General features: G+C 45.6%; 1 protein-coding gene and 1 long non-coding RNA gene across 3 annotated transcripts; one reads left to right on the forward strand and one right to left on the reverse strand.

Annotated features, from left to right (window-relative positions):
* Positions 1-20,906: 20,906 nt before the first annotated feature.
* LOC111925234 (uncharacterized) lies at positions 20,907-26,598 on the reverse strand. Its single transcript, XR_002862133.2, has 2 exons — positions 26,278-26,598; positions 20,907-22,260 (listed from the first exon to the last, which is right to left on the reverse strand). It is a non-coding gene; the product is annotated as an uncharacterized LOC111925234 (long non-coding RNA).
* Positions 26,599-34,268: 7,670 nt separating this feature from the next.
* Positions 34,269-57,738, forward strand: GPR20 (G protein-coupled receptor 20). Of its 2 annotated transcripts, XM_023921597.2 has the most exons (3): positions 34,269-34,428; positions 46,976-47,072; positions 56,392-57,738. In XM_023921597.2, the coding sequence occupies exon 3, from the start codon at positions 56,412-56,414 to the stop codon at positions 57,471-57,473; it is 1,062 nt and encodes a 353-aa protein (XP_023777365.1). In that variant the 5' UTR covers positions 34,269-34,428; positions 46,976-47,072; positions 56,392-56,411; the 3' UTR covers positions 57,474-57,738. The 2 variants fall into 2 exon arrangements, with proteins under 2 accessions (XP_023777365.1, XP_023777366.1); XM_023921598.2 differs by lacking the exon at positions 46,976-47,072 and having other exon boundaries at positions 34,285-34,428.
* The last annotated feature ends 8,274 nt before the right edge of the window (positions 57,739-66,012 follow it).

Raw genomic sequence — 66,012 nt, forward strand, 5'->3', positions numbered from 1 at the left:
CAGAACCCTGATAAATGCACATCTCTGATCACTGATCCCCCACATGCTGCAGCACTGACTTTGCAGCAGATCTGATGTTAAGCAGATTTTGTAGTTCCTGAGTTTTTTGGGGCTCCTCTCCAGCAGCTCCCAGGGGCCCACTCTCAGAGGCAGATTGCATCCATCCTATCATTTTCACCACCCTGATGTATGTACCCAGCACTCCCAGAATCTGTCAGGGAGCTGCTCAGTAAAGAGCAATTGGATTGACAAAGCTCATTCTCAGATGGGAGGTGCGGGCAGGGTGACAGGACAGATCCTGCACTTGCCATCTTATCTCCGTCCGGGTGGGAACACAGCCCTGCAACCCAAAGTTCGTGTCACAACTCTGTAACTCATCTCCTGCCAGTACTTTGGCTTGTTTTGGGATGCAGCATGAACTGTGGGCTGCACACAGAAACACCTGCATGGACACAAAACAGCGTGATGAGCAGAGCTGGACACAAACCACACCTGTCAAGACATCCTCTGGGAAAACTGAGCTGTTTCTGCACAGACCTCTGAGATGCTCTTCTGAAAAGAGGGGACTGGCTCCATTATCACACTGGGATGCACAGGCTGAAAGCTGGCTGAAAGATGCAACTTCCCAGTCTGGCCCATCTCTGTCCAGCATTTTTTATGAATTATTTCTACCTGAACAAGACTGTGAATGTGATTTACCTGTTCAGATGGGAGCCTGGTCTCCCTCCTGTGCAGAGGTGAAGGAAGGCTGTGGGGGGAAGCAGGGAGAAGATGGCAGGGTTGAGGAAACCAGTCTGGCCTCACTGGGACATGACATTTGCCATTGCTACTGCAATAATAATTACCTGCTCTATACTACCATGCTTTAAAAGCCTGGATCACAGCCAGTAAAAATTTCCATCCCCCAATTGCCCCTGCAAGCACAGCCTGATCCTAGGGGAATTCTGCATCACAACTAAAATATGTCCTAACATTAACATTTGCAAAGGTTTAGACCACAGCTGTCAAACAAACCCTGATCAGTCATTGTTTAGCAGCTATGGATCCAAGCTACATAAATTGGTGACAGAGCTCACTGGGAATTCATCCACCTTTCTCTTCTGGAAGTTCTCAAGGAATTCAGCCATGACCCAGCTGATCTCTTTAGTCAGGGAGATGTGTTTGCAGGTGGTGTCAATCCCCTGTGTGACAGAATAAGCAAAATCTGAACACGGGAAGAGCTCGGGGAAGAGAGATGAAGGCAGCTGGGAGACAGATACTGCACAGAGTTCTCTCTTCCCCTCTATTCTATGGAGTGGTTAATACCATGATCTCCTTATTCTCAGAAATTCTGACTGAGGAAAAAAGCTAAATCATCATTTGTATCCCCAGAAAATCAGAGGGAATGGGACAGATGTGGTTACTTTGGCTCACCCAGGTCACAGCCAGGTCTCTTACCAGAGTTCACATCTCTGTTTCACCCTCATCCAACCCAGCTACCAACCACTGCCACCAGTGAAACTGTATCTCTGTTACTCCAGAATCCCATGGTCTGGAAGGCTACCAGCCTTTCCCAAAGCTGGACTCAGAGCCTTGCCCAGTCAAGGTAACAGAGCCCAGTATATGGTTAATCATCACTGCAAAGAATCTCTACTGTCAGGTCTGTATTGCTCCACTTTCTAAAAGCTGATATTCACAGCAGCAGGAATTTCAACCACTGTGATCCCTGTGGGATTTCCACATCCTCCAGGCTCAGATAAAATGGCACACAAACTCCCTGCCTCTCTGGTTTTGGCCCCAAATTCAGAGTAGGACTTGAGAAATTTGTCTCAACTGAGGTTTCATTGAAATGGGTATGTTCCCATGGAACATTTCAGTTTCAATTATATTAGCACTTTTTATGGGGAAAAAAAGTTAATCAGAAAACATTCTAGTCAGATTTAGACAAATTTGCTAATATTTACCCCCAAAAGACACTCATAGCAGACTTGTGTCTCATTATCAAGATGTTTGGGCTTTCAGGTTATACCCAGAAATCTTTCTGATGTAGAAACAAGGCATGAAAGGCTTTGGATTGATGTCTTTAATATGTCTGTCTTTCCTTGATTAGGAGTGTTAGTGTTGGCCTGCCTTTGTTCTGCTGAAAAGCCTTTTCTGGATTCAAAGGCATATTTAGAGCAATCACTAAATTCTTCAACTGAACAGGGAAAGGAGGCTGAATCCTTAATAAAGACTTCCTTCCTCCTAGTGTTATTTATTCATTGGATAAAGATAGCCTAAAATAAACACAAATTGCTCGTAGACTTAAAACTTCAGTGATTAAAACATCGTTCTCCTGTGAACACTCCACATAAATTTCTCGATTTCTAGGACACTGTTTCTCAGTTTCTTCCATTCAGCCTAAATTATCTCAGATGGCAGACAAAGTCAGTCTTTATCATGAATGAAGGTTACAGATTTCTGGAAATAAAGCCCTGTGTTTTTTTGTGCTTTCTGAGGTGGAATTCCTTAAACTGGGAACTCTTAGGGCAAAATATGGCCAAAAAGAACGTTTTCTGACTGCTGATCATGCTAGAACCCAACCAGTATCCAGAGTCAGGCAGGCAAAGGGTTTGATAGCAGCAAATGGAAAGGGCTTTCCTGCTACACAATGCATGTAATTAATTTGTGGGACTCATTTCCAAAGGAGGTTGAGAAGGTCAATATTATGCTTGAGATGACAAAGGATTTATTAAAATTCTGGAGGGTTTTGTTGAGATAACTTAGCATAATGATCTGGCTGTGACTTCTACATCAAGAAATCCCTAAAATACTGAAAAACAAAGGCAGGGTCTGCCTTGGTCTGGGCATCTGTGTTTCAGATCCACTGAAGGGGTAGCAGACTGAGGTGCACTGGCAGAGTTTAGCAGTTATTTATTGACCAGGGTGACAAGGAAAGACTGGGGATTAAGGACATAATTCTATATTTAATAGAATGTGGAAAACAGGTTTTCAATTGCTGTAAATCAGTTTGTGTTCCTGGTTTTCCATGAGGCTCTGGAGATTTTCCTTTCCCAGGGATCTGGTTCTTTTTGTCTTTTCCTGACTGTGAGGACATCGATTTCCATCATGCCCAGAGCATTGCAAAGGGTCCTGTCAAAGCTCTTGAGACTTGCTGGAGTTTTCCTCATGTCCCTTCAATCTCTGGATGTTCACAGGACCCTGACTGAAGTGTTGTGCCCACACAGCCCATGCAGGTGTCTGATGGAGTTCAGGCACTTCAGCACCATCCAAATGCAGGGGAGCAAGCCAAGGAGCCTTTCTCCAGTGCCAAGCCATGCATCTTCCTCTCTTCTCACTTGATCTTAAGCCCTTTTCTCTCCCTTCAGAACTGCCTTCAGCAGGGAGGGAGGATTTCTTAGGAGAAGTGCCCCAAGAGCAGCTAAGAGCTGGTTTGGGAGGGTTTTAATACAGTGTGGACTTCACTTAGCAATGAGCAATATGCACCTCTTGGGATCCACCAGCCATTTGGACTTTGAGAGGCTAGAGAAAGGTATAAATCAAGTCCTCTAAACTAACCATGATAAGAAAAGCCAGTCCTCACATATAAAGGCAGAAACCCTCTCTTGACAGCAGGAAGATACTGTGCATACTAAGCACAGAGTGGGCACCTGCTTGGCAGCCCCAACCCTTCCCACAGGACAGCTTTATCTCTTCTTACAGGATTTACCACCAGCTCAAAACATCTTGAGGTTTCTTTCCCTGTCATTCCCTAAATAAACTTTTCTAATATCCATAATATGAACTGATCCCAGGTTCTCCAAAGACAGATGGCTCTATCACAGATCAGTATCAGATACTGACGTAACACTCCAGAACTTTGCCTTCTTCACTTCCCACCCCCTGTGATACCCTATTTCACCACAGGAATTCCCAGCCAGCAGCCCAGCAGCTGTAAATTATACACAGAGAGGAGATCTGCTCCAGCTCTGAAGGATTTATGCCAGCTGACTCAGTTTCTGGAGGCAACTAGGGAGAAAGGTTGCCTCCAAACAAGAACAATTTGTCTGGCAAGTTTTGTGGTTCCTGCTGGTTGACACAGACAGCCTGGGATGGTGGCAGCCCATGGAAAACAGGAGATTTCAGACCTTTCTCTGCTGGTTTAGTTAGCATAGATCCCCCACAGAACTGACATCATATGCCAAGCTATTTGGGATGAGAGGTAACATCCACTTCTGAGCCAGTGGCTTTCCCTGTGTGAGTCAGTGGGGTTCAGGGCATGGACCAGCCCCACACAGAGAGCAGAAATGTGGCCACGGGGCAAGCTCAGAGGTGCACCAAGGCCTGGTGAATGCCCAGAACTCATCACACTTCTTTTTGCCAGGAGTCTGATGTCTAGGAGGTCTTCTGATTGTCTTGCCTGCCTGGAGGTGATGCTGGGCATCCCTCTGGGTGCATGGGGAAGGCTCAGCCTGAGCCAGCCCATCCACACCATGCTGTAATGGCTGCAGGAGGGTGCCCTAAAGCACCACAGCTACATGAGTCAAAGTGGGAAACATCAGCCTCAGAGCCTTGATCCTTACTGTGCTGCATTTCAGCTTTCCTTTTGCCTTCAGCCTAGTGAATCCCACCCCCATGGCCACAGCCTGCAGAGCCCAAATGATGACAGAGATGCCACAGACAGCTCCTGTCCCACATATGCTCCCATCACCCAGCCAAAGCTACTCCATGTGAGTGTAACAAAGACATATTTCAGAGTTAAACATCCTGCAGTTCAGAAGGGGCTGCCAAAGGAAAAACTTAGTTTCCTTCCTTTCTTTACATTTTTCTGGCTGGATACACCTCAGGGTCTTCTCTGTGTTCATTAGTTTTCTCTCCCCTGTCCCCACTGGATGGATGCATTTCCAATCCAGCACAGGCCAGGAGCACAAGTCAAAACACTGCAAATCCCATGCTTGATACCAGGAATCACTATCATTTTCCCCAGTGCCACCTCTAATGTGTTTGATAATGGAAGCTCTCACTCCTATTCTGACATCTCAAGACAGCACCACTGTGCTCTCTGAGAGCACTTCCCCCCTAGGCATGCTTTGGAGCCCTCTCCCATCTCAGAAATAAAAGAGTAGGGCACTGGGTCAAGCCTAGGGAGAGATCTCAGGTGTCCTCACACTCAGTTTTGTTTTCAGCATCAATTTCCAAAGAACTGCACCAAAGAAACCTCACCAGGAGGTTGTTGTCTAATGCCACCCAGCTTGATCTTTGATGTATGTGAAAAAGCACTTCACCTCCCTTTTGGCTGGCATCTCTTCTGCTCCTTCTCTTCATCCCAGCTCTTCATCCCTTCCTTGTCCCCAAACAGAACTGGACAAAATAACACCTTCTCCCAAGACTTACACCCTGAAAAGGGCTCAGAGTAACCCCAAAAACCTGGGCCACTTCAAAAATACACTTGTTTTACCCATTTAACCAACTCAGTTTTTCTTGCTGATTTGCTTTTGCTGACCCTGCAGCGCAATTTGCTGCCCTTCTCTGCAGCACAGACCATCTTCCCAATCCCAAATCCCTGCAGCAATCCTGCTCATCATCAGAGGAAAGACCCTTTGTAGCAGGTAGTTTGCTGGTTCTGCCCATGACCCTGGGAGGCTCCAAGCCCATTCTTTCACCACATGGCATCCTATCATCCCTGTGGGGTCCCATGGTAGACACTGGCATGGACATGAGGTCCCTTGAGGAAAAGGAGACCAAGGTGCCACTGAATATTATAGCCCCGACAGCTGCATTTGCACTTTGTTCCTCTGTCTTCACAACTTGTTGCTCTGCTTTCTGTCCAGCCCTGTTTCTAATCCCCCCCTCCCTCCTCTCCCTTTATGTATGGATATTTTATTGCAAACACTCTGGCTTTTACGACCGGATTTTTCATGCTCTGGACCACTTCCCCCATCAATTCTTTCGTCGCTTTTACTGTCAGCTGCTCCTGGATAAAAATAACAAGAGCCAGGTTTTGTGAGCTGGCCTGTTCTCTGTGGGGAACCTACTAGAATAACCTGCCAGGAAAAGCAGTTGCTAATAATAATATGCAGAGTGAAGAGCCCAGTGTATTGTAACTCACTATTTAATTGACATTATGACCTCCTTTGGGATCTTCACCTGACCAAAGTGTTCATAAGTCAGTCTCTCACAGTCTACCCCAGCCTGAGCTGGAAGCACAGAGATGCTGCTGTAACTCCCCAGTGAGACCCTGTTGCTGTCAGAGCTGAGCTTTGTCCTGCTCCCACCCAACCATGGGACCCACCAGCCCCTCTCCCAGGCCATTCTTAGTCACTGATTTAAAAGGCATCATGCATTAAGTTAATTCCAGAGGAAAACCCATCCATTTCCACACCCCTGCACCTTGCCTCACAGTCCCAAACCAGCAGTGTCTCACTAGAAATGGGAAAAGCTCCAGAGACAGGGAAGGCTGCTGGCTCTCCTTGCTTGCACCTTTGCAGCTAAGAAAGCAGAATAATCCCTAACTGCACACTGATGTAACTAATGCTGGTTTTCTACCACCTTTGAGTATCTAGAAAGGGACTCTGTTAGAGAGAAATCTTCATAAAACCCACAGGAGCTCAGCCAAGCAGAGTTGATCCTGCTTCTGTTCTTAACCCAACAGTCCCTATTTCTGTGTCAGCAGGGAAACACTCCTGGGACCACACTGGAATGTCATTTTTTATAGTGTCAAACCACTGGCACAGCCAGTACTCTCCTACATGATTCCCTAACACAAAAATCAGGAGTTAAAGCCAGGCTTTCCCACCAGACAACTTGCACACAGCCACCTTGTCCTGGATGTAAGGAGTGTTCAGCTGTGCCCTGGTCATTCCCACAGAGCTCAGGACAGTAGGAAATTCCCTGACTCAGGAGAATTTCCTGTTGCAGGCATCAGTGGCCTGTGCAGATGAGTTGGCATTGGATCTTCTGTCCTTCTTGCCCAAGCATGGCTCAAACTGCAGAGCTCTGTAGGACTATTCCTAAAGGGACCAGGAGTCAGTGTGGCAGCCAGGGACTTTGCTCCATGTTTGCCTACAAACCCAGCATCTGGAACTCACCCTTCACAGCAGCTGCCAGCTGCTGTGACCAGCAGACTTGTTCTCTGCTGGCCTCTGTGATCAGAGAAGTTCCATCTCTCTGCTTCTTCTCCTCCAAAGTTGTTCTCCTGGCTTCCCACCCACCAATACTCAGCCCTGTTTTTAGAAACTCGGAGACACCTCTCAGCCTGCGCCTTTCTGTTCCTCCACCTTCTGTTCCTTGTGCTGTTTGTATTCCCCAAATTATCTTTCTTTTAATATTTCCAAAAAAGACCTTCCTTGGCTGGTTCTCAGACAGGAGAGAGAGGGCACCAGGCATTTTTCTTCTCCGCAGCACAAATCTGTGGGCTGCAATTTTAGCTCTTTCCCTTTCATTCCCAAGGCAGTGTTGACTACACTCCTCATGGCAGATCACAAGAGCTTCCCAAAGTTTTGTAGAATCCTTAATGGTTTAAGTTGGATAGGACCTTAAAAATCAGCCAGTTTTGAACCCTCTGCAATGGACAAGGACATCTTCCACTACCCCAGGTTGCTCCAAGCCCCATCCAACTTGGCCTTGGATACTTCCAGGGATGGGGAAGCCACAGCTTCTCTGGGCAACCTGTGCCAGGGCCTCACCACCCTCACAGTAAAGAATGTTTTGCTAATATCTAATTTAAACCTGCCCTCCTTCAGTTTACCCCTTGTTCTATCACTCCATGCCCTTCTCTTTCAGCAGATTGCCATTTTCTGCTGGAATAAAAGCCAACTCTGAAAAACAAACCAGGCACTGCTGCACTAAGAAAAGACAGCAAAATTCATTTCACTTTACATCAGGCCTCCAACAGTTAAGCACTGAAGATGAATCCATCATTTAAATTTTTCTTTTATTACTATCTGAACAGACCATCCCATGTGTATTATAGCCAAATTTCAGATGTTAATTATTTCTGATAAAAACACCTTCCTATAAAGATGGAAGTTTCTCCTTTAAGTGTTTGCATATCTGCCATATAACAAGGGTTACAGTAAATGAGGGGTGGCTTTAGCATAGGGCTCAATTCCTCTATTTAGAGTCTAATAATTTTCTTCTGAAAATGATGCTGAAAAAATAATTTCTCTGGGTTTTTTTTCACAAGCATGGAAGGGAATGTGGTGCAGGAGCTCATAAACACCTGAAAAATTAAGCAGCTCATACCCAGAGGTATGAATTTCATTTGTATTACAAACTAAACAAAGATAATAAAGTTGCACAGTTTTTTTCATTTGCATTCGTGAGACTGAGTTCCACAGACAAAATGACACAATTGTGACTGTAATTGGCAGGAGAGTGCAGTTCCCAAGTTGACAGGAAAAAAATTTCCTGTCCAAATTGGATTCATATCAGTAAATGCCTCGTTTTCAGTTTCCTACGAACTGGAAAGTTTCCAACCATGGAGCACACCCACCAGAGTTGGCATTTTATCAGTTCCACATCAGAAATTGATACCAACTGTGCCGCAGTGCCACGGGCAGTGCCTACGTTCCCCTGCTCCTGAGTTTAATCCCTCTGTGAACTCACCCAGGGCTCCAAAACTGGCAAGTTCCAGCGTTCCTGGCCCATAATCCTGGCCAGCTTCCACGGAAGCCTAACCTTGGACTCAGTGGTAAAATCACTTTTAACCCAGGTTTTTTTATGAAATAAAGAATTTTGTGTTTGCTGAATTGGTATTTTCCCATGACTCTTTAGCACAAGAGAAAAAAAAAAAGTATTTCCAGTTGCTAAAGTAGGTCTTTTATGTGCCTGTCCTTGATTTTGCACGGACATCTGTGCAACCTCTCCTACCCAACCAAGGGCCAGGCATGCATAATATAACCACATAGCTAATAAAAGTGGTTATTTCAGACAGCCTGGAAACAGGAGATAAAACCACAGATTAAAAATAAGTTAAACCCAGATGAAGTCAAGGTTGAAAATTTATCAACAACTTTCAGGTAAGCAAGTTACAGAGTGCAGGTGCCAAAAAGAAAAAAAAAACAAACAACCATGCAAACACTGGAAAATTAAGTTTAAAGAAATCCAACCACTTTAATGTAAAGAAACACAGAGGTAGTATAGTCAAAAAATATTAACTCCAACTGTAGCAAGTCCACATTTCACTGTGATGTCTGCTCTAATTCCATTTTAAGTCATCATATCGATTGAGCTGCCCAAGGTCATGTTCAATACTCTCACTTTTCTCTTTTGTGATGCAATTCAGACAAAATTAACAAAACGGACGTCAAGAGCCTTAAAAAAGTGATTTTGCAGAAGGACATGTAGGCAGTGGGATTTTCTGGCAATAACAGTCTTCTTGCTGGAGTAGTTTAAATCTGGATGAGGCACTTGAGAAGGAAGCAAAGAGACAATCTCGTCCCACTCCTGCCGGGGCATGTGGACAGGATGACCTAACAAGTCTTTCCCATCTGCCATCCCTGTGGTTCTCTGAGAAACGAAATCCCACGAGACCCAGGGCCTGATCCTGAGAGGTGAACCCAGAGGACCAGACTTCACTCTGCTTAAGCTTTGCTATAAATAAATTTGTGTCGGGGCCAATTACTGGCATTTGCCTCTTTCTCAATCCTTTCAGTCAGAACCTCTTGGCATTTAACGATGTGATTTTCCAGCAATATGTGAATTGCTTTCACTTCTATGTTTTTCCCAGCTGTCTGACTCAGAAATGTGGGCTGACTTGGTTAAATCAAGGGTGCCACTGCTAGAGAGATGGGCAAAGATATAAAAAACCCCACCAAAAAAAACCCAAAAATAAAAAATCAAACAAACAAAAAACCAAAACAAAACAAAATAACCCAAATGAACCAAAAAAAATCCTGACACCCTTATTTTGCAAATATTTTTGCAAAGGAAGAAGTGAATCTGCCTCTTGTGTGTCTCTCCTTTGCTGAGTTCATAGTGAGAATGCCAGTGGATGGCTTTTCTGGCATGAAAACTGGTGTATAAAGCACACATTAAGTGAAAATATAAAAATAATTCAAGTGGCTTAGTTTTCACAGTGCACCCTCATCCTAAATGTTATTAATCTCAACAAAGATCAAAAATTTTGCTGTTTAATCTATGTACTCTGCAAAAAGTTAATCAGACATGAAATTGTCACTAACTGAGAAATGTTTACTATCACAAGATGAAAAATAATATCCTATAACATGACAATCCTATTATATCCTACAATCAAGAAAGCCTTGGTCCCCTAGAGGACAAATTAAAAACAGAAAAAGAGGCTAAATTTTTGACATGTGTTATTTAACTGAATTGTATTCTCAGCCTTCATTTCATGTGTTTCATATGTGCCTTCCAGTCTGGGGAAAGCATTTGACAACATTTTAGGACTATTCAAATTTTTTTTTTTTTTGTGAGAAACTACTTATTTGCATGAAATCCACCATTTTCTGGCCAAGTGGTAATTTACACAAGAAGTTTCCAATTTTCCTGCAATAATTTTGGCCTTCAAAAATGCCCTGAGACAGACATCTCCGTCCATCTAGTGGATGTTATCAATTTAGTCACAGAATCACAGAACGGCTGAGTTTGGAAGGAACCACTGGTGGGATTATGTGGTTCAACCTCCACTCTCTAAAGTAAGTTGCCAAGAACCTGAAAATTATTTTCACTCAGCTTTCAAACATGGAAAAACTGGAACTTTAAATATGCTAAAAATCATACGAAGTTACAGAAAATTGTCCTTTTTTCACATGTCCTTTTTTCACATGCCCATCTGGCCTTCTAGCACATCCAAAGTTCTTCCCCACATGCTGGCCCCACTAACAAGATCAGCAGCAGTTTTGATGCCAACCTGCTGTGTCCTGTGCCTGGCAGCTCCAAGAATTTGCTATCTCCAGGGTTGCCCCTCAGTTCTTGACAGAGGACTTCTTCCCCTTCATGCCCCACTGGGCCAGAGGCCCAGGAACCAATGGTGGAAAAATGCTGATGAAAAAAGATGGCATCTGATAGTGATAAGAGCTTCCAAGTTACGTTAAGCAGCACACACATATATTATAATTTCTGCAGCAAGAGTGGCTAGAGAGCTTTTCCAGCCTTTTCTTACCCACAGAGAGTCCTGAATCCTGGACAGGACTTACTACATCTTTTCTATAACAGTCCTCCATGATTCAATAATGAAACCTCCATCTAGCCCAACTTCAGACCAGAAAACTGTTCTTTGACATCCCAGAATGAGATATGAAGGGGTCTTTTGGTGTACAAATGGGTGATTTTCTCCTGATTCATTCCCTGGTTTTCATCTGCCATTTCCTGTTCACCCTTCACAGAATCACTGTCCATGGTGAAGGTGAAGGATGGATACAGTGCAGGGCTGCCTCAAAACGCCACTGATCAACAAGATCAGAGGTGAAGATGTCCAAGGTGAATGAAGACAATATCTTGGTAGACATTGGTGCCTTGACAGATGGTAAGGACCTAGGGATGGGCAGGAGGATTTTTCAGGTCCCTTCCAACCCAAACCATTCTGTGATTCTGTGGCATTCCTCTCTCTCTTTCTCAATGCAGACTGATCTGTGTCCATCTTGGGCAGAACCACACCATGCACCTGAAAAAAAGGCAACAAGGAGAATGTCCTCCATGCCCTGCTGTGCTTATATTCATTGTCCCCATATTTCACCCAAGACCTGTGCCTGGAAGGCGCTGAGTCCTTCCTGGTGGAAAAAACAGGCATTTTCTTCCCATCCACACAATCTCAGCACCTGACAGCTGGATTGTGTCCTGAGCTTCCACCCAGCCTGACTGCGCTTTGGAAGTTGACAACCCTTCAGCAACACAGTCAATCTGTAATAATCAGATCAGTTATCAGTGATAATGTGAAATGCATTCTTGGGGAAGGCTGGGGCCACACTGGGGAATGACTCCACATAAGGAAAAGACAACTGCCTGCTCCCAGGATTTTCCCCATCCTGAGCTGGATGACAGGCTGACCAGCAGGTCACTAGGCAGGCAGTGAGCTCAGGGAGGACTGCACCTACTGCCAGTGGTGTAGATGACTGTGCTGTACCTCTCCAAAGTATCTGGCTGTAAGAAGCTCCCACCAGCATAGATTTCTCAACACAGTCCCAGGAAAGCTATCCCAGGAAATGCACAGTGCTGCCTGGTCTGCCCAAGCCAAGGCATAAACCATCTGTCCACAGCAGTCAAGCCTTCAGACTACGCAATGCCTTTCCCTTACCAAAATGACTGGTACCAAGGGGAAGAAACTGAGACCTGTTTATCTGAGCCCTGAGAAGAACAGAGGCAGCAAAGGTAGAAGGAATTAGGGCTGTTCTGTGCCTGGTAGGTTTGTGCTTCTGTACCTCTAGCCACAAATGAAAGCTACCCCTCTTCAAAGGAAGCTGACAGCAAAACATCCAGTGGTTTCAGTGGCAGCAGAAAACAGCCTTGGGGGAAAAGGGGCAAAGAAAAGCAATAAATTCAGTGTTGCCATAAATGTACCTGCATGTTAGCTTTCTATCTGCAAAGGCCTTGTGTGAGCCAACCTCCTCCCCATCACCACGAGCCGTCAGCCTCCTGGTCAGGGTCAGGCTCATGGCAGGGTAGACGGAGCTGCTGAGCATCAGAACCCTGCTCTGCCCAGAGAGAAGGCCCCACACGTTGAGATGGCCCACATTAGGTAGTGCAAGTGAATTTTGCTAATCCATCATGCCAGACCAAGGAGACATGAGGGAAATCAGGCGTGGGGCGGTGAGCGTCCCAGCATTGCCACACAGAATTGTCATCTAGTGGTTCCTCATTTCCTGTTGATTTCAGAGGCTGCCCTCATCACCCCATGCTGCTGACACTGTGCAGATGAAGGTGATAGTACTGGGAAGGGTCTTCGGGGTGCTGTTTCAAAATACAGATTTCTTCAGGATTCTTTTTTTCCCAGGAAAGGGAAAAGAGGCCATGTTCCAAGGCAGATTGCCAGGCAAGCATCCTGGAATTTCCAGCTCTGGGCATTTCACCTGTGAAGCACCCTGAAGGAACACAGAAGACCCAGGCTGCCCTGGAGCCCCACATTTAGCAGCAGATAACCATGGCAGGAGCCAGACAGACGTGCACTACAGTCCATTTTGCTTGGAGCTTTATCAAGCCAACTGGATTTGCTGGCATGTCAGTGCCATGCAATGCTCCAAGGTATGGGAGGGTCTGGACTACACTCCCACCATAAGAGTAATTATTCTTTATTTGTCTAGTTCATCAGTTGGGCAGGTTGTCTGGTGGGGCAGAAATGAATTCTCATTTCATCTATTCACAACACCTCCCTTCTGAAAGTCCACAGAGGAAATTAGAACATGACAGACTTGGAGATGCAACTTTTCTCTTGGAGATGTAACTGCTCTCTTGGAGATATGCCAATTTCCTTTTCTTTTCTCTTCCTTTTTTTTTATTATTTTTTTTTAAGGGAGAGAAGTGTTGACAACCTTTATGGGGGAAGGAAGAATAAATATTTTATAAGATGAAAGAAGGAGGCAGGTGTGACATGAGCTCTCATCTTACAGAGCTGTGGCCGTAAAAAGGATTAGGGCATGGGTTTTTCAGGCATCCATCTCCAGCTCTTCTATAAACAAAACTCTTATCCATCAAGTGAAGGCTTTATGTCCCAGGGAATGTAACATTTTTTTCCTGAGAGCTCTTCAAAGGAAAGAAGAGAACATAGTTTCAGAGCTGCACAACTTTCTGTAAGCCATCGTCACAGTTGATGTCACCATAAATAAACACAGGAATGCTGGGGCCAACCATGACAAAAATGTCAAATTCTTCCTAGAACAGTTACCTTGTCTGCTCTGAGAGCAAAACAAGTTCTTGTCCTGCTGGACAGAGGGATCTTTGGAAAACGGAAGAGAGACTGGAAAGGCCACAGAGACCTAATTGTTGACCCATATTGTCACAACTACCACCATTTTCGTCAGTGGACAGAAAAGCCCCAAGAAAATTGTACTCCAGGCCAGTCCTTCCTCATCATCCCTCATTTGTGTGGCCAAGGCTTTACCTGTGGAGGATGGGGGCATTATCCTGTAACAAAACAAATGCTTATTGTCTCCTCCCAAGTTGCCTGAGAGGAATGAAAACAGGATGAAATGATTTGCATGAATGGCATCTGGAAGGCAGTGAAGGTTGAGATTCCCTCCAGGTGAGGACACCCATGTTCAGGTGCTCCCATGTAAATCTGGTGTCTGACTTTCCACTCTAGGCACTGAAGTTATAGTCAACAAGCCTAGGACTCGATCCAGCTCAACCTCCAGTAGATACCCAGCTTGGGGTGGATTTACTTGTCTGAAAGGAGACACCTAGAAAGGTGTTCAAGGGTACCTAAGTCACCCACATCAGACTCTTTAGATATGACACAGGATCTACTTCAAATGAGGAGTATTTCAGCAACTGAATCCTATTCACAACTGCTCCATGGGGGTCAATAACATTGAAAAATCAGGTACAGATCTGTCCCCCAGGAGTCATAAATGCTGCGTTTGCCTAAATGATTCCACAAAGTTTTGAGATAGTGTTGAGCAATTGTGCCATCATTCCTGTGAGAAAAACAAAGGCTTCAGCTCCCAAAGTGCCAGAGCAGCATTTCCTCTGAAAGCTCTGAGGAGACACATTAAAACAATCACCATTCTCCAGCTCAATGTCATGCTGTATTAATGTAACCTTTTGATTTTCAGAAACATTCATTATGTTTTGGTCTTCCTACAATTTATGCACCATTTCTCACCTAGTCTTTGCAGTGGCTTCACCAGTGATGGTGGAAACCCTGTGCAAATTGTGATCATCCTGTTTGATATGAGTTTCTTCATCCTACAAGGCTACATTTGAATGTCAGTCATGTCACCCTTTTTCCACTAGCTCAAAAATAAGGATTCAGAAGAAAACCCTGAGTCACCAGGCTGTGTCTGAACCCAAGGTCTGCATGCTCAGGGCTATTTCAGTGTTTCCATTTGGTGTAGACGTCTTCACACCATCAGTTCCCTCAGCATGGAGGCTGAGACAACAACAGAACATAACAGCATCCATTTTCCCACTGAAATAAGGATTTCTTTAACTCCATCCTAGACATTTTCATTCCCTGGCTCCAGTGCACCAAGCTGTACATACATCACCTCTCCTGGACCCTTCAGCCATCCCCTGGGACCAGCAGGAGAACAGCTTGTGTGAGTCAGCATCCTGCCTCCAACAAGGGACGCCCAAGAAAGAACATAGGCTTAGAACAAATACGTGGCAATATTTCTTTGAAACACTTCCCAGCATTCAGCAGCTTGTGGGTTGGGATTTTCCCAGGTAAGAAAAGAGATCTTTGCATTTCGTAGTCATCAGTAAACTTTTCTCCCAGACTTTTCAGTCCGGAATGCTTTTGGAGCGTACACAAACTTTGCATATCCACAGCCTCCTGCAGCAAAGCACTCTATAGTTTTTATAACACAGTGTGTAAACCACCTAATTTTTCTCAAATGTGACTCTCAGTAATTTCTCTTGGTGTTGTCTAGTTCTTGAATTGGCAGGGGCTGTGGAGAGTCATCCCTGAGTCCCCACCTTTCTGCTGCTGGAGTAATATTGCCCTATGTCCTTTCAGTCCTCACTTTTCCTGAAATCCCAAAATTTGTCTGCTCTGCTTCTCTCCACTGCGAGTCAGCAGAGGGAGCTGATGGTCTGAGCCCTTCCAGCAGCTGCTGTCATCTTTCTTGTTCCAGCTTTTAACACTCAGCCTAAATATAAAACAATACCCGTTGTTTCTCCCAGCTGTGTGGCTAAAAGTTTCAGAGGAATGAAATCAAATAGCCAAGAAAGGCAATGTGCTCAAAAGGAAGAATACTGGTAAATAAGATAATGTTTTATTCTGAACTAAGATAAATTTCAGGGCTTGTCCTAAGACAGCAGGCGAGAAAAAAAGACAAGTAAGAAAAAACAATCCTAATTCAGACTCCTCAGCAAGACTGACAATTCGACTTTGGCTTGTTTTTTACTAGTTGCCCTCTTATGTATTAACAGAATATGAAAAAACTTGCCTTGAATGTCATGTACAGTGGGGTCTACAGTTTGACTTTTGTAGGAAACCCACTTTAATTCTCAGAGATGTCATCTGAAGTGTCTGTGCCTCAGTTTCTCCACTCCTCTCTGCTTTATCCATTTTATTATAGTTGCTTTAGGACAAAGAGCATGTCCTAGAATCAGAGTAGAGGATTATTTGGGTTGGAAAGCAACATAAAAATCAACAAGTTCCAAACCCCTGCTATGGCCATGAACACCTTTTACTAGACCAGGTTGCTCAGAGCTCCACCCAGCCCAGTCGTGAAAACTTCCAGGGATGGGGCAGCCACAGATTCACTGGGGAACCTGTGCCATGGCCTCACCACCCCTATCACCCTTGTCACATGTTCAGCTTGGAGGAACTGATTCTCTGCAACTGTCTGAAAAAGCTCTGTTTCCAGAGTCTCCCCAAATTCTTGAGCATGGATTATTTATGTTATCCATATTCCCCTGGTTACTTTCTGCACTGTGCCTGAGCATAGAGGAAACCAAGAGCTGGGGGAATGTTGCCCAAGAGGAGGTGAGGTCTGCCATGAGATTCAGGGTGTGGGAAGCCCTGTCTGTAAACCCTGAACTCCCCATGTGTCCCTAACACAAGCCCTGGACCCACCAGCTGAAATGATCTCTCTGGGAAGCCAGCTGCAGCAGGACAACCAGGAGACTGATGCCTTCCAGTCTTCCAGAAGCTTCAAGGGGAAACAAATCTGGTTTTGGTCTGATTTGGAACCAAACCAGCTCATAAAAAAAAAAATTACAACCCAACACTTGATGAGATTTCCTGCCAAGAGGAAAGCCAGTGAGCTCTCACTCCCCTCCATCACCCCTGGTTTTGGCATCCTCCAGGGCCCACGTGCTTTGGCCAAGTTTTGTTTGATCCGCAGCGCAAAGGAGCCCTGTGTCTCCGCTTCTGGCAGCTGGATTGCACCACCGGGTAATTCTGTGGCTAAACTGTTTAAATAATGTTAATGGCTTTACAAATTCACTTTCAAAACAGCCTGAAGTGTAAAGCCAGAGGAGCTGAGGCAGCATGCTGGGGCTTAGGCATGTTTAGATAAGAATGGGTGCAGAGTAAGCTTTCCACATGAGCTACAGGAACCAGAGATAGCTGCCTCTTAACCATCTCTCCTGCACTGCAAAGGGGTAGATGTTTGCTGCAGCAGGGCAAGGATGGAAAGCACAGCTAGAGGCTTTGGGATCAGTATTTTTGTTCTTCTTGGCAGCCAATTCCCTCTGTGGCAGGTGCTGTTGGAGAAAACCACAGCAGAACCATGGGTAGTCTCAGGTTTTCAAAACAGCAATAAATAAAATAAGAAATAAAAAATAAAAGGGTTAGCTGATGGTGCTGAATGTACGATGAAAAATAAAGATTTAATACAGGGTAAGTCTGGCTCATATCCACCTACTTGAGGCAAAATTGCAAATCTCTGGTAGGTGTCCTGCTCTTAGCTTTTATTCAGGATGTTCCCTGGCTCCTCAGCTGGTAAAGAGGAGTTTGAGGAATGAACACAGCTTGCTGAAGGGCAAAACTGAGCTACATGGACCTGGGGAGAGCGCAAGGTACAGGGATACAAGTCCAAAAGCAGAGGCACAATGTCAATGTGTCAATGTGTCAATGTGGACAGTGACTCCATTTCCCCATCCAAACCTTTTCTGGGCTCAGCACAGAAAGCTGGGAATACCAGAGCTCTCTGTGCTCATGTGCATTTGCACACTGACCCTGCCTGGTACCTGCACTGGCTTTGTGCCCACCATGGGTCATGCTGTTGCTGGTGACAATCCTAACAGCATCATGCAGGATTATCTGTGCCTCTCAGCAGCCCAGATTTCACACGGGTCACCCACTGCATTCCCGTAATCACAGTCGTACTCAATAATCTCTCTTGGCCAAATAAAAATAGGCTGGGGCTATGTTTGTGCTTTGATTTACATCAGGATAAATCAGCTGTTCCGCCCCAGTGGTCGGCTGTCTGCAGGCAAAGGAAGAGTGAGGTAAGGTCAGCACGGACCTCTGGAGTGTCTGCAGGAAAGATTTAATGTCTGACAGCATGGCTCAAACTTGTGTTTAGGAAACCAAACAAGTTCAAAAGAAAAATTAAGCTCATGCTTAAACAATACGGATAATAAAACACTAAAACAAGACAGTAAAGGGAAGGGGTGGATTTGCCAGTTCTTGATCCTTCAAATCAAAACCAAAGACTTTTCCAGTGAAACATAACTTATGGCAAGTGAGATGCTCTCTGAAAGCCCCTTTGCCACAAACTGTGGAAGATTTGGGGGTTTTACCAAGCAGGAAAGATGGGTTTGCAGCCAGTGCAGAGCCATCCTCACACTGATCCTGCCACCAGCTAAGAGGAAATCCAGATATGACTAAATAAAACCCAAAGCCCAAGCACAGCCTACAGCCCCAAATCAGCATTCATCCTGTGTCCCAACACAAACCAGCAGCTGCTGCTTCCCCTGGATCCAACCCTTTGGCTGTACAGTGCCCCTGCCAAGAACATCCCACTATCCCCCGGTGCAAACCCAAGGTCCCAAGAGAAGAGGAGGCTCAGGGGAAACCTTATCACCCTCTGAAAGGAGGCTGGAGCCAGTCTCTTCTTCCAGGTGACAAGTGACAGAATGAAAGGAAATGGCCTCAAGTTGTGCCAGGGGAGGTTTAGATTGGATATAGGAAAAATTTCTTCACTGAAAGGGTGGTCAGGAATTGGAAGAAGCTGCCCCAAGAAGTGGTAGAATCCCCATCCCTGGAAATGTTAAAAAAAAGGTGGATGTGGCATTTAAGGATGTGATTTAGTGCTGGACTTGGCAGTGCTGGGTTAAGTGCTGGGACTTGAGGATCTTAGAGATCTTCCCCAGCCTTAATGATTCTCTGATTTATGAAGCCAGTGCCCCCAGACACGCTCTGCACAGAGCTGTTGGTGGCACAGACCTTGTGCAGTCCCAGGGCTGGGTCTGGTGTCACAGTCCCAGGCTCAGAGCTGGGTTTTGGTACTGTGTAGGACATGGTCCATGCTGCCACACCATTCCCATGTCACACAGTGCTGGCACACCTTCCATTGCACTGGATGGGGACAGCCAAGAGTTCCTGCTCTCTCATGAGCTTCTGCCCTCAAAGTGGTGAGAGTGATTTTTCCAGTCAGCTGCACTCTGGAAAGTGCTAATACACAGCATTCCATCAAGCTGCCCCCTCTCTCCTCCTTTCCAACTGCAATCCCACATGTTCTGCTACTAAGGAGCAGAAAGATAGGAACAAACAGTTTCAAATGGGAAGTCTGGGGAAAATTATTTCACTTTGTCAGGTCAGTAATGTCCCCCAAATATATTTTTCAAACTGTGCACATCTGGAGTTAATACAGATGGTGAACAAGAGCATCCAGAGACTCATATGTGATAGCTGGCCACTGGTCATCTACTGAATCATTTTCCTTAATACTTCCTCCCAAACTTGTTTTGGGCAAAGTACCCAGCAATGATGCAAAATCCTGAAGCTGCTGAAGTCAGAAGGAGAGCTGCCAGTGACTGAAGATTTGCAGTCTGGTTTTAGTCGTGATAGGAAGAGAGAGATCAAACCATGGAATCATTGAATATCCTGAGTTGGAAGTGACCCACAGGGGTCATCAAGTCCAACCCCTGGCCCTGCACAGGACAATCACAAGAATCCCAAGCTCCTGAGATTGCTTTTCAAACATTTATTGAACTCTGTCAGGCTTGGTGCTGTGACCACTTTCCTGAGGATCCTGTTCCAAAGTCCTGGTAACCTGTTCATCCCTCACCTTGGTTTGGCTGGGGTCAGGGCCCCTCCACAGGCTCAGGTGTGTCAGAGTAACCCCGTTCAAAGCACCCACAAAGGAGGCAGCCCAGGAAGGAGGCACAAGTCCATGTTTACTGAGGCTGGACACAACGCAGAAGCTTTCTTTAGTTCTTCCCCAGGAGAAGAACAGCCTGTGGTCCCACCCAAATGGGCTCAAGGGCCTTTTCTCTCCCCACACCCTCAGTCCTCATGTCCTTGGGGCCTCCCCCAGGGTGCAGGAGGACAAAGGCACCTCATGCACTCCAGGTTTGCTGTGGCTCCTCCCAGCTCAACCTCCCCAGCATGTGTGGCCTGCAGTCCTTCCCCAGCTCATGCCCTGCAGTCCTTCCCCAGCTCATGCCCTGCAGTCCTTCCCCAGCTCATGTCCTGCCATGGATTCACAGCTCCTCTCCTGCTCTTCCTTATATGGGGACTTGGAACTTCACCTTTCCTGCACTTTGAAAGCCAATGCCAAAAAGTGCCTTTTTCTCTGCTCTGCCACCTGCCACGTTTGTTCCCCTGGTCCCCTGCCCATGCTGGGCACAGACCCAGCCTACCCCACAATGCTCCCCACACAACAGTTCCTTGGGGTGTCCCTGTCCCATACCATCCCCTACCCCACATATGCCATCCACATCCACAGGCATGGGTCCCTTCCCCACAGGGCAACCCCTGGTCATTCCCATGTCCCCAAATTATGGTGCACGTGCAGCAGGGCAGACTGTACAGGGAACACATCCCTGCCGACCCAGACATGGGAACTGCCTGTGGTGCAGCAACCTCTCTCTGTTTAATCCTGACTAAGATCTTAATTTTCATCTAATTGCAGCCAAATCAGGATTTTTGCTTTTATGTTTTGAGGTGAGATTTTTTTTCTATTTGAAAAGAAAAAGAAAAAGAAAAAGAAAAAGAAAAAGAAAAAGAAAAAGGCTGAGGATTCTTTTAGGCAGCAAAAATGCAATAAAATTAAAGTAAGTAATAAAATAAATATAACACAATAAAATGCAATAAAATGCAATAAAAGCACAGGAGTGCAGTCATTAACTCTTAGAGCCATTAAACAACATGTTTTTAACTGCCAAAGTCTTTAATGGGAATATTTTGGTCTGTAATGACAATCTGCCTTCTCAGAAGCCCTTTCTTTCCAGACAAGGGTTTGTCAATCCTTACTATGGTAACCAGCTTGAAAATTCTCTCTTTGCAGCCAGGGAATACAGCAGATATGGCAAAAAGGGATTGGCAGATTCAGGAAGGCAATTCCCAGAAAAAAAATCTGGCTGGTGAGAAGAGGATGGAAAAGAAAACTCTCCTGAGACAGAAAATCCTTTGGAGGTGAGATGATGCAGCACTTCAGACACACCATCTCTCTCTCCAAACATCTGCTTCTCCAGAATATAAAAATAAAACAAGGGTCCACAAAGGGACAAACAAGTGTGGAGTAGGAATGAGCTGGTCAGAAATTCTGGAAGAGGAAAAACTCGTTTTTCCAAACATGTTGGATGGGAGAAAAGCATCCAGCAAGTGGGTACCCAAGCCCAGCAGGATAGAGGATCACTGAACAGTTGCTTCTCATCCACTCCTCCCACCTAGTGACAGGCACAACACCCACAGTGACAATCCCTCCAGAACCATCACAAAGAGAACTCTGAGGAACAGGCAGAATTGATCCTGCTGGGTCTTATCCAAAGGGTAGAATTAGTTTTCTGCAATTTCCTCCTCCAATGTTTTCCACTGCTGTGTCTCAGGGTAGCTTTGGTCTGTGCTCATTCCAGCTGGTTTCCAGTAGGATAACCCCTCCTCCCTTTCCAGGCAAAGCCAGCTTGCCCAGTTCTCCAAAGGACTTCAGATGGATGGAAGACACTGCACAAGTCCCCAGGGCCCTGGCTGCAGTTGTGCTCCTGGAAGGAGTGGGGATGTGTGGCCAGGTTTGCAGCTCTCACTGTCTGCAGCTCTCACACACTCAGCTGGAGTTTGCAGTCACAGAGATTTGGCTCCACGACTCTGGGTGTGATTTCAAATCCCACAGTCCGTGCTGCCTCCCTGAATTGCAGCTGCTTTTCCACATCCCTGGCAGGTGAACAAGGAGGAGGTGGCACGCACTCTCATGAGCCTTGGGTGACTACTGCTTTTGCTGCTCACATTTAGCAGCCACATATTCCACTGACATTTATCTCAGCTGCCTTCTGTCTCTCCATGAAATGATCACAGCTCTCTGTGTGGAAAATTTAGTTGCTGTGAGGATCAAGCTGTGCTGCTGGTTCCATGTGGGAAGGATCGGAAGTGGATTAAGCGGGGTTTCAAAACACAGATTGAAATGATGGGCTGGAACAAGATCTTGGTTTAGGAGCACCATGAAAACATCATCTCAGATTTCGGCACACAGAAAGTTAGGAGTGAATTGCACGCCAGGATTTTTCAGACTGCGAAAATAAAAAGAGCAATAGGAAGGGTGACAGAGAATTATAAAACCACAAAAGGAACATAATAGTGATTTTTTCACTGTCTCTTTTAATGCAAAAGTTAGGAAAATTAAACTAAAACAAGGACTCTTCAAGGCAATATGCAAGTCAGTGCTTTATGTAATGTGTGGTCATACTACGAAAATCCTCATCACAAGATTTTGTGGTGCTAGAAGAGGTTAGGCTGACTGGTCAGTCATTCCCAGGGTCCTCCTGGTCACTCTTTTTATTGTCATTAAAAATAAATTCAATGGTTTCCTTTTTCCAGTCCCTGGAGACCTCACTGACTGCCATGACTTCTTAAATATCTCAGAGAGCGGCTTGGCAACTGCCTCAGCCAATTCCCCCAGGACTTTGGGATGCCTCTTTGGAATGCCTTTGGGATGTCTTGGAATGCCACAGACTTATACATGTTCAAAATCCTCAGGTCGTCACAAACCTGATCTCATACAGTGTGAGGGATTTGCTCAGCCAGCCCCTGCCTTGTAGCCCATTCAGTTTAACTGTACAGATCATATTTATGTTCCTGGGATGCTCCTGAGAAATTTACTGCTGTAGGCACAACCTGTGCATCCCCTCAGCTTCAGCCACAGTGGGACACATGAAGACAAAACAGTGCAAAGGCTGAGCTGCAGTGACATTGAGGTGTTGGACGAGGTGAGTTCAGCTCTGACTTAAATTCCCAGTGTTCTTCATGGCTTACAGCTGTCTAGACACCTGTGGAGAACCTGATCCAAAACTGGTGCTGATGTTCCCAAACATCAACAATCACTCAGCATTGATTAAGCACTCAGTCTCCCCACAAGCTTGTCTCTCTCCTGCTCTCTGCTCTCAAGTTCAGTCTTCCCTCAGGGGAATTGCTGCACAACTTGGCTTTAACCAAAATAAACTGTCCTGGCACAAGTTCCTGTTTTTCAAGATATAGCTTTGAAATAACAAGGAGCAGATTTTCCCCTTCCTTGCTCTTACAGGCTCCATTGTGAGAGCTTCAAAGATTGTCACCTACAACACCATGGTGACCCCAGAGCACCCATATATTTATTCTCTCCTGAGAGGCATTTCTGTAGCCAATGGAGAATTATAGGTTGAAAACAGACAAGATTTTCCATGACTTGTAAACTTGTGGAAAAATCAGAGGGACAAAGACAGCTTGGGGCTTCCAGGCCGTAAAACAACATTCAGCCCATCTGATTTTAAGTGTTTTAGACTTTATATCAATATTGTTCTTCCATGGGGGTGGGTAGGAAGAGGGACTCATCTACCCCAACAGCAGGAGAAATCTTTTGGAAACAACAACAAAACCACAAGCCTGGGTAATCCCTGTTAACAAAACAAAGCTGCAGTTCAGATTGTGTGCACAAACTGGAATCAGGCAGATTTATTGCTGTGGTGATATGAGACCAAAGAGATATCAAAGTGGTCACAAAAGTATTTTGGAAACTCACCAAGTGCATCCTTTTGTCATCCTCTCTTTCCTACCTCAATTTGAAGGAATCGAGCCCCAAGTATTCTAATCCAGTTTGGATCTCCCACTCTGTTCCTCCTGTTATTTTAACTTTAGGCACAGCAGTCCTTTGAAAAAGTGCCCTGTTCCCACTGCCTGGGAGCTATGGGAAAAAGCTATCTTGGTCCTATCAGGAATGTGCCTCGCCTCTGCCCTGCGGTTGTGTTGCCTTCGGAGAAACTGGTGTCACGAAGCACTGCAGAAGGACAGGCCACAGAGTTCCCTTGGAAAAGCTGGGGAAAGGAGGGGGACAAGTGGGTCAGGCTGTGCTGTTCCTTTTTTCTGAGAAACTGGAGGAAAGTGGGAGATACCTGGGTTGTTTTCCTGGTTCTTTGGGGATGTTTTAGAGAGGTGGAAAGTTTAGGACAACAAGCAGCCAGGATATGAAAAACCCAATCCCTATGAGCAGCTGGAGGCTGTGGTGGATTTGATGATCTTAAAGGTCTTTTCCAATCTTAATGATACTTTCATCCCAGGATTCTAAGGGAGATGCTGGGAAGCATCTCACACAGTGCTAGGAGCCCAGACATCTGCAAGTGAATCAAGACTTTTCTGGCTGTTCTCTCTCCACATGGTATAATGGGAGTTCAGACACCTAGTACATATGGATACATGGACATGGAGACTCCCACATATCTGGGTCTCCATCCAGAGCTGAATCCCACCCTGGAGACAGTGGGATGAATTTCCGCTCACCTGGACAAAGGGTTTTATGTGTGTAGGTACCATGAGAATTACTCAGCAAGGGCTGAGTGGGGAAGAACACTCTTTGTAGCTTGGGTTTGCTGTACGTCCTACCTGACACAGCTCCTGGGAATTCATCTTTCGACCCAAAGGCTCAGCTCCTTGGAAAGTGGAAGAGCTTAAGTGAGAAAGGAGTCCAGTGAGCAGGTACTGACCCTCCATGTGAGCATCTGTACTTGCCTTCCAGCCAGGAGAGGTGTTAAGCTGGAATACATTGCATGCTGAAGAGACACATCTTCTATTTCCCAAACAGAACCATTATCCATGTACAGTTACAGTATCCTGTTCCAAATTTCCTAAGAGAGCTACAAGGTGTAACCAGAAGAGGCAAGCTGAGAAACTGGGACACCCAGCCTCAGAAGGATGAGAGCCACTGCCCTCCATCCCACAGCCTGTGCAATCTCCAAGCTCCAAAAGTGTCTCATGACAGTGTCTGGGAAATCCACCAGGGGATGGAAGATTTGTCCCCTCAGGAACTACAAGAGATCCACAACCTTCTCAACCAACTGATCAGCCAGTATTTCCAAGGGTATCTCAAATACCACTAAATGCCCCTGTTGAGGTAACTGAAGCCTGACCATTCCTTACCATGTGACTCGAACAGTTTGATTTCAAGGAGCATTTGGACAATATTCCCAAGAACATGGTATGATCTTTGGAGTGACCTGTGCAGGGCCAGGAGTTGGAATCGATGATCCTGGTGAGTCCCTTCCAACTTAGCATATTCTATGATCTTCTCATACACCCAAACCCAGTACCTCTACCAGATCTGGAAGTTTGACTTGTGACTCTTTATCAGAGTCCTGAAATGGGCAGGTATTTCTTCCCTTTATGTCCATAGCAAAATTCTCACTGAACTCAGAGAGAAGAACCAGAAGTCACAGCCCTCAGTGGTGGAAAGTGCACAGACAAGTGAAGAGGAGGGAAATCCTCAGAAAACAGCTTGGCTAAAGCTCTCCCAGACCACTGTCATTGCCCCCTTCACCTCAGCCTACTCCTCAAGCACATGGACCCCATCTGTGTTCCCAGCTGCCAGGAACATTGCACTTGGCACCTGATGTGCCTCCTCCAAAAACCCTCAGCTGTGCAGAGCATGGTGGACTCCAGTCTGGAAACACAAGCCACTCCGAGAAGAGCTCTTCCCCCCGTTGCTGTGATGGGACAGAATAGGTTAATCCTTTTGCAAGGGTGTTAGGCCAGCTGCCAAGCCTGCCTGTGGGGAATTCATCCAAACTTGACTCATCTTCAAGTGATTCAGATTGTTCCCTTTAGTACTTTGAAAAAGGTTATCAGTCTTCTTGCATCAGGACAGAGCAGGATTGATGGGTGAGGCAGAAGGCAACATGCAACACACTTGGCCTCCTTCAGAGTGATTTGGGACTGGCTATTCACTCACCTTCACAGAAATCCACTTTCCACCTGTGAAATGAAGGGGTTTGCATTTCTCTGCAGTATCTGAGTACCTCAGGAGATTACTCTGGGCTAGCCAAGCATCCTGGCTCTGCTGGACTGAGAGCCCATAAAAAGCAAAGCAAGGGCTGAGTCAAGCCCTTGGTATGCTGCCCTTGTAGCTGCACTTTGCAGTAAAGGCACTGGCCAGAGCACAAAGCCCAGTCAGAGAAACACCATGTCCAGTGCCAGCAGAACTAGGAACAACACACTCTCCACAGACATCCCCAAGATCACACTATTTTCCAAGCTCTGGAGAAACCTGGGAGAAAATGCCTCACCTTTGCTGGATCACCAAAGCCAGGAGAGGAGATGATCAGCATCAAGCCACAGGTAGTCACTGCTTCTGTCTTCCTCCCTTGGAGCAAACAAACTCCTCATCCTCATGCTCACAGGTGGGTAGGATCTCCCTCACTGGACATGTCAGAGTGTTTTCTGGTAAATAACTACTATGAACCTATAGGAGTGGGATAGGAAGAGCAGGTGGGAGATGGAAAGAACAGCAGGGATACCTGGAAAGGACATGGGTAAGCTGGTTCTGCAGCAACACACTCAGCACCACCAGCTTCTACACTTGGTCTTGGAGACTGTCTCTTCTTCTACTAAGCTCACATCTGCCCCTGCAGGCACACCAGGGAACTTTTAAGACCCAGGATAACTTAGGTGGAGATTTAGGAGTTCTTTTGACTCAGTAGTCAAAAGTTTCAGTAGTGCTAAAAGTGAAAGAACAGAACTGAAACTAAGAAAAAAGAATGTCATTTACAAATACATACTCTTTACAAATAATGGGACATCACAATAGCCCTAATTAGATCAAAGACTTAAAAAGACAGGTCATAACAAATATAATCTAGATTGGAGGTCATGCTTATGTCATTGTGACCCATCCAAAGCAGTCAGAAGCGACCTTGGAAGACCTCAGAAGCAGAGACCAATTCTGGCAAGAGCACAGAGCAGCCACACAGCCCCCATTTGTTTCTCAGTGCTTGATATGGGTTTGCCTCAGAGCTGTGTTGGCAGACAAAGATAAGTAACATCAGTTTCCCATTAATCTATGGCCACAATGTCATTGGGTACATGGAATCAAAACAATATTGCTGAGATCTACTTATTTCTCCCATTTTTATACCTATGGTCTTTTGCCAAAAGCTCCCAAAGCCATCAATAGAAACAAATCAATAGCAGGACTAAAATAATTTCCAGGAATGAAATGCATACCTGTTTCTGGTAAATTCCTAAAGGAAAGAGCTTGGATTCACGCAGAAAGGCTTTATATAGTGCAAACTAAAAATATATAAAATATACCACTGGACAAGCTATTCTTTAAATATTTTACTGCTGTCTTTTGTGTCAATGCATCTTCTTGACGGGCTTCTGGCTGAAGGCAGTTTGATGGATACCACCAGTTGTGTAAGCAGATGGAGGGAGCTCGATGCCTCAGTGCACATTGGCCAAGCTTGCACAGCACATCCTCTCCAAGAGGCTGGTACATCAGCGCAGGGGGTGATGTCAGAGGCCAAGAGCACATCAGAAAAGAAGCATTTTCTGAGCTCAGAAGGTTAATGACCCATGGCACTGTGTCCTTACCAGCATCTGCCCGAGTGTAGCCTTGCAGTCATCTCCAAACTGCTGCAGCAAAGGCCAGTCCTGCTTCACCCGCCACAACCCCCGGAGCACACATGAGCTCCCACACTCCTTTTCTGAGGAAAGGCTGGTTGAGGAACTGGTCCAGCATGGGATTAAGCAATGTTTCATTTTTCCAAGACCCTTTCACGTCCAATTCTCTTTAGTCAGTTCCTAGGAACTGACTCCAGCATTTTCCCAGTGCAAATGGGGCAGGAGAAATGTACAGTTGGGTGGAAGGGGAGGGTGCAAACACTGCAGAGCTCTGACCAAAGCAGAGGAAACAAACAGAACCTCAGGCATGACTCCTGTCCACCCACAGATAGGGAGGCAACTTCAAAATGTGGCCTCCAGCCCTAGAGAATAGTCCCTTGAGAGTGGTAGCTTTGTCACTATTACCCTTTATAGACTCTTTACCTTCTCTGTTACTATCTTTATTTCCTCCATGCTAGAGCAGACATAAAAAAAAAAACCACAAAAAAAAACCAAAAACCACACTACTTTTGCATCCTTTTAGGGCTCCTTTGCATCATCAGAGGAATTGCATGTTTCAGACTCAGGCTCACAACTGGATTTGTCTATGGAACATATCCCTGCATGTACCACAGAGCACATTGATGGATTGCCATATTCATACAAGAGCTTGACCACTTTAAATTGTAGTTCAAGGACAGTCCAGAGAGCTTCCCTCCCAAGGCAGGTTGCTGTCACCCCCTTCTCTGGGTGTAGAGAGGCTACTTAGTAGATACACATAGGAAGAGGAGCACTCAGCCATGAGCAAACTAGAGTTTAAACAGAAGAGAAATTGAAATAATTTCAGCTCCATTTCAAGTTTTGATTAGTTGTTTTTTAACAAATTTCTTTGGGGAACTCTTTTATCTGAAATGACTGTTCTGAAGAAGACAAGGAACAGCTAATACATCTCAAGTAAAGACACATAAAGTCCTGTGACAGCCCTTGTAGTCATGTCACAGTGCATGACACATGGCCTACCATAATTCGTGTGGAAGATCCTGCCTAGAAGCCAAAGGATAGAAAGGAAAACTCCCACTGATTTCACAGAGTCAACGAATCATGGAATGGTCTGGGTTGGAAGAAAACTTTAAGATCATCTTATTCCAACCCTGCTGCCATGGGCAGGGACAAGTCTCATTAGACCAGATTTCTGAGAGCCCTGCTCAGCCTGGCCTTGAAAACTTCCAGGGATGGAACATCCACAGCTTCTCTGGGCAACCTGTGCCAGGGCCTCACCACCCTCACTGAAAACAATTTCTTCCCAATATCCAATCTAAACCTGCCCTCTGTCAGTTTAAAGCCATTCCCTTTTGGTCTATCACTACATGCCCTGGTCAAAAGTCCCTATCCACCTTTTTCAACAGGAGACTTAGCTGCAAAACATTAACCCACTTGATTGCATCAGTAATGTTCAGATTCTTGACACTTACTCATCAACCTGACTGGATTGCCAAGGAGGCCACCTAATTCCTGCCAGATGACTTTGGCACAATAAAGTTCTGGAAATTCCCCCACTGGCTGTGCTGATCTACATAAAACAAGAGTGTTATTTCCTTTCCAAACATCTCACCTCATCCCTGCCACAGATCTTTGAGTTTGCTACACATTTACAGCAAACTGGCTGAGAGACAGCAAGGACACACTTAACAAGAGTAGGGCAGGAAGAACATGAGTCCATGAAGGAAATTAAAGGGAATGGATTTTTCCCTCCTTTTTTCTACTCTAGGATAGATCGATTCCTCTAAAATCCAAGCTCATGTATTATCAGAGATGGTCACTGATTACATACCCACATATGAAATTAAACCACAGAATCAGAGAATCATCAAGTATAAAAAGACCTCCAAGATCATTGATCAAACACCACCACGTCAAGTAAACAGCACGAAGTGCCACATCAAGCTGTTTCTTTAACTTCCAGGGGTGGTGTGCCCACCATTTCCCTGGGCAGCCCATTCCAACACTTAATATTCCTTTCAGGGAAGAATTGCATGTTACCTGTCAAAGTCACTTAAAATAGCCAAGGTGCAAGAGCACAAAGGGACATCTTTGCACTGAACTAGCATTTTTCTGATACCCAGCTTGTAGCAGCCCTTGTCAATGTTGGGAACCGACCCAGCTGGTGTTGGCATTGCTGCTATGCTGCAGGGCACCATTACACAGCAGGGATGGGAGCAGGTGGTTCCACCCAACCTCCTCCATCAAAAGTTAAACTGTGGAAAATTCCCATGTGCCAGATGATCTGCCATTAACAAATCAGTCTTGCATGTCCTTCTCTGACCAGCTGAACTAGGACCCATGTGAGCCGTGTTGTTGACTAATGGAAAGTCAAGCCTTAAGGTCTCTGAAGGTTGGGCCACTGAGCCTCAAAATCACTGTGCTTTGCCAGTTTGTCTGAAACACTTTGGGCTGTACAGAACATTGCTGTTGGGCTTTTATTTTTATTTTTAACCTTAATTTTAGCCAGAATGGCAGAGCAAGAGGATGGAAGAAATGTAGTAAGTGTATTTGAAATGGGCATGGAATTTTACACAGGGCAGAGCTCCCAAAAATAGCTACAAAACAGACTGCTTTAAAAAATTTGAAATGACAGATTTTATTGGTGTTAGAAGAATGATTTCTCAGGGCTGTATTTACTGTGGCAAGCCTAGAAGGAAGGGAACATGTGTTCCTACACAAGAGAAAGGAGGAGATGTGCCATCACACAGCCAGACAGCTCATGGGACCAGGCTGCTCCACCATATACGCTTATCACAGTGGCACTGCAGTACTGTATGTTCAAATGTTTTTGTAGATATTGACTAAAGACTCTTGAAGATTTGCTCACGTCACAGGAGAGGAAGAGGAAAAGAGAAGACGCAGATTGGTTTCAATCTGCTTCTTCACTTGGTCACTGTGGGAAAAAATATCTACATGTCCATGTGGTAAGTAAAGTCCTTGGATGCAGTTTCATGTTTCCCTGGGTCTGGTCTCATACCTAAGTTTGTGTAATATGGGAAAGTAATAAAAGGAAAAGTCCATAGCAAAATGAGCTCAGCCAAGTTCCCAGAATCCTCACACTGAAGCTCCTTTCACAGAGCAGCTAAACAAGGAAACTGCAGGTTCTGAATGCAACCTCCAGCTCAGGCAAAAGCTCACTGGGAGAAACAATAACCCCTGGCAGGGCTCCAAATGAATCATTATGTCTTTATGAGCCATTGTTTCCCATTGATGGACCTTCTCTCATTCACAAAAAGCTGCTTTTTTGAGGCAAGAGGAAGAAACACATTAGGAAACACAGAAGCAAGTCCCTGAGTGGTCAGGGTAGCATGGGAGCACTGTGAGAATCCAGCTGTTATTTACCCCTGACAGAGTTGAAATGCCTTCATGGACAAACCTTCTTGCTGTCTGCTTCTGTCCCTTATGCCTGTAAACTTCACAGTGGAGTTTTCCCTTTGGAGCTAAAGTCTGGCTACAGCACCTCTAGCAGTTCCTCTTGCTTTCCATCCCACCAACATAGCCCATGTTGATCACATGGCTCAAGCACTTCTCAAGGGTTTAAATGAAGACAAAATAAGCTGAAATCTGTTCTTTTTCATCCCTCAATTGATTAGTTGGCCAAGTGACAAGACCCTGCCCACTAAGTTTGGGAGAGGGTGTTGGGGCTCAATTTGGTTTTGTACCTGGTGGCACCTTGAGTCCTTGGAGATGTCCCTTGGCAGTCAGTTATGGCAGGTGAAAACCCATGCAATTAGAGCAGAGCAAACACAGGTGAAGTTAGTACCTCTAAAATGGCATCTACAGGTAGGCAACAGTCTGGGGACCCTCCTGGCTTGTGCCTGAGTATCTGTCTAGACTGCGTTGACTGGATGTCCAGTGACTGGAGCAGGAATCTGGACACCCAGAGGACAGGAAAACACCAACACTTAGGGTTCTTCACACCAGACAATCCAGCTCTCTGTGCTCTGATGTCTGGTGAAGCCTGAGGTCTTTTAGTAAAACCTACACTCCTCACAGGGCTACGAAACAAGGCACAAATCCTGCTGAAGACCTGTGGCTTTCCAGCATCTCAGGTGGGACCAGGTACCTCCACACAGACAGAGTCCAGCCCCAAGCCTGTCTTCTCTGCTTCTTCCTCTAAGCCAAGCCATGCTGGCCAATGCCATGAAATGCACGGACATGCAGAGCTCAGGATGCCAGGCTGGGCTGGCTGCTGACATGCAGCCCTGGGAACCAGCCACAGGGATGTGGCCACAGGTTCTGTGTGCCACTGACAGCTCTGATACCTCTCACAGCCCAGCCTGACTCTGAAGAAGGACACAGCAGGATGGCTGGGAAAGGGATGCTTTTCGCAAATGCTACTGAAGCAAAGAGTTCCCACAGTGCTCACAAGGATTCCAGGAGTGGTGTGCTGTCCTCTACTGGGTGAGAGGCATTTTTTTGGCAGCATGAAGGGCTGAACTCTTGTTTTACTCCACCTCTGCATGTTCACTTTTGGAGAAGCCTCTGCTCTTTCTGGAATGATGCAGATTTGATGCAGAAGTGGTTTGGAAGCAGCTGTTGGAGCAGACAGAGCCCATTCTCTGCTCTCTCCCCAGGATACCTTGGATTTTCACGTCTTCAAAGTACAGAGCCAAGCTCCTGCAGGCTCCAAGGGCCACCTTTGCTCCCAGCATTAGGAATTGCAGGAAATATTTTCTTCCATCCTCAAAAACTCCTCAGATATGTGCCAGGCTAAATCTACACTCTCCCTCTCTCGCTATATGGTACTTTGTTTTCAATCTAATACCTACATGACCATAAGATCTCCCTGAACAACCCTTCACACTCACTAAAATGTGTGAAAGACTGTAAATATCCCTGTCAGGTAAATGAAGAGTTAATATTCCTGGGAGGTTATCACTAAAATAGGACTCCTGCCCAGGAATGATGGCTTTATGGGCACAGCTCCACCGTGATGCTTTCTTCAGACCTAGCTGATCTGCCTTCCTCTGTTCAGGAGGTCCATTTGTAGTAAAAATCTATAAATAGTCTGATAGGTTGAAAGAAGAGATGAAAAACTGCCAGTGCTGGGTCATTTAATGTATAGACAAAGACATGTTCACTTCATCTGTCATGTAAACCTCAACTGCTCAAGTTTATCATTCACTGCCAAAAATGCTATTACAGCAGTTTGAGATTAGAAAGACAGTTTTATTCCTCCTTCTGACTGACCTTTGGATGGATTTTTCAACTTGGAAAAAGAAAAAAAAAACACTTTATATGCTCTGAACTGGAGCATAGAAAAGTCTAACACATTTCTAAGTATAGATGTGGTGATTTACAAGGAACTCTTTTTCTGGTTTTTATAAGACTCTGTCTTTCTTCAGCCATGAACAGTGCATTGGTTCTGACAAGGACACCAGGAACCTTTGAGAGTAGAATTATTTATGACTGGGAGTGTGTGATCCAATGGATAAGAAACTAGACTTATTACTTGGCTCTGCCATGGATGTACTGAACAAGAGCTTTCCCTTTCTATGTCTCTTCTCTGCAGTGATGGTATATCAGAGTAAAAATCTATTTTCTCAGTACTGTTTTCTAAATAATCCAGTACAGCCCAACCATCCTGGCAGCACTAGATGATGCCTCCTTGTTCGTAATCCCTGCTCCCTGCAGGGTTTTTTTGGCAATGCCAAGTGTCCTCCAAACCAAATGCATCCATGTCATCAAGTCGTTGGTGCTCTTTATGAGTCTGGTACCTGAGACCAATCTCAGTGCCTGGTCCTAAAAGTTCACAATAAATTATTTGTATCAAGGTACAGATGGTCTAATAATGGATGACAGACCAGCTGTGTTAAGAGCTGGAAAAGTGATCCATGATCCAAAAAGAGCACAGGTTTCATTGTTTCATTACAGTTGGTCAGCAGCATTGGGGCAAATTCTGTATTTGACGTACCTGAGGCTCTAAGATCCAAGTGCTCAATGGTTCACATCACACTACTCAACTCAAAAATCTAAAAAAACCCCAGTATTTAGGGCATGAAACCCCGAGTCTGGAATTCCTGGAAGAATTATGTTATGTGGTCATGCAAAGGCATCTGGCTTTGCTCATGGCCAAAAGAAACCTTAAACATAGGTGTGATTAATCTGCTGTGAATAATTTGGCATTAGCGATAAAACTTGCAGGTTCCACTTCCTGATGGTGTTGTCCAAATCTCCCCCAGCCCTTTCCACACCTGCCAAAAATGTCCATGCATATTTTAGCTGCACAGTGGATGCACAGGGGAAGGAAATTCTTTATGTAGAAGGTAGTGAGGTACTGAACCAGGCTGCCCAGAGAAGCTGTGGCTGCCCCATCCCTGAAAGTGTTCAAGACTAGGCTGGATGGGACTCTGAGCCTCCTGTTCTTGTGGAAGGTGTCCCTGCCCATGGTAGGGGGTTAAAAGTAGATGGTCTTTAAGGTTCCTTCCAACCCAATCCACTCTAAGATTTCTATAATTTCTGTGTGAGGGTGAGGTCTCCGTAAGCACCTCTTCTTTCAGCATGAGCCCCTAAAACCTCCCACCACTGCCTGCTCACATCATAAAAGTTATCTACAGCTCATCCTCACTCCTCTCCCTTCCCGACCCCTCCCCTCTCCCCTGAAGACATCCTTTTTACCAAAACGAGCCGTGGAGGCTCGAAAAAACACTGACGTCAACGTAAAAGTAAACCAAAGAGGTCTGGTTCCTGTATCATCCCCGCGCTGAGCGCCGGGGAACGAGCCCACGGCCACTCGCCCGAGGAATCGGGAGTGGCTCAGAGCAGCAGCTGAGCTTTCTCATTCCGGCCGTGTGAGTACCGGCGTGTTTCGGGCTGGGAGCGAGGGGGGAGAGGGAGGGAGGGAGAGAGATTCACCGGCTGCAGCTTGGGAAGGCAGCGTGTTCCGATCCCAGCTGGGCTGAGAGTTTGGAGGCATCCAGATGGGGATGGGAGTCCTTGCAAGCTGGGTCGGGAGCGGAGCACGTGGGTTTGGGTGCGGGTTGGCTCCACGTGGGTGGGAACAGCACTGAAGAGGATGGAGAGTGTTCTGCACCGGGTGCTGGAGGGATACAGGAGGGTTGGGGAGTTCAGAGCTGGTGCAAAGGAAAAGAGCATCTCATCGAGGGAAATGTTCGGTTTTCTATAAACTGAACTGATCTATTTGGATGCTAAAGAGCCTTGTGAGGGATTCTGCATGAAAATATGAGTATTTCTGGTAAACTTCCATATACAGATTATTTGTGTCAAGTCCAGCTACACACACACCTGTGCATCCTACAAGTGTCCGTGTATAGAGGTGCAGAGCTAGACACGGGAGTTTTAGGCTCAAGCCATGAAAAAGGGATCTGAGAAGGGTCAAAATTAACTTTATAGTTTAAGGTTAGGAAGCAGAAAACTTTCCCCAGGGAAATGATATGGAAATGTCCTTACTCTGATTGCTGTGTGGGTGGGGGAAGTGGCTGGGCCAGAGCTGAGATGGCTGAAAGGGATGAATGGCCTCACTAGGTCCATCAGCAAGTCTCTGCCAACTGGGACATGTCTGGCCACAGTACAGCATGGAGAGAGCATCTCCCAGTGTTTACACAACCCACACTCAGTGGCAGTGTGATGAATTGGCAACGTGGCTCTTCGGACTCATTTCAGCTGTGTTTTGGTGACAGGAGGCGCCTTTTCCTCTAACATTTCTCACATGCCAGGGACAATTGGTCTTCTTCAGCAAAAAGCCAGCCCTTTCCCTGAAATGACAGCTCCTTCTGCAAAGCTAAAACTCCCCCATTCAGAAATAAAACAGTGGGCATACAAGTTTAATCCCTATTACTTGTGCGTGACGGTCCCAATTGAAAACCACCAGGGCAAATACCCCTGTCGCACACAATTAGATGCAATGCTGCATCTCAGCTCACCCTGTAAATCTCTCCCTGAGCAGGGGAAAGCTGAGCAGCCATGGAAAAAGAGGCAGAAATGCCCATCACCTTCCTGTTGTAGCACAAGCAAGGGCAGAAGCTCCCCTTTGGCAGAAACCTCTTTACTAAGAAATTTTCCATTTCCTTTGTGCACAGATATCTCTGCCAACCCACAGTTAGAAGGAAAATCCCCATCTTCCTCCCATCCTTTCTTACAAGGACACATGGCAACTTAGCAATGCAATTGAGCAGCTACTTTATTAATCTATTTCAGAGCATTTTCCCTCACCCTGCTCAAGCCTCCTTCCCCACGTCTCCAGTGCTCTGAGATAAAACACAGACACAAAGCCATTTCTTCCCTCCCCATAGAGCCTAAAGGTGTCAAAAGCACCTAAAAATCTTTCTTCCCCCATTTTGAAGCAGAAGACAAAGTCCAAGGAAGGAATTGCACATGAAACATCTCTCACAGCACGTTCCCCCTGAGGCAGAGCAAGCAGAACAGAGGAGACTGCTGAACACAGCAATAAATCCCACCAGACGCACGTACAACACCACCACAGCTCTGCTCCCCCTTAAGTGCATCATGCCCTTGGGATGATGTGATGCTCACAGGGAACCTGCAGGCTGTTCAGGCCCTACATCCCCCTTCAGAGGGGGAAAACCAAACCCTGCATTCCAACTTGTCAGAAGGGCTGCAGGATTTTGGCAGTTCGCATTTTAAGGGGCTGGAGACAAGTAAAAGGGAATGTTTAGCAGGCAGGTGGTCATTATATTCAGAGAAACCTCACCTATTTAGGAGATGTGAATTTTGATGCCTAAAATCAGGAGCATACAAGTCCCTGAGCTCTTTTTAAAATATGAGACAAAAATTCCTCATGGGAGGAACATTCAAAGTGCACATTTTTTGAACTTCAAGTCCAGGTTGGATGGAGCTTTGAACAACCTGGTCTAGTGGAAGATATCCCTGTCACAGCAGGGGGCTTGGAACTAGATGATCTCTAAGGTTTCTTGCAACCACCCAAGCCATGCTGTGGTTTGATGATTCTGTGATTTCCCTTTCCAATCTCACTGTTATAGCAGGTTTCTATAAATGTCCAGTGACCAGGTTTAGGAGGAGGTGAGATTACTTATTACATAAAGGTACATGCTAGTGATCATCCCATGACATCTATGGTAAAATCCACAGCCCCTTCTGAGGAATGTCTGCTACTTCTCAGCCAGCTCGTCTGTAAAGGCTGTAAGGACTCTTCCTGCTCTCTTTTGCCTTTCATCCATTTTTCATCCTTGCATTTTAATTTGTTTCTTTTAGGTGTACATTTTTTTTGCAGATCACAAATAACTGAGCAAATCCTACTGATGGCTTTGCAGGGAAACACTTCCCATCCAGTAAATCCCAGAGAGGCACAGCAGAGTCCAGCTGAGCATGACAAAGTCCAGAGACAGAAGTAGTTGTGCTGAGGTGAAGGATGAATCAGGGGAATAGTAAAGTGAAGCCCAGAGCCAGAATCAGTAAAACTGTGGGGGTCAGATGGGATTAGGCTGAGCTGGCTGTGACAGCCAAAGAAATGATGTCACCCAGCAGGATGACACTAACCAGGGATGCTGCTCTTCAGTCTCAGCATGATATTTACTGGGATCGATACACCATTAGTGTATAGACACAGAAGAACTGAATTCTTTATTACCTCTTACACATAATCCATAAAAGATGTACATATCATCTATCACAGTCTGAAAAGCACCACTACAGCCATTATCACACAACAGAAAGGATGGCTTCTTCCACATTGATGTAAAAAAGATTTACTGTCAAATGTCCCTTCCTCTTCATGGCTCCAGCCACCCTCTCTACAAATACCTGCCAAAAAGATGAGGCTCTGGGAAATGCCCCTAAAGCTAAAAATGTAGGGTATGGCTTCCAGTGTGATGGTCCAGCAGATAGCTTCCCATTTCTGAATGTTCTGAATTTGTCACCCTGTCTATGGTGCACCTGGAGAGATGGATTTGGGCCACTTTGGGGGGCTGCCCTATTGTGAGGCTATCACAAGTAATCTTTGGCCTCCTGGATGAGGGCAGGGATGCCTGTGGAGGCTTGCCAAAATTTTGTTTCATTCAGAGCTCCCAACAACTGCAAAGACCTACGTCAGAGTAGGTCGTTTGCTGCAGGTAGGCATTAGCAAAGTGAAATGGCACTGAGCTCTGAGTACACTGACTCACACAAAGAGCAGCACAGGCATTTAAACCCACCAGGGTCTTCTCAGAGTGGTAACTCAAATGGATGCAGTAAAGTGAGTACCTGGGCACAGCAGAACAGGGCACAGAGACAGACTCAGGAGGAAAACCAGCTTCTTGCATGACATGGAGGAGGTTTCTAGCACACAAGTGCAGAGGACAGGAGATTGCTGGAGGTCACCACACCACACAGAGCCACTAGCAACTAGCCTCTCCTCCTAGTGGGATGTATGGTCACTCTCTTGCTGGTCTGGCCATGCTCCAGCAGCTGATCCAGAGCAGAGCAAAGTGAATAGGCAGAGAAAACCTTTTCCTGCACCCATCTCAACAGAGAGGTTAATGCATTATTAGGCTTATCAGAATCACAAAAACACAGAATAATATGGGTTGGAAGGGACCTTAACGATCATTTACTTCCAACCCTGTTGCCATGAGCAGGGACACCTCCCACTATCCCAGGCTGCTCCAAGCCCTGTCCAACCTGGCCTTGAACACTTTCAGAGAGATGGTCCAGATTCTCCTCACCTTCACAGTGAATTTCTTCCTCATATCTAATCTAAATCTCTTCCAGTTTAGAACCATTCCCCCTTGTCCTATCAGTATTTTTGTGTTCAAAAGGTAAAGAATTATAGAGCAGCTCAGATTGGAAGGGACTTTAAGCGAGACATTCAGCCAGGTGCAATTTCACCTTTATCCCCAAAGTCTTTTTCTGGCAGGATGGAGAGAGAAAGCTGAGTTGTCATGCTGGGTTTCACCTGCTTGGCACTCACAGAGCTGCAGTTCCCCGGCAGCCAGGCTGGCTCCTTTTGCCTGGGTTGAATATGCCAAGCAATAGATCTCTGAGAAAAATCCAGGCTGCCAAGCTGTGTTATGCTGTCTCCAGCTACCAATTATGTGGATAAATTGATTGTCGTTAGAGTGATAAAGTAGCACAACAAATGCACTTTCAGGAACCAGGCATTTTTCACATACTGACTTTGAGGCTTCCTGCTGCTTTGATCAAACACACAGAAAATTGTCTGCAGGCTGCAGTGATGTTAGAGACACAGACTTGTGGAGGCTGAGGCAAACCAGCAAGAGGTTTAAAATACACTAATTACTCCACATTTGTGCACTATTGTGCAAGGCAGGTTGCTCAGATGCTTTTTGAAGGGGCCACCATAAAGCTCACTCCGACCAGCAGCCGCCTCGGAGGATACCCAGGACTGAAATAGCAAGGGGCAGACGTCAGGAATCAGAGTCACTGGCAGGAGAGGGAAAGGAAGAGGAGTCGTGCTGCCTCTGTCCCCTGCCTAGTTTAGATCTGTCTCATACCAGGGCTGTTCCTCTCTCACTCACAACAGTATCAAGTTCACCCAGAGAATCAGAACTGCTAAGACGCTGGCATTAGCAATTCCCAACTGTATTATTCTTTGTGAGCAGCTTACCTAAGGAAGTGTAAGATTATTTTAAACACTCTGATTTATTAATACACCCAGAACGGCTCAAGCCACTGGTTCTTTCCCAAGGGAGTTCAGCAGTGGAGCTCAGCATCTTCCCTCACAGTATTGGGACTGATATATGACTAGCTATGATCAGATAGCATATCTAAAAATACAGAGCCTGCAGTTTATTTTTCTTGGAAAATGGAAAGACACCCAAAGAAGCAGAGCCCAGTTTAGCAATCACAGCAGGCTGGATATTTGTTTTAAAGAAGCCAGCAGAATTTGCCCAAAAGAAGGTGCAATCTGAAGTTGTGTTACAGCCATGGGATTAACCTGTGGCTCCAGCACTGTGGGGGAGACCTCTGGCTGCTGCTGTGGCTCTAAGTCTGAATCACACAGGACAGGGATGCTGATTGCACATCCTGCCCTAGGAGACACAAGCAATAAGACTCCTCTCACCCAAAGGAAGTCTCTACGCTGACACAATCATAAACTGGGCTGGTCATCTGGTCCAGACTGGTGTTAATGAACTAAACCATGTGAGACAAACCCACCTTGCACCATTCCCAGGGAAGCTGCCACAGACATCTCCACAGCTGTTATCAATTTGCCTTCTGTTGTCTCTTCTGTAGATTAAACAAGCCCAGTTCTGCTGGTCTGCCCTGATGGGTCACGTTTGCTGGCCCTCAGGTCATTCCAATTGGTTTGGTTTGGATGTTTTCCAAGGCAGAAACACATCCCCCTTTCATTAGTCAATTTAACACTATTTATCACATGTAATAGTGCTTTTGTAAAAATTAATTCCTCCAGGTGACATGAAAGGCACATCAAACAGCACCTTGAAGTATTCCCAACATAACAAAGATTGAAGCTTTCAGTACTAAGATGAAGTTATGGAAAGGAATGATTCAGCAGTGACAGGTTGAGCTTTTGCACCTGATAAAAAATGTGCTTGGAGATCTTAAACACAAACTGGAGTAGGGCCTTGGTCTTCCCTCCATCATGCCATACACTGCCCACACCTCAGTGAGTTCAAGACCTCACCAGCAGGGACAATCTGGTGCTGTCTATAATCACATCCCAGACAGAGAAAATATCCCCTTGGATTTCTGAACTGTCATGTTTCCACCTGGCTCAGGTCTCAGCAGGTTTTCTCTGCTCCAAGTGGGAGACAAAAGGGTCCATGACCCCATGGCAAAACATACCACCACCACAAGTACCAGCTGGATTCTGCTGCCCATCACCCTGTTCCATTTGTTTTTAGGAAAAATTTGTTTATTTTAGCATTGCAGTTTCCAGTAAATCACACATGTGATTCCCTCCTTCCCTTCCTGAAATTTTCCCAGAGCACTTCTGCACATTGTGCTTAGAGGGATGGTTTCAACCATAAGGAAACTGAGGCATCTCCCCAGAAAATGTGGGTTTTTTTGTTTTTTGTCCCCAGTGAGGCCCCTCACACAGAACTTGCTGCAAGGACAGGATCTGTAATTCTAAACAGCTGAGAACACAAAGGAACACACCCCTTCCAAAATAAAAGGAGAGAAAAAAAAAGAAAATAAAATCAGCAAATGTAACAGCTTCTTCCAGAGGCAACAGTTTTAGGAATCACTTGTAAGCAAGCAGCAGGGTGGTTGTTGGGGTTTTTTTCTTCCCAAATGGGGCCCTTTCTTTTCTTCCCGATCCTATAGGGCTTTTCATCACTGTGGCATTTCCTATGATAATCCCCCAGATTTATGCTGCCCTGTTCCAGATCAGAGCATTGCTGAGCTCTGTGCACATCTAACAAAAGACAGCCCTGCCCTGAGCCCTTCCAAATCTCTCCAAACCAGGCAAACAAAGGGAATGGGAGAGGAGGATTAACACGTTTGCAGGGAGCAAGCAGGGAGAGGATGTCTTTCTCTAAACCCTTTTTTTAGGTTTGTGGGTCGAAGTACCAGATTTTCCAAGTTGCAGGTGTCCTTCCTCCTGGGCTAGGTTATTCACATAGCAAAAAAAACCCAAAAGTTGAACAGATGGCCCTGGGAGCCTCCTGCTGCCCCTTTCCAAGTTTATGGTCACTGATAAATCAGAGCAGGTGGGGATACCAGACTGGGTCTCAAAGCTTCCCACCATTTCCTTGCCATGGGTTTTCAAATTCTCCTCTAGCCTCTGCATACTTGCAGGGTACATCACATCTTGAGTTCAAGGTTTTCTGGCTCAGCCCTGCCACACTGTGCTTCCCACTGCCACAAACACAGGAGCAGAGTGCTGAGAGCTCTCTGGGGAATCTTCAACAATCCAGGACCAACAATCCTGCCAATTCCTGCTCTGCAGCCTTCAAACCAGAGCTGGGCAAGAGCCGCTCCACCCAGCACTGACCTCCCAGGGCATGGTGCCCAAGTAATGCCGAAGTCCAAAGCTTATGCAGCTTTCCCCTTCAAGCACCAGTATTCCTGTGTGCCCAGTGACAAACAAAACCAACAGGAAATACTTTGCTGCGAATAGGGGGAGTTCTGCAGTGAGGTTATGACACTGGACATTGAGTTCTTGGCAATTAGCTTCTGAATCTTTGAAATAAATAGGAAAAAAAAAAAAAAGTACAAGAGGTGACTGGCTGGACCTGGACTGGGGGCCAGAAAGGTCACAGTGGGACCCTGCAAAGGATCCCAGTGAGGTTTGGATCAGTAGGGGCAGCTGAGACATGACATTTGTTGAGTGGCCAAAGACTCTTGGTAGCTCACTTTGCTGGTGCCTTGAACTGAGGAGCCTCATCAGAACCCTCACATCTGTGAGACCTAAGGTAGGTAACTGGGCAGACTGGGATGGAGAGAGGGATCCTGGCTCACCCTCACAGGGTGCATTTATAACAGGTGAGGGACTTCATACCCCTTGTCATGCAAGAACTGGAGATAGGCAGGACCAATGTGCTCCAAGCACTCTTTGTGCACTGCAGACACCTTAATTTTTCTTTCAGATCAACAACAAATTTTCTTTTGCTCAACATCAGCAAAAATGCCACAGTCTAGGGAGAAAAATGGAGGGGAAGCCAGTGGTCAGCAAAGCCAACTCTTAAATATGCAGCAGGCAGGCAGGAAACTAGCTCCTACTTCCTCCCCCATGCCTGACTCACCCAACAGGAGCCATGACCATCATTTTAGGGCATCACTTGTCTTTCCCTGTCCCTCATCAAACAGATGAATCACAGCTGGATTCCATCAGCAAAAGCCTCATATGGTGAGAGTCTGATTTCCCTCTTTGAACAAACACACAGATGGGGAGTCAGTTCAGAGGCAAGGATACAAAATTGTGATGGCCTCCATCCCTTGCAGTCCTCTGAGGACAGCAAGTGACAGCCCAGTGAGTGTTGAGAAGTGCCTGTGATCCTGAGCAGTTGGCAGAGGACACAGACTGTGCCCTGCAGAGCTGCTGATACCAGGTAGGTACCACAGCCTCTAGACCCTGCTGAGATGCCATCAAAAGAGACAGCTGGACCATCTTTTGTGGCTACCCACAGTCTCTGTTGCCCATGCTAACAGATAAAATGCCCTGAAGGTACTGAATATCACTTGGGGAGCAATCCCAGCCCTCCTTCTCCAGAGACAAGTAGTTGACATTTCTTTGTCTATTTGATATTTCTATCCCAGCATTGCAGGGAAGGAATGAAAGTCATACCCTAAAACAAATTCTAAGAATTAATAGAGAGATCGTTGATCTTTTCCTCCAATCCTTTCAGCTACACCTGAAACATAACCAGCATGAATGTCTCAGGGTTCAGATCCCAAAGCAGTCCTAGGATCTCCCAGATGTCCCAGCATGGCACATCTGGATCACCAAAAGAACAGCAAAGAATGACCTCTCAATAGCCCAGCAGATGAAGCCACATGTTGCTGTCTTTGGCTCCAAATGAGCAAGGGCCACAAGCTGAAAGCCAGGCTGGAGACAGCTAGCCTCAATCTTCAAGGTTCTTTCAACTGGACTTCCCTTGGGTTCTATCAAAAGCACCAGAAAAACCCTGGATCTGCCCACTTCCACAAAGTACCAGCTCAGGAACCACTAAAGAGGAGTGTTCCCACACTGCTCTCCAAGGGAATACACATATCACTTCTTTATGACAAGGAAGTGTGGTGGGGTTGAAGAACACCTGACCTAGGTGGAAAGTTCCTACATATGTGGGGAGAGCCCTGTTGCCCACATATTTCCCCCTAAATCAAAGGTGTCTCCTGGAGGGTGGTCCAGTACAGAAATTTCTCTGACCCTGGTCCACATGTGAGAACCTACATGGTTCTCTGGGTCAGTTCTGATTCACAGCATCCCATAATAGCCTTGGAGACCACAGGCAATCAAGATTTTATGTCTCATTGGCAGAGCATATCATTGAGACATACACTAATGTTTTCCAGCACTTTTTAAGCTCTGAGGATCTTCTAGGGTAGATTTACCCGGAGGAAGAATAATTGGAGAGGGTAAAATGGATGTAAACTCTCCTGAAGGCCATTAAATTTATCTGCCATGGTAAAGGATTACTCACCTGGCAAGCTCACATTATTGCCTCTCCATCAAGCCTGATGCTAAAAAGAGGTTTTCCAGACAAGACAGTGAAGATCCCACCATTCAGTGTCTTCCATGCAGTGAGGATCCCACTCTTTGGTGACCTCCATACAGTCATGACCTTGGGTATGGGCCTCAGTTTTCTGAACTCTGTTTTGTCAATATCCAACACCTTCTTGGGTAAGAATTCTCCTCCACTGCTGAAGAATATAACTCATTTGTGGTCTGTTCAGTGTAACAGAGCCTACATTCAGCTTCCTAAAAATACCCAGGCAATGTTTGGACACTGGATTTGGGTCCTTGCAGAGCTGGTCAACAGACACACCTTGAAAGCTGATCTGGCCACATGCCTTGAGCCCATCTCAGCTCTGTTAAAGCTCATTATGCAGTGCCCAATCTTAATATCTTCTCCCACAGCAGGGGATCAAAGGATGCTCAATTCCCCTTTTTGAATAGGACTGGAAGAGTATACCCTTCTCCTGACAAAAACAGAACACACCTCCCCAGAAGGATGTGTGGTATCAGCTTTCTCTCTACCTTCCTCAAGAGCTGTCTGGCCTCCTGCTTTTCTGCACTGTGCCACAGAAGACTATTAACCAGAACCCTATTCTACATGGCAAGGTTAAGGGATTGCTAGGAATTACCATGGGCTAGTAGCATCCTTCCCTGACATAATTATTAGTCCTTCTACATGATGATTTTGACTGAGCCAATACTTTCTTCCATCTACAATCTCACTCCAATATTTAATACTGTTGTATATTCAATGAACAAGCTTGAAAAATTTCCACTTCCTAAAGCTTTACTATTTTTTTGCTGCCTCTTTTGCTCCCTCTGGGAGGGTGAGAAATGACTGAAAATCGAGAGATGATAGAAGCTCTTCATTTATCAGCTATGGTTGCAACTCCTCCTGAGGTTGAGTGTGGGAACCGGGTCTGGGACAAAGCATGGCCCAGAGCCCGGATGCGCCTTCTCCACCTTAACAGCAGCATCTGCTTCCCAATATGGCATGTTCTGCACTATCTCAGGCACAACTTGAAACTTTGCAGCTGTTGCCACTCAGAGCCTAGCTCTAAATCCAGCTAGGAGGGAGAGGCTGGGATAGTGGGGGAGTGCAGGGCACTGATTATCCCATGCACAGGGATGGGAACACAGCTCTCATGTATCACATGGAAGCATAAGACCAAACCAGTCCTCACATAGGAAGGACCAGACAGTTCCAGAGAAGGTGGATAGAGTGCAGGTACCAACAGCTCATCCTGGAGAAAAGTATTTTCTTTCTTACAGTCTCACAATTATAACTCCAGAGAGTGATTCCCTAAATATAAAAATTTTGTTGGCAGGCTGGTGGAAACTTAAGCATTTGCCACCATAGGCACTGAGATTGATAGTCGTAGAAGTCTATAATGATCTGGGTTGGAAGAGACATTAAAGACCATCTAGCTCCAAGCCCCTGCCATGGCAGGCTGCTCCAGGTCCTATCCAGCCTGGCTGTGAACCCTTCCAGGGATGGGGCAGCCACAGCTTCTCCAGGCAACCTGTGCCAGAGCCTCAGTAGGGTCCATGTTCACCCACCCTGCCCAACATTAGACCATGGGTTGGTTTCTTCTCTTTGTTCTTACCCCTGTTGAACTTCCAGGATAGAGGGAACTGAAGGCACAATGATCACCCAAACAGTGGTGCTCATGAAGACTTTCCTACCACACTTGCCTCTCAAGCATAAGGAAGTGAGAAACAAATGAAAGTTCAGTCATATGCCTGAGATAGAGGGCAGTTGTGGAAGGCTGGGTGCCTGGATTAACATCCATCCAAGAAGGATGTTCCTGAAACAGAGGAACAATCTGCTCCTCAATGTGAGGAAACTCAAAATAGAAAATCAATAAAATAACCAGACAAAAAGGATCAGCTCAGTCTTCCTGGGAAAGATCCAAGGGTGAAAAAGTAATTCCAGAAAATGAGGTCAACCTTCTCTAATAACCATAGCTACTGTTTGTGCTCCAGTGAGACATGCATGTGTGGAGTTTACCTCTCCTCTATTTATGGATTTGGCCTCTTGACCTGGAATTCAATGCCTCTCAGTTGATCCTGTCATGTTGTGACAGGCCATATCCCGCGTGTTTATTGCATTGGCACCAGTGTTGTCTTTATCTAAAGTGTGATGCAGGCCAGGGCTGATACCAAAATCCAGCATCCATTCTCTCCGTATTTCTAAACAACTAAATTTGACGTAAGCTCTCACATTTTTTCTGCCTTTTCTCCCAGAAAAAAATCTCTAAAGCTACTGAAAAACTCCTAGGGAGAACATCTGTGCAAACCCCAAAAAATATTGGGTTTTGGTACCCAGTTTAGAGCAAGAAGTGGGACTTGAGATGGAACTTGGGGAGTTTCGCGTCCTTAGGGCATCAATCAGCAGAGATGTCTTGAAAGCTTCTCTTTGGCTATGTGATTTGAACCCATCTGAATAATGGGATAATTCATTATGCTTTGTCCAATGTCAGTTTCTTCTCCTGTAGCAAAGGGTGTAGAGATACTTAAATCCCCACCCTAAGAGAGACCTGACACCCACAATGACTCTACCACCGGTAGGGAAGGGCTGTATGAGGATGGAGGAACATGTCAAAGGGCTCCCTGGACAGATCTCATTATCTCCTCTCCCAAATAAGTGCAGGCAGCACTAACAAAGTGTGCAGGGTCACCCTTTGATTCCGTGTGCCAGGGGTTTTCTCAGGGTCTGGACAGCTGGGTTGATTCAAAGCATATCACAGGCTTTGTGGCATTTGGTTCAGTACCTTCCTACAGCTGCCAGGGATGCTTCTCTCTAATCCAAATTCACATCAGGAAGACGAAAAGAGGGCTCTTTTCCTCATGTCACACATGGTGGTGACATTGCAGTAGCCTTGAGCTGGCAAGTTCCCAGCAAGGAGATTTTGTTCCCACAGAGACACAGGAAAATTGACCTGGGGGCCGCAACATCAATTTTAGTTTACTAGAGAAGTTCAGGCATTAGCACCGTGAGTACGGCTGGAGCCCTCTTCAGCATTTACAGCACTTCATAAATTTCAGAGAGACTTAGGGCAAGGAGCCAGATGTTTGGGGAGAAATTCTGAACACTACAGACAAGTGGAAATATTTTTTTTTTTTTGGTAGTGTATATTTTTTCCCATTAGTTGCAAGGCTATATTTAGAAGAGGCGGGGGGAGAGAGAGAGAGAACGCAAGAGAGATTAGGCATTTCTTCATATTCTGTAGTCACTCCAGTTGTTCTGCTTGTAGGAACAGATGTCTCTTTCTTGGGCTGATAGCAGTCAGGTCCACAAGGAAACTTTCTTACCGGCAGCTTCGCTAACATAGAAGGGAGATCGGGACAGAGGTAAGTCAGTCCGTCATGCAGGAATATTCTGCAGGGACCATTGCAGGGAATGCTTTGGGATATTGGTCAGAGACAAAGAGGGGGGCATGGGATCGGAGACAAGAGGGGGCCAGGAAAGATTTGCTGGATATAGGACTCCAAGTCCTGGCTATGGCACCGCAGAGCCCTGGACGGGGTGGGAGAGGAAAGGGTCCTGCACTGAACAGGTGGATGAGCAGCTCAGGAAGTCTCTGGATCTGCCCATGCAGCAGGTGTGGAAATCCCTTGTGAAGTGCCTGACCTGAAAAGTCAGGCTGTGCCAGCAGCTAGCAGAAGCTGCAAGGAGCTTCTTCCTTGTGACTTTCTTTGCTCTTGGGATGTGGAGCGGTATAAGGATATTTGGTTGCTCTTCAAGGAGATGGAGGGTTATGGGAAGTGTGCAGACTGGCAGGCTCTCCCTTCTTGAAAAGTACTGTGACAGCTCTTGTGAAGAGGGGGGTGATGTCATTTGTACATGTGTACTCCCAGGCATAATTAAATTTTGGTGAAATGCATTCAGGAAGGTTTTGGAAGCAAGAAGAGATGATGCACTACCTGGAATGGAGTCAGCTGCAAGTGGGGGTATTTTACCTGTTTGGCTCACCAGCAGGGTGCAAGCTCAGCTCTAGGAAAGATGCTGTCTTCCCTCTCTAAACCCACTTGTTGGGTCAGTAGAAGGAGAAAGCAGACCTTTTCAGAAATGCTCCCTGTTTTCACAGCAACACACTCACTGACAGCACAAAGTTTCTCTAATTTAATCCAGTGAATTCAAAATTTGTGAAACCCTGAAGGCACTGTGGGGTATGCAGAGCACTGTCATATGTGCTTTGCTAAGGAAACTACAGAAACCGGTCTCCCAAAGGGCTAAGACATGGTTGTCCATCCTGGGATGCCTCAAAAAGAGGACATCTGCTCCCTAACTGGGTCTCCTATCTCTCTGCATTCCCCGGGCCAAAACCACACATGGCTCTGTGCCTCAGTTTCTTCCTGCAGCCAAGAGAGCTTGGAGTGAGTGCTGGGAGGCAGAGCTGGTACACCTGACCCCTCTGCATCACCCCTGCATCCCTACCTGCACTGGTGCCCTGTGCTCCCTGGTGTGTGAGCATTGTTTCACTAGTTCTGCATTCCGGGGCTGTGCAGAAGCCCAGGTATTTTGCCAACAGTAGAACTCTGCTGTTGTTCTTCTTTTACTGCCCTTCTTGCCAAAGGACAGAGCAAGCAGGCAGCTGAAGGCAGAAAGAGGAGAAAGTGCTCAAAGTGTGCTAGATTTGCAATTAAAAATTTCCTTCTTCAAAGCAAGCAGCAGTACACACGCCAGATACTGTTTTTGCACTTGCCTGTGAAGTTCCTGCATGTGCCTATATGGTAATTTTCACTGCACGGTTCTCCTTGCACACAGCCACAATAGCTGTTATTCCAAACTGACATTTCTAGCACTTTGTCTCAGGCACCCTGGAAACGCTCGATGGATTACTGTAATCCCTATAAAATCAAACACATTTTTCTTTTACTGTTACAACCTCCCAAGAAGACAGGCTCAAATCCATCTTTACTGGCTGGACCCATAAGAGTCCAAATCTATACATTTTGTTTAAGATGTAATATTTTTTTTTAAGAAAGTTAATCATACTGGAAAAAAAATCAGCCAAAAATATGTTTTCCTCTCACATATAATGGTCCACAAGGGACAGAGAGGGACACACTCAGGAAGTCATGCTCTGATTTCTCTGAAAGTAACAGAGCTGGAAACACACAGCACCTTCTGCAGAGATGTCATTCCATGCTCCCTTGTGACAGATGGCACTGGGTACGAGCCCTGACAGTATATGAGATATTGGTCTTTTAAATGCTAGCAGCATGATTGATAAAGCATTCACCAAGACACTTAGCATTTCTGTCACTCCAAGGCCAAGATCTGATAACACAGAAAAAAGGGACATGAAAGATAGTGGTATTGATAAGGCCTCATAGACATCCAAATGTTTCAGGTGTGGTATAAACAAGCAAAAGGAGGCAAATCCCCTTTATTATTACCTTTATTATAGGTGACCAGTACTAGCAAGCCTCATCAGAAATGTGCTGGGGACCTCTAGGTGCCCACCACTGCTGGTGGATATTTGTAGGTCTGGAGAGGCAAAGTATACAATCCCACTTCTCTTTTTTTCTTGCACATTTCTCTTTCTTTCAAAGGCTGAGGCATTGCTGCTGCAAATGGCCATAGGGGAGGTATAAATTCATAAAAATCTGCCAGTATGTGAATTTCCTCCTCTGTGTATATCTGGGAGCTTCATTTCAGTTTTTTTCATGCATGCTCAGGACAAGGGCTGAGGGAAAAAACATGCAGACCTTTCCAATTTTTAAATAGATTGTCTCTGGGGTGTCCAGGACTATGATCTGTCACCTGGTTTTAAGCAGCAGGTTCAAGCCTGGATGCAGAGAGTTGGCATTTGGTCCAAGCCAAGTGGCATCAGTCCCATCTGGGTCACTTTGCTCTGTGAAGAAGAGGAATGCACTTTGGAGAGTTGTGCTCTCCCTCGTCTAACTGGCAGTGATCCCTCATGGCCCAGGGTGACCTGCTGGACTAAATCATTGCTTGGGCACCCACAGACTATTTCTTGTCCCAAAATGAGCTAGGGATGCTTTGAAGGTGAGGTTCCTCACCTTCAAAGGACGTGATTTTGGCCTTGGGCCCATGGAAAGCACAGGATCCACCTATGTGTACACACAACGTTGAACTCGGTGTGGTGGGTGGAGCTCAGATCACAGCACAGAGCAAAATCCATTGCTCATCCACAGCAGGGCCTTGGAGATGAAGGAGCACACAGAGGCAAATTGGGAATCTAAGGCAGGAAACAGCTCAACAGCACATCAGCAACATCAGCCCAACAACCAGCACTGCATCAGCCTCCACACATCCTCAGTCTGTGATTGCTTACAGGTCTTGAAGGATTACCCCTATGCCTGAGACGAGACATACAAGTTTTCCCTCTTGCCAGATGGGAAATCTGATTCTCATGGCCAACATCAGAGATTCAAAAGTCGGGGGTGGGGGGGTAATCTCTCTTGGCCTTGAGAGGAAGCGGTATGGAGGAGCAGGTGAGGTCACTTGGTCAGTTCAGCCTGGAGGAGACTGAGGGGAGACCTGATTGAAGTTACAACTTCTTTGTGAAAGGAGGGGCAGGCACAGATCTCTTCTCTGTGGTGATGTGAAGTAATGGCCTGAAGTGGTGTCCAGGTGGGCTTAGACTGGATATTAGGAAAAGGTTCTTCACCCAGAGGGTGGCTGGGCACTGGAACAGGGAAGTGGTCACAGCACCAAGCCTGATAAAGCTCAAGGAGCATTTGGACAACGCTCTAGGGCACATGGTGTGACTCTTGGGGATGGTCCAGTGGCAGGAGTGATGATCATAGGAGTGGCCCCTATGATCTTTCTGGGTCCCCTCCAACTCAGGATATTCTATGATTCTGTGATTCCAGACAAAAGCTGTAATTCAGCACATGACCATTCAAACCACCAGACAAAGAAGGAATTGCTGGCCATCACACTCTTCATGACACATGGGCAAGCAGGCCACGGCTGAATAGTGCCAACACCCAGTGATTAGCTATCATCTGTCCCAGTCAGGCTGCTTTCTCCCATGGTTTGGCATAAATTATTTCTCTTCAGGAAAACAACAAGAAGCAGGCAATACTCCTTTTTCACAGAAAGCATCCAGCCCTGTTTGCTGTGTTTCAATGCCAAAGCAATTGTGAATTTGCAGAGAATAAGATCTAAATGAAAGGATGTGTGGTGAAGAGTGTTAGCAAATGCATTGCAGGTTCCCATTAGAGGAAACAAGGATCACTCTCAGTGCCTGTTTGTGTGGTTGTCAGCTCTGATTTCCTCCATCCTCCTAATGTTTTTCAATCTGCTGCCTAATTTCAACTAGAATTTGGCAGAAGGGAAAGATCACCTCAATTTTCAGGAAATTAGGCAGCAAAGAAAGGAGAAACTCAAACAAGTGTCAGAGCCAAGGGAAGAGCTGGAATGTGAGTGCTCATTAAGGCAGCCAAGTGTCCACATGGGAAAAAGTTATAATAAGCATCTCAAGCAGGGCAAAGCATTCCCTCAGCCCTGCAAGCCACTGTGAGACATGAGACTGCAAGAAATCAGGTGTCATTTAATCTGGCACTCATAAAACTATGTGTTTTGTGTCTCCAAAGTCCCTTTTATGTCCACAGCATTGGAGGGGAAGGAATAATCCAGCTCTGCTCTGGATTTGGCTATTTCCTACTGCAATTCTCCAGAAAGTGAATGTTTCACACACTTGTTCCAGCCACCCTTCCAAACTTGGAGGTTTAAAGGAGACCTCAGTGCCCAGGAATCAAGTGAGAGCAGAGATCTGATGCCCACAAAAATGGGATCTTACCTGCCCTGAGAATGGGATCTTACCTAGCCCCATTATTGCCTCAGAGTAGAATCTGTCTCCCCCATAATTATCTCCCTCCCCAAGGGCCAGATGGGCACCAGCTTTTTCCTTTCAGCAGCTGGATTCACTCCCTTTCTCTCTCTTTCTCTCTCTGTTCCCCCTGTCAGCAAACCCACCCTCCCCAGGCTGAGCAAGAGACACACAGAACAAGCCCTACCACGTATAGGGCAAGGTCGACATGCACAAAAACACCATATTTGGCCAGTTTGAGCCAGAGTTGAGTGAGAGCTTGCCAGAAGGAGAATCATGCAATTTAAATTGAAAGAGAGTGAGTTTAACCCTTCATTTATAAATATGATGATAAATCACCCAGGGAACTTTAAACACGGGAAGGCTGCAAAGCTAAACACACACTGCTGCCACCCCAGGCAGCAGAATAACACCAGCAGGCAGGACAGAGTGAGTGGAACAGGGAGGATGATAGAGGAGCCAGGTTGCCATATCAGATATTCCAGTTCAGGACAGGGAGATGAGAAAATCTGAAGCTGTTTATACTAAATTACATTCGTGCTTGTTAACGTCCTTTTCAGCTTTCCAATCCCAGTGTGTGGCTCTGGTGTTCTCTGGGTCTGCACACAGAGATCCTTTCTGCACACCAATAAATATTCCTTTTGGAATGCAGTTAGGACAAAGCTCAGTTGTCTGACCTGCCTTTTCTTTTGTATCCCATTACTTGAATTGCTGAGCCAGATACAAAAGTCCTCTGGGCTAAGGAAGTGAACCCCATTAATTTCAGCAAGGTGAGGGTGAGGCTAAAGGCTGTCACCAAGCACACAGCTCGGTGAAGTGGAATACAGGATGATCAAGGATCTCCTCCTGGAGCAGACATAGCACTGAGCTGCCCATGCTAAGTTAACAAGTGTGATGCCAAGCAGTGAGTGAGAGAGGGAAGAATCCACAGGGCCTGTTTTCAGTGACCATCTGTTTCCTATTTGGACCAAGAATGATGGAACTGATTGCGTCACACAACAATGGGAAAGTCTTTCAGAGCAGGTTCCCCTCTCCCAGTGCTGAGCAGGGACCTTTATCAGAACAAGGGAAAGCAGGTCAACTTCCATTCTCTGTCCCTCCCTTTATCCCATTTCTATCCAGATGCCTGCTGTACTTTTAAGGAAATTCTACCCACAGTCTCCCATCCAGACAGACAAAATCCAGCCTGAGAGGTATAATATAACAGCATAGACCAACTGGCACGGTCAGACAGCACTCAGAAGGATGTGTGTTTACCCATCCTGGGCTTTGCAGACTGCCAGCTCCAAGAAACAGGGACTGCTTGGAAATCTGGGGGGCTGAGAGCTCAGTTAGGTATGAAGTAGGCTAAGCTCCAAGCTCTTTGAAGATTTTAGGAAGGGGGTTAACCCAAAGTTTATTTGCTCTGTAAGTAAAGGTGGTTCTTGCAGTTCTGCATGAGCTCATGCCATAACCACAAGTAATAAATAGTGCAAAACACAGCAGAATAAAGGTTTGCAGAGGGTGCAGAGCTTCTCATTAATTTAACTATGCCCCTCACTGACTTCCATATACCATCACGTCATGATGATGGGTAGCTGAATAGACTCACTTTAACACCTGCATGAGTATGTCTGATGGTAGAGAAAGAGAACTGGTTGAGATAATATTTGGACTCGGAGAGAGGAAGAATTCAAAATCTTTGGAAATGTTTAGCTTTGCTCAGAGACAAGGTCAGGTTGCCTTTCTGTGCTGCAAAATGGGGCAGTGTACCTTTCTCACAGGCTTGGAGTCCCACAATGGAAAAATCCTTAGCAGCTGTAAACTGGGGGTTTGGTCCAGCTCCATCTCATTAAAAGCACTAAGACAAATTCTGTTGCATTGCTAGTCCAGTTCTCTGTCCTTTCTGCTTGTGAGCCATGAGATGAGAGCAGTCCCACAAAGAAAGGAAGAGGCCATTCACCCAAACATCCATCAGTAACAATTTGATTAGAGGAAGATTTTTCCCACCACAGCACAAGAGGCAGCTTTTCCACAGACTGTCAGGGAGGAAATCTTCAGGATTAATTGAATTTGCCGGGACTTCTCTCATGTAGTTGTTTGGATTTTGAGTTCAGATAGGGCAGCAATGGACTGAGAAAGCTCTAATGCAGCACTTCTTTGCTTATTCAATTTGGCAAACACAATGTTACCTGTTGGTTTTCAGCAGTTTACAGTATCTGGAGTTTATTTCCTTGCACATGGGGCTTAGTGGAAAAGGTGACTATGTAAGCCAGAACATCATATATGCTGATTATTTTAATTTTCTATTTGTCTGTAACATGCTCTACATCCCTCAAAAGCATTGTGAGGATGAGGAACATTTGAATGTATTTGGAATTGCTGATTTCATTGAGACAAGAAAGGTAAAATAAGATGAATATCAGGTGTTTGTGATAAGGGATCTCAGACTGAAGAAAAATCTCCCAGAGGAGGCAAGCTACAAACAAGATGCAAAATCATAGCAAACAGCCAGTGACAAGGAATTACAATGAGAAGACAAATGCAGGTGTATTTAATACAGTTTAGTGCAAGCTCAAGGATGGGATGGGTGATTTTGTCTTCTCCCCTTGCTCAGCTATGCGTCTGAACACAGATATACAAGCTCACACTGCACTCCAGAGGCATCAAAGTCTTTCTTTATTCCTTGGCTTCCACAGCGCTCCTCTTGATAGCATCTGCAAAGAGAAAGCTGGGAGCAGATCCAGACATCTGTTCATTTCAGTTTGTTTTCGTAATTAAAGAGTGAAACAAACAAACAGAGAAGATGGTGAGAATTTTAGGAAATCAGTAGAAAATGGGCCAGGGTTCTGCATTCTCCCCATGCATATTTCTCAGGTGCCAGACTTTGCAACTCCACTACCTTCAGCCTATTTTGGGGCCAGTTTTTCCTGGTTTTCTCTGACAGTGTGCTTGGCACAAAATGTAAAGAGACAAGACTCTCCCTCAGGAGTCTGCAGGCTCAGTCAGACCCAGACAAAATGCCATGAACATGTGTGCTACTTTGGCTGCCACCAGAGCTCAGTGCAGGGTGAGGTAATCTGGTCATTCCCAAAACAGATGATGTTCCAATGTCTGGTTTCTGCTCTAGATGGTCTAGAGGTAAAAGGAGACAGAAATTAGCATTGTTCCTCTTTGCCCAGTAGTTCTTTGGGGCATTACAGGTGGCCTGACCCTAGGCTTCAGTATTTCAGTCTTGCAGTGTATTCTGGCACTGGGTTGGATATCAGGAGGGCTTTGTGTTTGAGCACCAACCATTCCAATGGACAATTCAAATCCTTGGGCTTCAGTGGCTACCTAAATAAAACAAATTGCCATTTGATTGGAAATAGCCTTCTGAGCTAAGGGACATTAAAAACCAGCTTTTTCCTTCAAATCACTTCCACAGACTGAGAGGCAAGAAGAAACTAGAGCAATCCCCAGATTCCAGGCCAACAAACCCAAGATCCATCATGATGGCAAAGTCACTTCCCCAAGAATTTTCACACCTGGTCTTCTAAATTCTCTGTCCTAATCTCTGCTTTTTCTCAACAAATGTTCTGCTTCACTCTCACCTGGCTTGAATGAACCAAGCAGAGTAATCACAACTAGTCTGTATCATCCCATGAGAACTCTTGTTCTTGAATATTGACTATTGGCCAAACACTGGTGAGACACATTAGGAGTGTTGCAAGAAATGCAGAGACATGGTGGGCAGGCAGAGGAAGTCTTTGGCACTCATAAGGCAGGCTCAGAGCTGCTGTGGTGTTCTCCCTGCAAAACATTTTCTTTTGGCCAGCAGGGACTCTCCTCAGAATCCACTTTTCACTTTTGTCCTAAGTATCTTCCTCCTCCATTCTGTACACAGCCACCAACAGCTTGAAGCATCTCACAGGTCCCTCTTCCTGATCCCCATAAGCAAAAAGGATTAGAGGAGAGGAAAGAGAAGCTGCCAGAGGATGGGGTATGCTTGGAGCTGGACATCCAGACTCCCTCAGCAATTCCAGACTTCCCAGCCCAGGCATTCTGCAGTTCTGTGAGCACTGGGAGATGTGTTTGCAGCTCCTTGTCTCCCAGTCCTTCTGCATTTGGCTCATTGGTAGCAGGGATTTCAAACCCTCATAAATCAAGTCTTTCAGCATCATTCTCTGCTGATCCAAGCTGATTTTTTTTAACCTCAAAGCCCTGACCAGCCACTTTGAGATATTCCAGACGTTTTTCAACCATTTATTTTTACTGAAACCAGCCAAGTCTCTGTATATACTGGGTCTTTTTTTAAAAATCATTTTAATATACAAATCAGTTTAAAATAGTGTATAAGTCAGGAATGATTTGCAAATTAAACTGTCAGACCCTGGCAGGACTAGTGGCTGACGCTCTTAGTTTGAAATCTTCCGGCTGCTGTTGCTGTGAACACAGATCTCTAGAAGATGCCACACAACCTGCTTCTGCTTTCTCCGAAAATTCAGCCTTTCTCTGATTTCATGGAAATCTTACAGCTTCTGAAAACACTGCTGCATGTAACTCTAGTGAGATCACCTGCCTAAGGCAAGGGATATTATATTTTAGGAATCAAATGCTGGCGTTATAGTTATACAAAGGTCTTCTGGCCTTAAAACCATTTTTGTACAAAGAAGAGGAAGAGAAGCTTGAAGTGTGTGTCTTCCCTAAAACATGCATCTGGAACCACAGGAATACACCAATTATAAGCCCAGGTATTTTCCTTGTGAATATTGGTAATCCCATATTGGTAGACAGGGATCTACTACTCAGGATGTGCAAATATCTTGGTTAAAATGTTTTTAAGTGACAAGATTTGGAGCCCTAAGGAATTCATCACTATACCTCTGTTTCTTTTCTTCCAGATTGTTGGAAGTCAGTGATCATGCCGACCTCCTCCACTCAACTGCCAGCCCTTGACTCTATCAACTCCACCGAGCAACCTAACTCCAACATCAACTTGTTCTCCAAGTTCATCCACTCGGACGAACAGCTGTTCACAGATTTTTATAGCCTGTGGATTGTCCTGATGGTAGTCAATGCCATCATTTTCCTGGTGGGTGTTGTGCTGAACAGCTTGGCACTGTATGTCTTCTGCTTCCGTACCAAGACAAAAACCACCTCTGTTATTTACACCATTAACTTGATCGTAACTGATCTCCTGGTGGGCTTTTCCTTGCCTGTCCGAATCATCATGTTCTACAGTGCAGGAGATTGCAAAAATTGTTCCTTGGTTCACATCTTTGGCTACTTTGTCAATATGTACTGCAGCATCCTTTTCTTGACGTGCATCTGTGTTGACCGCTACCTGGCAATAGTGCAGGTGGAAGCCTCGCGTAAATGGAGGAACCCCACCTGTGCCAAGGGGATCTGCATCTTCATTTGGATCTTTGCCACTGTGGTGACTTTCTCTATCCTGACCATGGCGATAAGGTTTGCCGAGTGCTGCCTCTCCAAGATCCTGGTCCTGATGGTCTGCGAGTACTTCTTCCCCCTCATCATAATCATCTTCTTCACCACCAGGATTATGTGTGCCCTGTCCAAACCCAGCCTCATGCACCAGAGTCGGGAGAGGAGAATGAGGGCTGTGCAGCTCCTTATCACCGTCCTCATCATCTTCATGATCTGCTTCACTCCTTTCCACGTGCTACAGGTCGCAATCTCCATCAACCCAGACATGCCCCACAACGTCAGCCTCCTCGTCTACCACGTGACAGTGACTCTGAGTAGCCTCAATAGCTGCATGGACCCCATTGTCTATTGCTTTGTCACCAATAACTTCCAATCAACCATGAAAAACATCTTCAGGAAAACCGAGCCAGAGCAAACTAATGCAGACATCCTGGGTATGAACAAGAACTCCAAGGGCTCCAACGCAATCATCGCCTTCTCAAACACAATAGCAAGCCCTCTGAGCTTGCCATCACCAAGCAGTGTCCAGATATAACCCACATCTGATGGGACACGTTGCAGTAAGCCAGTGATGCTGGAATATTGATAGGATGCACAATACTATAGTTATTGAACTCTTTGTGGTTTAGGCTGAGGTTCAGACTGACAGTGGTGGAATTTATCCCTCAAGAACATTGTGATCTGTTTGGAGATGGAACCTACAATGCTGTTAATACCATACAAAAGAGAGTTTATTAATTACTGTTCCCAGCAGGGAAGTTTTCTTTGTATTTTAATACAGACATTTTGCTAGCAACAAACTCTTTACTGTGGTTTTCTTTTCATGTTTGTCATCATAATGCAATACTTCTAGGATGACTTAGAAAGCAGGATAGCTCTGGTTTGTACTGAAAATTTTTTGTGCCTTGGGCATATGCTTAAGAATAAAGGACAAGAAGGATATTTCCAGAGCTATCCATTACAAAGATTTTACATGCCAATGGAATGGGAAAGAAAGTATTCTAACCCACATGTCACTAGTGCCTACTCATTTGTTCCTGAAAAAGTCTGAACCTTCTCAGGGAAGAGATGAAGTCAAGCAGTGAAGTCTATTCTTGGCTGTAAGAAAAAATACGTGTCAATGTATATATTTTCATACACATTGTCTGTGTTGGGGAGAGGTTAAGGATATGTTCCATTCTGTATTTGGATCACTAAATCCCCTGAACTGCAGATGAGTATACAAAAAACTGTGAAAATGAACATGAGTCCCAGCAAACTCTGCTGTTCTGCTCTGTCTCCCTGAGGAACAGCCAAGAAGAAAAACAGAACCAGACTATGATGCTATACTACTCTGGTTTGGTTTTTCTTCCTGGCATGTTGTAACATCAAGGCTTGCTGTCCTAATTCCCCCAGCAGTCCATCCACTCAGTCACTCAAAGCCAATGCTTCCAAGCACAGAAAAAGAATGCATTTCAGGCATCTAGATTGAAATCCACCCAGGACAAACTCACTAGGATGTTTTAAAGACCCATGTTTAAAAGCTCTTAAAGGCTAAAAGAGGCAAAGGATGCTGCAAAATTCTAGCCCTAATGGTGGGGAAATGTTTTAGATGACATTTTATCAATGAAACAATGCAAATGCAAAACAAACAAAAAAATTATCCTAGGAAAACTTCAAAACCTGTGGCATGAACAGCAATAACTGTTATTATTACTCCACATTTCCTCACTCACATCTATGGCCACTCCATCTGGAAAGCTACTATGAATTCATCAAGTCTAGTGATCAGCTTTTCCTAGCACTCACTGGTGTTACCTGTCAGAAGAGCAGGCATTGACCCAAGCTAGAGCATCCTGGAGTACTCTGCTTCCCTGAGATCTGACTGTGGTACAGCCACCTCCATTTCACAGGAACACAACATAAACAATGCCTCATACTGCCTCTTGCAACAGGGTTTGCAAGAGTTTTCCTCTTGCAACACATATATGTTTCACCTAACCTGTTTCCCTGACCAACCCAATGGGTATAAAATTTAAACCATCAATATCACTGCAATACAGGGAACTGGGTGTTCCAGTACCTGTTCCAGACAGTGGAGTCTGTAATTGCCAGTAATTGCCATATCCAGGCGTGTGAGCTCTTTCCCAAGCAATGCAGCTGAGTCAATGCCTTTCTGCTGGGACCTCTACTCCTCTGAAGAGAATCTTCCCTCCAGGAGGTGGTGATGAGGGCTACCAGCATTACGGCACTATCTCACAGGAGGTGAGACTGTTGTCCTGTTCATGGTTTCACTTCCCAGGGCCCAATTGTACCATGGTTTCCTTCTGCCTCATCTGTTTCTTTATTCTTGTCAATGACTGACACAGGCACCTCACAGCCAACATCTGTCAAGTGATGCATCAGCACACATGAGTCAGGCTCTGACTTCTCAGCCAGGCCAGCCACTTCAAATTTCTGCCACCATTTTCTACTAGTCCCTCCCTTGGAGAAAGTAATTTTGTGGCTTAGAGGTCTGTACTTCCCTGCAAACTCCCAAAAACTCAAGCCCACCAACCCACCACACATTTCCATGCCTCTCAAGCTGCTTGTAATGAAAATGTGTGTCACATATACAGAGCTGTTAACTGCACTGTTTTGCCAAGGCTACTCAGAGAAATAGGAAGAAATGTTCAGGCCCTGTGCATTGCTTATTTTAGCTTCTTTGTTCCAACAACCCACAGATTCACACCTCCCATTCTCTTGCTATCAACAGTATTTTTGCCATATACAGAAATGTCTTAACATCTTTCTCACTTCAGCTGTTCATTTGAGGTCAGTATAAAATTTCTATGATTTGCTTAGATTTTTTTTAAGTTCCTAAGCAGCATCTCAGTCAAAGCTCTGTCTGTCTGCTGTAAACTTCACTTGTGGTAGTCTGAATTCTCCTTACTGTCAGTGTATTATTCACTCCCCATAAAAGCCTCCTGAGACTGGATAAATTATCTTTATTTTTATGCCTATTGCCTTATCCAGAGCTTTAAGTGGTTCTTCTTAATTTTATACCAGCTCCAAAACAGGGTCTGGTCCCTTATCAAGGATACAGTCTGAAAATTGGAAAGAGATCAATTTTTTCACAAACAAACGTACTTTTTGTTACTTTTTGAGCTTTCTATTTAATCCATACTGTTTACACATCTAGCTTTCCTCAGGGTGCAGTACTTGCTAAACTTCTGTCCTATTTAAAATCACCCATATGTGCTCAGGGCACAAAGCTGAAAACCAGAACCAAAAATTCAGCTATCATCAGAAATATTTTCCCAAACAGCACAGTTTTGGGAGGCACCTTCCACCTGCCAATTCCCGTTGCTGCTGAAGCATCCCTCAGTGTTTCTGGAGACTGAAGCAAGGTCTCTCACCCCCTGATCTACACCATCCCTCAGCTCAGAGTATCTCCTTGGGTTGCCTCTTATTGATCACAAACAGGGATTGGAATTGTCCTGTTCCTGCTCCAACCTGCCCTTTCTCTAATGAGAACAGCCACACACAACAAGATAGGGACACTTCCAAGGACAATGTGAGTGATTCCATGCATCACTAAATACATGCAGAGACTGCCAAGGTAAAGCATACACAAGTCAGCTTTTGCAGGGCAGTCCTTTATGCAGAGTATTTAAAGATTTAGATGCCAAATTCCTGATGATTTCAAATTAAATCCAGTACTTAGCAGTCTTTGAGGATCTGCATCATTCCCTAGAGGCTGAAATAGTAATCGGGATGGATGGGCATTGCATGTCATACTACCACCACTGACTCTGTGGTAGACAGAATGCATTCCCTAAAGAGCTTAACAGCAATAAAGAGCTCTGTAAAAAGCCCTGACATTTCAGGGAATTACAGCATTCATTCCTCTTTGATGTGCTGTGCTTCTCTTGTGCATCTAAAATCCTATAAAGAGAATTAGAAATATCCTCTTCTACCAGTTGCCCAGAGGCCAGCAAACAAAGATGGTGAAAAATCTCTCATGTATTTCGCGGGATCTCGGTCATTCCTGGGACACAAAATCTCTGATAACCATAAACCTTAGTCACAACACACAGATATCTGCAGTCTTTTGACATGCCAGGGCATGGATATCCAGAAAGAGCGTTTTTCTCTCCCTACTGTGTGTCTCACCTGCAGTGTGTCTGCACAGCCCACAGTTCAAGTAACTTCTGTCTTTGCAAGGTTTTTCCTGTTACAGCCCAGAAACCTGTAGCCAGGCAAAGCTGCACAATAGCCAACCCTCAGTCACACTGCAAACATATCAGGGCCCAGCAAAGCTGAAGATCTTGAATTCTGCACCAGAAAATGAGCCCCTGACCCCACAAGTGGGTTTATCTGCCAGCCTAACTTCCTCCTGGGCTCTGAGCAAGCACTGCCCTCCTTCCACAACCTCTTGGTAACTGCCAAGAGGAAACAACACAGCCACATGAAAGGGCAATTTCTTCCTTCCTTGTCCCGCTGGGGTTTGGTCTCTCTAAGATGTGTGCACAAGAGTCTCATTAGTCAGGCTAATCAACATTAGTAAGCATTGCTAGCAGGTGTGGGCTCTGTGGGCAGAAAGGCTGAAGAAAGTGGAATTGCCATGTTAGGAATATGAGCAGAGGTCACTCTGCCTCTTCTGTACCTGTCTTCCAAGTGTAAGAGCAGGAGTGGCTCTGGGCAAGGATTTGTGAGAAGACAGGTCTGATCTCCACAGCTATTCTGAAACAGAGGAAGATGAGGAAGACATTGCAGAGGAGCCCAAGCCACAAAGTAATAAAGGAGGAAGGGAAGGAGAGGGACCCAACAGGTTAAACAACAAGTTGAGTTCCATGATGGGCAGCGCTAGTAAGAACAAGAACGAGGAAGGTAGGACAAGGGAAAACAGGGAACACAGGGACATCCCACAAAAGATGACATAGGAAAACAAGTGAGAGATGGCTTGCTTTTCCCCTTCTGGACACAATTAGTCCCAGAACAGAAGCTCTGGGGAGGGTGCCAGTGCTTGGATCAGAGCTGGAAGACTCCCATTTTAGGAAGAAAAAGCTTTAAAACAGAGCACTTTATGGCATTCCCATGGTGAGGCCCAAGAAAGGGACAAGGGTGATCTCCCCACATTTGTCTGAACTTTTGTGGTCCCGCAGTAGAAGACAGGAAGGTCTCCAGTGTTCTGAGAAAGAGGAAGAGGGTCTTTATCCCTACACCCTTGGGAAGAGGGTGCTGGGGATACAGGAGGGGATCTGGTATGGTGTGGGTGTTCATGGACTTATATCAGCATCCATTGTAAATGCTGGCTACATGATGAGCAGGATTGTCATGGGAAGTGCTGGGTGAGGCTTATGCTGATGCTGCCTCCTGAAATGTCACATCATGACATCAATGTCACACCACAGCACATGTCCCATGCTCTGCAGGGCATCCCAGGCAGGGCAAACTTGAATCGCAGCATGTCCCCTAGCACAAGAAATAATTGATCACTTCACTGTAATATTTCAGTGCTTTGTGTTGGGCCCTCTTCGGCTATTGGGGCCTATTGGGGATGCCAAGGAGAATATCCACTGCAACTGCAGAATCACAGGATCGTTTGATTGGAAGGGACCTATAAGGTCATCAAGTCCAACCCTTCCCCTGGCTATGTCAAAGCCACCACTATGTCCCTATGTGTCACATCTACACATCTTTCAAATATGTCATGGGATGATGACTCACACACTTCCCATCTTTCAGATTCCTTCTTCTCCAAATGAGTCAAAAAGCACCCAAACTTCCCTGGCAGAGATGTGAGTTTCTCTAAGCATTCTTATAAGCAGCCAATGCTGGCAGGATATCAAGGTCTTCATTCATGAAACTATTCTTCTTCATGATTCTTGACAGTAGTATCAGAGATCAGATTAATTTAGGTATGGAGGTATGGGTCTGAATTCTAACACAAGGGATTTTGCTTTTTCTTCATGGCTATATGCAGACCTAACAGCCCAGCTCAGGACTGAGTTTCCTCTTTCCAGCTGCTACGCAACAAGAAAGAGCCTGTCAGATGAAATAAAGCCAAGTTTACATGGAGAAGAAAGTCCTTGTTCACTCCATAGCAATCTCAGGGAAAGCTCACAGAGAGGAGCTTCTGCCATCCCGATGAGAAGATAAGTAGAATAATGGAATCATAAAATACCCTGAGTTGGAAGTGACCCACTAGAATCATTGAACCTAGCTCCTGGCCCTGCACAGGGCCATCCCTGCACATCCCCAAGAGTAACACACCATGTGCCAAGAACTCTGATCCAAATATATCTCGTCCAAGCACATCACCTGTGATTTTCTCAGTAGGAAAAGCCAAGGAAGCAAGGACTAGTCTGAACTCCAGCCCCAAAAGAGGCATTCTTGGGATGTCTTAAAGGCCTTGAAGGAGACCTTCAAGGCTTCTCTTTGATCCCTCACTAGACCTTAAGACCTTCCTGACTTGACCTTAAAGCAAATTTCCTTCTATGTGGTTCAAGTACCCAGGAGCAAAATAGCAGTTTTTGTTTAGACCTCAAAATAGAAGGTTTTTGTTTAGAGCTGTTTTACTTCTATCTCCTCCAAAAGAGGACTCTAAAACAGGCCTAGAAGAGTTTGTTTGTCTCTACAGATGGAGAAAAGTGGAAATTGCTGCAGATCAGTTAAGCATATTCCCCCAAGAGACTTGCCATGGGGAAGCCCATATGGGAGCAGGGCATGGCATGAAAGTCTTGGGCCAGAGCCCAGCCGTTGGCTCATCCGTCCTTTGATCCCACAGTCAGCATCTCTCCAGAGAAGGATCCTTATAAATTCATTCCTGAAGTTCATTAGACAGGAGCTTAGACCAAAGCCCAGTATCCAGCCCCTTGATGTTTTGGATAACTTGGAGACTGCCCAAATCCTGTCTTCCCAGGGAAGGCCTCTCTTGATTGATTGTATTTAGAGCTGGAAATGCCGCCCTGCCCGCATTGCTTGGAAAACACGGTGCGCTCAAGACGCCGGTTCAGACGGACTTCTCTGCACAGCTGCCCATTTGCAGAGCATGTGGTGGGAATCTGTTGATAGGTTCTTGACAGAAGTTATGGCTTGTTTATTTGGTAGCTTTACTTTGTGCCTCCTACCCAATCCGGAAACCCTTCCTCTTATAACCTCTTGGCCTGCTATTATACACAGTATAATAATTTTGGTAACCATGATTCATCTTAGGACAAACACTGCATAAAGCAAACAGATTTGTATTGTCATAATTAAAGCAAACGATCTGATGGTTTATCCATATAATCCTAACAGTTCTGCCAGTGCTAATACTATACCTGACCTGCAGAGGTTTCAGTAAGTCACTGTAGGGTGTATTAACCAATGGAATATAAAAACAGGCATGACCCTGCTGTTTCTCAAGGCTGAAAGGACTTGGAAGCCAGCAGGACTTCTTTCTAAGGTTACTGATTGCCTTATGGAGGTGAGAAAGCCTCTCCCAGTCATCCCAGCATCAACCCATTTAAACTGGAGCCCCTTTTTCAGAAAGCCTGCCGTTCTGCTCTAATTTCTCTGAGGTTTAGAGAAGATACATCTCCTTCTTTGTCTTTGCAATGTTACATTCCAAAGCCACAGATATTTTCTCTTTGTCTAACAGATAACTACACCCTGAGATGCCAGACTTTTTTTTTTTTTTCCAGCAAAGGTATTTGTAAACAACTCTCTATTCCTGCATTCCAAAAAAAATTAAATTACTCTGTCTCTTCCTATGAGGCGTGTTTCCAGGGTCAGGCTTTCTGGTGGTTATTTGCTGAGCTTCTTCAGATGTTTCAGCTGCCTTTTCCAGGTCGAGGCATGAGAGAAAGATGGGAATGGGGAACAGAGGGGAGTTCGTCCACCAGTTGATTTAAACTAGGTTAAACCTCTTCTTTCCACTGGGGCAGAAGTGGGGTCATATAAATGGACTGAGGAACACAGCTAATGTTCCAGGACACAGGAGCACAGTGCTTCCATACCCACCACCCAGAGCTCCAGATCTGCCAGCATCAATGAGCATCCTTAACGTTTTTTGCTTCCTTTGACAGACCTACCCAGCAAAGCCCATATACTCTGCACTTGGCAGCCACGTGTGAAAGCCCTCCCAAGCCCAGAGAGACTGGAGAAGTGGGTGGGAGGGTGTTCTCTGTATGCTGTCTCTACAGCTGCCTTTGTCTAATGCCATCAGCAGCAGCTGCCAGTACACTGGACAAGGATGTGCCATTTGTAACTTAACTTTCATGAACAATAGCACAGCTGTTTGTGCTGCAAGACGCTGAGAGGCAAGAAAAATCAATTGGTTCTGCCATGAGTATCCTGGAGGGTTATTTGTCAGCAATGCTGAGCAAGGGAGCAGCAGAATCCCAAAGGAGGGATGCACAGAGGAGGGTAGGACACAGAACATAGCTGTGCAGGTAAGGGTGGCAAATGTGTGTGTTTGTAGTAGTAACTGTGTGATGGACAAACAGGGAAAGGAGCTGGAAGAGGCAGTTGCAGAGAGGTCCTTTCCTCTGTGGCAGGCAGCAGGGGCCTGTGGGTTGTTTAATATAGCTTCAAATTCCTGCTATGTGGTGCAGATAAGACATCACCCAGACCCCAATCCAGCACCCACTAGCAGCCAGGGAAGATTTCAGAGGGGTGTCTACTGTCTGTTTGGGCTATTCCTGGAAGTTCTTCTCACTTGTAGTTCCAGTGGCATGATGCAGTTGGGGACTTTGCAAAATGCCCTGCCTGAGGACCCCAGCACCAGCCTGAACACCTGAGCACACAAACACCTAAAAAAGCAGGAAAACAAATTCACAGTAAATCCGAAAGGAACAAGTTTGTGCAACAATGTGTGTGTGCACGTAGTGAGAGAAAGAAATTATTCAATGTGACTGGGGAGAGGACTCACAGACACTCACCATGAAGGCACAAACCCTGAAGAGACCAGGGAGATGAGAGGCAGGACACAGGTATGTTGAGGTGTGGGGTGAAAGCGAGAAGGAAATTAAGGCAAAGTCTTTGCATTCAGGTTCTAGTGAAAGATGTCAGGAGTTTCTCTACACCACAGCCAAGGGTGTCCTAAAGGGGTCTGAGGAGTTTCTCCC

Source organism: Cyanistes caeruleus, chromosome 1 (genome assembly GCF_971803275.1).
Source record: "Cyanistes caeruleus chromosome 1, bCyaCae1.hap1.1, whole genome shotgun sequence".
Lineage (NCBI taxonomy): Eukaryota > Metazoa > Chordata > Aves > Passeriformes > Paridae > Cyanistes > Cyanistes caeruleus.

Excerpts from the sequence above, each read along its gene's own strand:
- GPR20 (XM_023921597.2), top strand. The coding sequence starts at position 56,412 with ATGCCGACCTCCTCCACTCAACTGCCAGCCCTTGACTCTATCAACTCC.